Below are 72,089 nucleotides of genomic sequence, written 5' to 3' on the forward strand. Positions count from 1 at the left end.
CCACCAATGCCCTCGCTAAACACGGTTGAAAACCCAAGTCATAGTTTTGTATTTAATGTCTAAATTGTACACAAAAATCTTAGGGGTGGACCTTGGCACTTAGCATTACAGGAACGTGAATTGTTGTGGCAACTTAAAACCAACGCCTATTCACATCCTGGTATTAATGATGTGTGTTCGATTAAGTGCCTATTGAAGCTAAAAGCTTTGAACAGATGATACATCATTTTCACCCTTCATATACTAAGAAATGTGTCAATTTTTGTGTGTTTACTTTTGTGCCTGTACTTGAATTCATTTATTTATACACACATATATATATATATATATATATATATATATGTTATATATATTTGCACATATATATATATAATACTAAGATACATAATATGTTTTTGATCTAGAGAATTAATTTAATTTAATACAATAAGTAAAATTTATTTATAATATTTACTGCCAAAGGTTTTTATTTTTCATTTTTCTTTAAAAATATTCCTTATAATTACACCAGGTTTTTTGGAATTAGGTTGCTGTTTTTAATGGATATAATCGTTGTTGATGTCATTAATGCTGTCATATAATACCTACATACATTTTTAAATATATGCTATTTTTAAAGTAATTGTTTATATGAAATTATAATATCTTGTACTTAGTATCTATGAATTGGTCAGAATTATCTGACATTTTACCCCTCTTTTTTGAGTTTGTTTATTATTGCTTGATTAATTGGATAATTGTTCAATTAAAATGAGTATAAATACTTGTATACTTTTACATTCAAACTTGTCTGAAGAAGTGCATGCATTGGCGTGCATGAAAGCGCTAACGAGTAAATAAGAGTAAAAGTACTAGCATTGACTTGGCGTCATTTGTTCACTATCACTTCAGTATTTTTTTCTTCGTTTGTACTTCTTTTTTTTGCTTTTTTATATCTATATATGTAGATATATATATATATATTTATATATATATAAATATATATATATATATATATATATATATATATATATAGTAAGAAATATATATATATATATATATATATATATATATATATATATATATATATATATATATATATAAATATAAGAACATATATACATGGAAATGCCTACATCGACACATATATGTGTCTACACCTATATGTCCACATAAACACAGCAAGTTACATATATGTACGCAGATATATATCTATGTAGGTATATACGAACATAGTTATATATATGTAAGCATATATATATATATATATATATATATATATATATATATATATATATATATATATTTATGGCCATACATCTGTAGATAGCAATGGCAGATTAACTAAAACATTATGCTCACATGTACCGTTAATAGGGTTGAGAGGCCCCAAACAATATACGGCTTGTACGAATAGGTATACCACCCCCACAGTCAAATATGTCCACCCTGCAATACACTACCAAGATTTGCAGATCCCATAACGAGGACCTGACACAACATGGGCACAAAATGTTAACCATACTACATCCCACCTGTATGATGTCAGGCTGGTATTGGTAACATATCATGCAGTACAGGCTGGCTCCCATAGGAAATGTAAAATGTGGGAGCTATCAACATCCCCAGGATACATATACACAGAAACATATATGCAGATACCAAATATATATATATATATATATATATATATATATATATATATATATATAGATATACATGTGTTACTGCACATACACGCAGAGATATGTACAGTAAGGTACATATGTAGAAGGTGCACACAATATGGAACAGCCACTATGCCTACAGTTAACACCTTCACAACTGGACACTGTATGGACCACCCATACAAATGACAATTGTTGGCTGCAATATATACCCAAGGAGAGGTCATAGGACAAACACCACACATAGGTTTGTAGAAATGGAAAACCTTTATTTATGTACTATTACAGTTCTATATGCCATGTCATATACTTGTTCAGACACTGACATCCATTTAAACAGAGTAATGCAACTGTGAAACAGTTATACTAATACAGTAGTCTGGAAAGGTTCACAACTATTGCTATCCAGGCCAAGCTCTTCAAATTGTACAATAGTAAAGACAGACTGGGCCACAGGATACCAAACAATCAACAGTAAGTAATGCAGGTGTATAGTTCAGCACCCTCTAGCTACACTCTGTACAAAATCACTAGGTGGCAAAGACTTCAGTTGACCAAATGAAATGTAACTGTTACATAGCAAGGCATAACAACCCCATCACAAGCACACTGACAAACAGAACAGTCTGTATGGCAAGAGACAGTAGGCCTGCATTAACCCAATTTATGTAAGTAATGTAAATATAGGTGAAGTGTATGGTACTGTACATCCAGATACCTTAAGGCAGCTCACCCCTGATACCCCCACATTTTGTAACAGCCTAGGTTATTTATGGTGCATCCCCCCCCAGAGTCAATAATACAGAGCCATATACCACTGTTACATACACTGACCTCTGGAGTGCATAAGGGCACACATGTATTGTGTTTGTGAAGCCCTCACATATATGGCTCCAGCCCCACCGTTTGTGTGGGGGATACAACATTAGTGGACTGATGGCAGCAATGGCAGTGTGATATACTCACAGCCCACTAGGGAACAATCCCTGACAGCATATCATATGTGCAAAGCGTGGCATGTAGTTGGAGGACAGAGGCTGGAACACAGGCCCATATGTGAAAAACTGTTGCCATACACTAAGCAAGTTGCTGGTGTAACAGGATTGCCTGCAACATACCCTTAGTCAGGGAATTGAGGATAGCAACATAAATGGATGTAGCCATGTACTGATAGCACTCAACACACACTGCCAGTGAAATATTTGACACAGGACCTGTGTGGTGGACAGACAAAACATGAAAGGCACACATCTGACCACCAAGAGGATTGGCCCATATTGTGAACTATGCAGACAGACTGCATTCCAAGGTAAACTAGTATGTACACACATACCTTGTAACGCCAGTACTATACAAAGCATAACACAACTCTACTCACACTCTATCTGTAGTTCTGGGACCTCCTGCAAATATGTAGCTGGCTTGAGTGAGCTGGTTCTCCTGTTAGAGATATTGCCACCTGCTGTCTGTAACACTGATGCCCACACACATGAAGGATGTCCCTCACACAGGAAAGGTAAAGGGCCATACCCACATGATGGAGAGATGTATAGTGAGTGGTTGCTATGACAGTGGTAATTGGAAGTACCACACAGCAAGCTGCATGCAGTTAGCAAGTGGGGGACACTGATTGGAGCAGAGGCCATTACCTGATCATGTGCATCACCTACTAAAGCCAGGCTGCAATCTATTCAAAGCAGCTCAAACTATTTACTGGAGAGAGCAGGAGAGAGAGAGAAAGAGAGAGAGGGGGGGGGGGGACGAGAAAAAAAAAAGAAAAAAAAAGACAAAGCTCTGCAAACTAAAAGCTGAAGTCACAGACATTTAGCCAGCTGCCATTCAACAAGACATCATTCCCACAACAGGTATGTGAACTATATATACATGTAATAGAATGTAGTACCTGATCCATCATAATGGGATAGATGATGTGGAATGAGTTATATGTGCCATCAGGTGTAGTTTTGATGATGTCCAACTGAACAACTGCTATGGAAAATATTGTCTGTCCCTGTGGGTAGTGGGCCATAGCTATTAACTGTGCAGGTCAGCACTGACAGACAAAATGTAAGCCATCATAGTGTGTGTTGTGTAGTGGGAAGTATGTATATTAAATGGCCAATAGCTGGTTGTGGAAGTAATGCCATTAAAATGGACATGTGGGAGCCATGGCCCACCACTGGCTGGATACTCAGGTGAATCTGTAATGTAGTATGCCGGAATGGCATAGGTGTGTAATAGGGTTACCTACAATCGGGTCCTACATATACCCCTCTTAATGTCAGACCATGTCCATATGTAGCACCTGTCTGTGTTGTAGCAAGGCAGAACAGTGCAGGTGTGCAGGAAGTTGTGGAGCTAATGTCTGAATATACCCCACATATAGGTATGCATAATTATACATATGTCACCTATATAATCTATAAAGATATACATGTATAGCAGCATGTATGTCCAGAAATATGCATATAACCATGTGTAGACATATATATGTGCATATATATATAACATCACATATATCTGCACATATATAGATATATACCTATATGCACATGTCTACATATATACAAACACACACACAAACATATATGTATGTAAAGACATGTCCCCTATACTACTACTACAGTGATGGTTGCTATGTGTGAGGCAGCAGCACACATAGCAATACACACAGATATCTACAGCTGGCAGTGTGTGCATCATGGATGGGTATGTCACATGTTAGTCCCTTGCTGGCACCACATCACCCCCATCTGTGAAGTATGCAATGGGAATATGGGGAAGTATGGCAGATACACAAGTGGAGGTGGTCAGGATTTGGTAGACATAGAGAACAGTCTACAGGGGTGGTATGTGACATGTGATGGGTAAACACTGGGGATGGTGTGTGTGATCTGTGATGTGGACACCCCATGGGCCCCAATATGGCAACAATGTGAACAAGCCTCCCACCCACTGCTACTCACAACAGCAGTCCACATCCTGAAGGTGCCTGGTCTGGAGGCTGAGCAGGAGGAGCATGTTGGCCCTGTGAATGTATACTGGGTGCCTCAGACTGATGTAGCACCATATCATGTGTCTGGGGATCCTGGTATGGAACAGACCGTAGACCTGAGCACAGAGGACAGGAACATGTCTGTGTGTGCCCTGCGGGGGTGCAACATCCCCTGGGTGGTTCCACCTGATGGTATTGCTGTAACAGTACATGAGGAGGCCTCAGGTTGGGACACACATGTGATGTGGCCAGGTATCATGGGCAGATGGGTGTGGAGAGGTGGATCTGCTGGCCAATAGAACATATACATGTTATTGTGCCACTGTTATAGAACATATGTTGGTAGTAATAGTCTACACAATCCTGGTACATATCCAACAGTATGCATAGATATCCCCAATAACACAGACTGTTAGATGTGCAGAAATATCAGAGCAGCCATACCACTGGCATATATGTAACCATAGTGGTCCTGACAATGGCATGCAGGTGAATAGTCTGTAACAGGCCAGCAATGATAGTGTCAACACAGGGGACATGGATACAATCACACAGCAGAAAGTGTAGTACAATACAATACAATACCTGTCCAACCGATAGTTAAGCTGTAGCCATACCTAGTGAGTTGTGTGTACAGTCTGTTGAAGCTGATATGGTGGGGGGGTAACAGAGATGTGTATTACGAACTGTGGTAACCTTGTTGTATGAGTTGCTCAGGCCTGTTTTCATCTTTATGTCTTTCAGCCAAGATGGCACATGCATGGTTGCCCACCTATTCCAATGCTGAGAATGAAGTGTTGATAGCACACATGATCCAGCACTATCCACTGCTGTTTGGCAGGCATGCACATAAGCAGCAGGAGTGGACCACCCTGTGGAATGACCTAGTCAACAGGGTCAATGATGTCAGACTGCACAACCGCAGTTATGAGCAGGTCTGGCATCATTGTACTGACCTGCTTTACAATGCCCATCGGTATGCTGCTGCAGTCTGGGGGGATCGCCTCACCACAGGGGGCTATGCCATCCATCCCCCCTGTCACATGTGGAGGAGCAACTGGCCAGCCTCATGGCACCTGCCCATCTGGACAGCCAACAACCACTGGACTCCTTCGTGGAGGTGGGTGTCACCCACACACCAGCCGAGGAGTGTGCAGGTAAGGACACAGAGCACATCAGTAGACCACTGTTCTGTAAACATCTGCATTGGTACAGGTAGATCATGCATATCTGATGTCATAAATATATTGTGTTGCTGCATTGTAGTGATAAACAGATGTCCAGATGTGGTAGTATCATGGGAATGTCCCATTGATGTATGGTAATACTGCACCCAGCCTGTAGCACTGCCACAGGTGTAGCCACTGACATTGCATCTCTCACCATCTTATGTAGGTCCCTCCGGGATAACAACAAGGCAGCAGCATGTAGCTGGTGAGTATGTTTTATGTAGATGCTTGCCAACACACCGGGCATGTAATGGTGATGGTATATTCCATGCACACATCTAACACTCCTACCCTGAATGCATGCTGTACATGTGCATATATTGTTGCTGTGAAATGCACAGTCTCACAGGGATGACCATGATGGGGCATTGGAAGGGTATGTCAGACACCTGCATGATAACTAATATCCTGTCATTGTGGAATGTGTCCACAGGGAGTAACATACTGGTGGTAGACATGGCCTACAGTAGTGACATGTTCTGAACAACACCCATATACAGTGCAACACCAGTGTATATACCTGTAGGACAATGGCAACTGCTGCAGAGATATACTATGGGATAAGGCATTATAGTAGTCCACATTATCAGCTGGGTCTAGGCTGCAACATGTGGTGTTCAGTTTATGGGACACTGCAAAGTGACACACTTGTAGGGCTTAGTTGTCATGCATCTGCATAAAAGCTGAAGGGGGGGGTCTCAGCATGACACACCAGTGCACTGCAGCAGGGATCCTAAGGATGGTAGGAATGGTCTATCTGCACATAGTCAGTCAGGCTCAGGACCTGTGGCAGCTGTAACCCTACCCACAAAGCAATAGTGATGGCAGTGTGTGAACACCATGGGATGTGCACATGAGTAGACCTTGCAATCATGCAGAATAGGGGGGCATGTGTAGGGCAGACTGAACATACACTGGCAAATGCAGATGGTCCATGCTGGTACACCACTGCCAGGAGCAGTGACTGCTGTAGTACGCACAACAAGAGGTGTGATAAACCATCATGATAAGGGTGTGCACACATATGCCCGCATGGTGCATATGCATTGTGGTCAGCAGCCACACACCTAACACACTCTATAGACACTGCATGTTAAAGTACAGGACATATGTCACATACCGGGCTTCTGTACTGCTAAGATATGCGGTGATGTAGTCCCATGGCAGATCAAGGATGTGTGTGTAAAATCAATAAAGATGTGTACACCCCCATAGCCATGGTATGCTCTGATGGTTGTCAGTGTAAGAGTACTGCAGTGGTCATACATGGTCTGTTGATGTTGACAGCTGCAAATTAGGCATCAGGCATTCACCAATGATACCTGTCCACATAACATCCCAGGTATGTGTTGCTGAAAAACATAGGGGTTGTGAAAAGTAAAGCTGACATAACTGACACAAGACTACACATTTCGCAATGTGTTGTACACCTGTGAGTTGTGGTGCACAGTACATGGCAGGGTGCAAAACAAGTGCACAGCAATACTGTGTACATGGGTGCAATGGTATCCAGGGGAAGGGGTATCACCTAGTGACACAGCACATGCATTGCACACATGTATACTGTTGCAAGCATGGACTGACTATAGCTGAACTGCATGCCGTTCTGTACCATATGTTCTGCATGTTGGCATATGGGTTATAGGAGGACTGTGTGTACTATCATTGTGCAACCTCACCTGTATGTGTGTGTGTGTCTGTGCATCCTGGTGGTTAGTTAGTTTGCCAGCAGGGTCACTCTGATGAAGTGGAGGGAGGTAGATGCATGTAGGATGCATGTGTGCATGTATGTGTGTTTGTGTGTGTGGCCATGCATGCACATGTGTGATTGTGGGGTGTTCATATGCCTGTACCTCCTGTGCAGTACATGGATATGGACTGCCACATTACACACCAGGAATAGGACAGCAAATAGTATAATATGGTCTGTAGCATGTAACAGGCATCCAGAGGGAAGGTAGACTCCAGGTACACAATTAATATTGCAGTCAGCAGAGAGGTCACCTACAACCCACGTATGCAGCTCTACAGATGCATTGGCGAAGTGCTAGTCAACACCAGAGAGTTTATCCAAGTATTACAGTTGTCACAAGATGGGCTGACGGATCAGCATTTCTGGCATATACTGAACATTACATACACATGACACACCAGTGGGAGATATTATGGATACAACATAGTAGCCCACACATATAGGAGCCATGCACATAATTTCTGGTCAGACAAAGGGTGCATACCGAATGACAGCAGTGAGGCCATGTAAATCCACTACAGACAGGTCAGGCAGGTAAAGTAGCAAAATCCTTGTGTTGTGGCCACTTGTGTGGGCATTTAGAGGACTGTGATGTTAATAAGTGGTATCAATGTGTGTATGTTAATAAGTGTGATGCAGGATGGGGTAACACGTGGACATATAAGTGGGACTGTCTGTAAAGCCATGGACAGGTAGGTATTATGGAGGTGTATGTGTGTGTGTGTGTGTGTGTGTGTGTGTGTGTGTGTGTGTGTGTGTGTGTGTGTGTGTGTGTGTGTGTGTGTGTGTGTGTGTGTGTGTGTGTGTACTGTTAGGCAATGCTGTACAGGTTTTAAAGTGCATTTATTGTTTTCCCCCACAGTTGATGAGGTGGGTCAGGGTTCCTCCTGCTTGCAATCTAATGTAGATGTCCATACAGACACTGATGATGACGATGATAATGTTGAGACACAGGTGGGGTTGTCAGGGGCTGACACTGCGCCAACATTTGACATCCCCCTTTTAGCCACCCCACCCCCACACACAGTTTTTGTGCCTATATGCACTCCATCACCAGTGACCATAGCGGAGGGACAGCTGGCATTCAGTGGCAGTACACTGGAAAGTGTGGTAACCATGCCTACTGTGTCTGGTCACAGCAGGCATAGCCAGATGTCTGGCAGGCCACCACATAGGCAGATGTCCCAAGGAGCTTGTGGTAGGGCCACTGGACATCATGCCCCTGGCAGAGGCGACAAAGCTGCTACCAGCAGAAGCATGTTTCAGGCTGTCATGGCAGCGTAGGCATGTATAGAACATTACCACAGACAGGGCCTGAGACTGTAAAGAGCTGCTCTCACATCTTCAAATGACAATGCCTGTGAACTGACTGTTTCCATCCATGGATTAACTGAGATCATGGATAGATGGTTTGGAGAGATGATGGCCCTCATCAACCATGGTCTGTCCGTGCTTGAATGTGTGGTGAGAGTGCTGCAATGTTTGCGTGGACGTAGGCCAGCAATGCCAAAAGCTGGTAGTCAACATGGACATGCCAGGACACCAAGGGGCCCCCGTAGTGGCAGTAGCAGCCATGGCAGTGTGGGGGGTGTGTTGTCCACACCACATTACAGAAGGTCACATGCATGTGGCCTTAGCCAGTCCCAGGAGGGACCTGGTACCAGCGGACAAATATCATCAGCAGGTGAGAGTAGCATATTGAGGCCTGTACCTGGACATGCCCACGAAACCCCTGACAGGCACAGTCCACGTGTCTGTGGCCAGAGGCAGCGAACTGGACACCCTGCCAGGTATGGCCTGCAGCTGTCCATAAACACATGTGTAGGGCAGCCACATGGCAGAACTGTGCGCATGCATACCCACACACTATGCAAACACACCTAGGGCAACCCCATACCTACACACATCACGTCACCTTGGCCAGCTCCCCAGAGTATAACCCTCACCCACACACATAGCGTCATATGTATGGCCCCCACCCTCGGCCTCTGGCAAACCAACACCACACCCTGTGCATATGATGATATATGTGCCCCATCCCTGTCATCAATACCATCGAGGCAGGGACAGGCTGATATGATTCTGATGCACAAGGTGACTGTACAACAGTGTACCACAGTACTCCAGTGTAACATGTTGTAGGGAGTAGAGTGTGAGGCATATTTGGCAGGTAGTGTAGCCATCCAGCAATGATGCATTATAGCTGTTAGTAACAGTCATATTCCACAATGGGGTATGCAACTGTGCTGACACCATGGTTGTGACATATCTGGGATACAGTTGAATGCAATTTACAGGTTACTAAACCAGTTATTGCCTGTGCCATATGGACAGGTGGCCCACTGAGGCATGTATACCCTGAAACCTGATGTAGACCCATCCACATACATGCACACTGTTACTTGCCAACACTGAGACTAGAACCCTACCTAGCTATGTTATGATACTGTAGTGTGTGGCTTACATTGCACACACCACACAGCGTTTAGGGTGAAGTGTGTCCCAGCTTACATGGTACATGCAGAACATCCCCCGACATGTACAGTATGCTAATGGGGGATCTAATGGGTGCATTTGGATGATACATAGTGTGACATACCGTCATATACTCATTTACAGACACACAACAGCCAGATACACATTTGAGATACCAGGGTTTATCGCTGCTAACTAACTTGTCCATGTCTTCAATGTGTTACAGGTAAGCTGTACACATTCCATGCATAACTGGCTTAGATTGTGGTAACAGTTACCTATATGATTGAGGGTGGCAGTGATAACCATAACATGGTACATGGGACATCTACCTGGTGTACCTTGGTGTAATAACAGTGTACACAGCACCCACATCCCCCACTGGATATTGTGCTCCCTGAAACCTATGATGACACTCTGCCATACCCACCATCACACATTGGCCTCGACTGCAATACAACCCATAGTATACCCCAACATTGGTACTACAGGGATATGCATCTCATGCACATGTCACACGCGTAGTAGGGTGTCAATCAAGCATAGGTTGCCTGTACATATCTCAGCTGGATACCTGACATCTGCACATCTGTACAGGGACTGACAGTCATCAGCTTGGCAGGTAGCTATGCAGTAGCATGAGTGCATTGACAGACCAGTATGGGGTATATACTGTGACACAGCTCACACACCAGGGATACAACAGGGAGGCGTTGGTGTCCAGCCATGCTCGCAGGTGTGCCTGTTGTCAGTACTACGTTAAGCACTCTGCTCTTGCCTGGGTTAGCATTGTCAACAGTAGTACTGCCATGATACACTACCTGCCAGTGTGACAGCACATACCCTGGGCTACTACACTTGTATGTAACACATTCACATGGATAACAGTGCTGTACATGTCTCATATATGTCTGTTTTCCACACATGACACTCGCACCCCTTGCTACTGTAATGACAGCACATATGTGCATGTATTGTACATGGCATTACATACAATTATTACAGGTTATCAGAATGGGTTGTGTGTCCTGGTTACCAGGGCTAAGATATGTTTAGCAAGTATCAAAACTGCTGCAATATAACACCTAAGCTGATTTGTGCACTGGTAAGAACTGCCTACACTGTGTAAGTGCTTGTATGTTTACCCATAGGTTAGCACCACTTAGCTTTGCATAAAACTGCACAAACCCACTTAAAGCTGCTCAAAACTACCTTAATCAGTCTGTATCTGACAGCCCTTGTCCTGCCCAACAACAAAATAAACAGACCTTGCAGGTCTTGAACCCAGGACCCTTTACACTGAAGTCACAGCACTTAACCACTATGCCATGACCACTATGAAGACTGTTGTTATTTCACCAATATAGCTGTCAATATGCATATTGAGTAGTAGTGAACATTTGTCTGTAGTTCCTAACTTGTGTAGTCCTTGTTATTAATATATCTGTTGCATCACATATGTTGTTTTAACATAATGTGCACATAGCAGATACATACAGTGAGATACTTGTGGGAGGGTATACACAACCATGACATTTACTCATGACAGGAATATGGTTGTATACATATAATAGCTCTATATATGTGTATATTCATATATATGTCTGTATACACATCTGTATAGTGCTACATATATATGGCCATGTGTACATCTCTTTGTATGTATGTATATATATATATATATATATATATACACATATACATATATATATATATATATATATACACATATACATATATGTATATTTACATATGTGTATATATAGGTATACATATATGTATATATAGATATATGTGTATATAGCTATATATATGTATGCACATCCTATGTGTACAGATATGCCTAATTATGATGGTATATATGTAGATGTCTATAACTCTATTGCATACATATCTATTCTGATATACCTACTACTGTCACTATATCTGTAGATATTACATATATGTGCATATGTATCACTATCAGTACATGTGTAGACATATATTGCTCTGTATATGTATATATCTGGATGTGTATATGTATATCTATGTACATATACATACCCATCTATATATGTCAATGTGTAGATGTGTAATTATACATATAGATATCTGGATAATTATATGTACATATATTTTCACCATATGTCCTGAACATGGAGTGTAGCCCTACCTCAGCCCCTATAGTCCCAACTTCATAGTGCAAGGAGATGTCAGGTATGTTTAACAGGTATATTAGTAGACTATTGCTACTGTAATAGGGATTGCCTTCACAGATATGGTGTGTGAGTGAGGTCACATCTGCTTTTCATATGTGTGCCATTGATGCCTGACAGACATCCTAAGGACTTCATAGTACAGTACCACTGCTAGCACGTAATGCTCCTTTGGACTACAGCAGAGATATTGGCCAATATATGGGAACATTATGACATACTCTGTACAGTCCAGAGGTATACACATAATCCCTTAGTGTAAAACATGCGGACCAAGCCTGACAATATGGATGTTAACAACCATGTAGATCAGTATAACACATAACGACTGGTATACATTTGCACCCATGGGTTATGCATTAACACACCCCTGTCTGTTCTGACACATAATAACTGCTGGTACAGGGGTGCCATTACCACACGCTACCCACTAGATATTGACATACATCTGTACAGCATCTCACTGCTCTGTCTGGGATGCATGACTGTTAAGGGAGGCCCGGCAGCAGTACATCTGGCAAGTATCTGGACATGACATCTCACTGGGTAAGTACACTAAGCTGCTAGGCATGTAACAAAGCACTGTGCAGGCTACAGGCAGACTGTCTCAACACTGGCCTGCATCTCTTATGGGGGAATGCACATGTACCTGCATATATAGCAGGCTCTACAGACATGTCACAGCACAGGGTAAGATACACCTGTGTGAAAGTGCATAACCACAATCAATGTGAACACATCCACAGACACATATGGTAAGCTAGTATAAGTATATGGACTACATGATGTTGCTTTATTCTTAAAGTTTTTATAGTAATTTATTTTTAGTAATGTGTATCAAGTCTTCATAAAATTTGAGTAAATTATAAATTCAGGAAAGTATATATTAATGGTATAGTTTTGTAAAGAAGGGCATTCACAAGGAATTTTTAGATGTTGGTATGGTTTTAATAGTTTTAATATTTATAATAGTGTTAATAATTTTATAAAAATATTTTATGTAGAATACTAATTTATATATGTTGTAAATTAAGTGTTATGTTAATTGATTTATTAGTGAATAATTGATCAATGTGGATATATTTAAGGTGAGCAGCTGTGTGTAGTATTGTTTTAGTCTGAAGAAGGCTGGGGTATTTCCTCGGCCGAAAGCGCTTACTCTATTAAACAGTCCATGCCTTTGCTGATTATCTCCGCTTTCATTTTTTGTTTTTGTATTGGTTTGACTACATGATGTTCAACATCATCCTCATATGTGCCACTCATACACTAACCCTACATATACTGGGCCGCTACACAGTGTGGTCTAATGCCTGTCTGTGGTATGGGATATGTGTGTGTATGACCCTATAAACATGTATGCCAATATGTTAACGTACAGTGGAGCAGCATGTAACATCAGATAGGACGGGACCTAGAACAATGACATCTACCACAGTCTGTACACAGACCAAAGTACATCTTAACAATACACACACTGTCGACATTCACCATAAGTACACATACCTCAGTACTGTACAAACAACCACAGAATGTCCAGGTTATGTCATCAAATATAACCCCCACTGTACATAACATGTTTAGCAGTCTGATATCTCACTGGCTTGTTATCAGATATGATGACACTGATTATGGTGTACAGCACATATGCACCTCTTAATGCATGACATATGTACAAAGGTTGACAGAGTTGTGGCTGGAAGCACACACACAGGGCCAATATTGACATGTTGCTGTGATAACCTCATACGTGTAATGTTGTAACAGGGTTTATTGCAACATATGTCATATGAGGGATATGAAGTCAGTAACTTTCACGGCTTTCACCATCTACAGACTGCAATCCTCACACTACCTTCTGCAGTTCACAGATAGTATATCTGTGGGTAACACATGAAATTAAAGGCACCACACACTGACCAGTATGCAGATGACCCTACAGATGGGGATTCCTCATAAACATAGAACTGACATGGCAGGTATTAAAACATGTAAGACAGCCATATCCACACACACACACTGTTAAACCAACATTACTCCAAATGCAGTATTGCAGCACTTACAGTCTGTAGTCAGGTCGGGCACATCCCCCTCCTGTGTGTTGCCCTGTTTCCACAGTGTGTGTTGTTAGAGGTAAATCCCCAATCCATCTGAGATGCTGTTTGCCAAACAACAGATCGAGTTCCTGCTCACAGTGAATGAAAAGGCCCAACACCAGCATGATGTTCCTAGATATTGGAGTGTGTTTCCATGCGATTGGCTATGGGAACTATGGGAATCTTATCACAGCTGTTCCACATGCAATCAGCTAGGGGAAGGCTGCAATTCATGCAGAGGCCATCAGCTAATCATGAGCATCACTTAAAATACACATGCTGCTGCCTAAGCAAAGCAGGTGTAGGTCTCCACATCAACCAGAGAGGGAGTGAGAGAGGAAGACAGAGGCAAAAATATGTCAGGGAGGGGTGGGAGAGTAAAACTTAAGCATGTTTGTGTCACACACCTACTAGCACAGGGTATCAAACCCCTGACACCTATGTAGTGCTATCACATTTCTATACAGTTATTGGATGCGCCACATAGGTTACATGTTGTGGAACCCTCAGAATGTATATGTGATGGTGAGTGACATCTGCAAAAGGGATATGGTAGCTATACAGTAGGTGTAGTACACGTGCCTGTCTGCATGAACAAGTGCCAGAGTCAATGCAGCCACATTCTTACAGGGACACACACACATTGATACACTTGGCAGGGCCATGAATGCAACCCATCCCTAGTGAGATTGCCACAGCACATTACTGTGCAGGTATCACATGCACCACAGGGGTCATACTGAGGTTATATGGGCAAACGGTATGCGGACGTGTCTGACATCAGACACCATACTTCAGTATGCCAATGGGAGTTATAGTGAGTGTGAATGTGATACGCATCATACAACACACAAACACACACACACACACACACACACACACACACACACACACACACACACACACACACACACACACACAGTGCCAGTACTGACATGCATGGGTGCATTGATTCACGGGTGTGTAGTGGTCAACTGTGCTAGATGGCTATACAAGGCTAGGTGATGGGTACACCTTGGCATTAGGCCACATTATAGTGGTCTGCATTGTGGCTCAGGGGTGTAGTTTCTGGATTTGCTCACACAGGTGGGTATTGTATTCACCATCCATTCACCTGGGTAACTATTGCATGTGGCCAATCCTGTGCATTGCTTGCCATGTACGTGATCCTTAGTCCATGACATGGACAGCGTCTGTGATGTCCACACCTCCCACATGCATGTACAGTGACATATGGAACTGTACCTGGGGTGTCTGGCCAATGTTGTGTACACAGATTATCATCAGATGTGTCAGTCCTGGCCTCATGTGGCAGAAACTGGTAATGGACAGCTAATGGCATTCCCTGCTGTCAGTGGCATCTGTCCATACAGGGCATGTTTTCAGGCATGGTATGTCCTTTGTGGGTCACATTTGATGGGACTACAGGTGTTGCATGTGTCCAGTGGGGAAAATGGGGAAGGTGCACTGTCTGCATGTACGTGCCTATTGGACAGATGGACAGGGTGCCATGCCCTCTGTAGGCCACTGCAATCACTCCATAGTTACTATCAGTGGGCAATATGCAGTGTACTACCAACATAGTGGCTGTTGCTTAAACAAGTGTGTGTCTGTATGAGACATTGGTTGAGAGTGTTCTCTGGTTAATACTAGGGTTACTAACTTTGTTTTCTTGGCCTTGATGTCACATGTATGGGTATGGATTTGCACCCCAGCCTCTAGGGTATTTCACATCTGTTATCCCTGTATGGTGGACATTGTGATATACTAGGGCCACCATATAAGAAATTTGCAAAACCCACTCCACATTGGGCACCGTTGTTAGGCACTCACAACCACCTCCACAAAGGGTGCGAGTTACAAACACACACAGACACACACACACACACACACACACACACACACACACACACACACACACACACACACACACACACATCATGTCTGGGATTAGAACCCCTACCTAACTAGTTTATTACACTACAGCAGTACGCAGTTACAGTAGAAGCCACAGAGATTACTGGAGTACTCCTTCTCCAAAGGTGTATTTCACATGCCAAAGTAGGGCATTCAAATTGTAGTGAGTGTGGCTCAGCTAAAAATGCATCGCTTCCTACACAAACACTGAAACACACACAAAACATCCACTACCAGCATGTGTGGGTATAGAACCCCTAACAGAGGTCTATATCACACTACAGCATGAAGCTGTTATAGGATACACCATGAGGACTACTGGAGAACTCCTTCCCCAAAGCTGTATTTCACATTGGATGACGTAAGCAGGATTGCCAAAGTAGGGCATTCAAATTGTAGTGAGTGTGGCTAGGCAAAAATGCATTGCTCCCTACACAGACATTGAAACACACACAAAATATCCACAGCCGACATGTGTGGGTATAGAACCCCTAAAAGAGGTCTATATCACACTACAGCATGAAGCTGTTATAGGATCCACCGCAGGGATACCTGGAGAACTCCTTCCCCAAAGGTGTATTTCACAGTGAATTACATCAGCAGGATTGCCAAAGTAGGACATTTGAAATGTACTGTGTGTAACTAGCCAAAAATGCATTGCTCCCTACACAGACATTGAAACACACACATAACATCCAGAACTGCCATAGGTGGGAATAGAACCCTAACAGAGTTTTATATCACACTACAGCAGTACGCAATTAAAACAAGCACTACGGAGGTTGCTGGGCTATATCCTTCCCAGAGGTATATTTCTAGGTGGATGACATCAGCAGCCTTACCAAAGTAGACCATTTCAATTGTAGGGAGTGTGACTACCCTAAAAAGCATTGCTCTCTATTCAGGCAGAGACAGAGACACACTCACTCTTGCCAAGTCTGATATTAGAACTCCTACCTAACTATTTTATCACACTGCAGCAGTACGCAGTTATGGCACAAGCTACATAGATTACTGGGATAAAACTTTCCCAGAGATGTATTTCTAGGTGGATGACATCAACAGCCTTACCAAAGTAGAGCATTTCAATTGTATGGAGTGTCACTACCCTAAAAAGCATTGTTCTCTACACAGACAGAGTCAGACAAACACACACACAGTTGCCAAGTCTGGGATTAGAACTCCTACCTAATTAATTTATTACACTACAGCAGTACACAGTTATGGCATGTGCTATGGAAATTACTGGGCTACAATCTTCCCAGAGATGTATTTCTAGATGGACGACATCAGCAGCCTTACCGAAGTTGAGCATTTCAATTGTAGGGAGTGTGACTACCCTAAAAAGCATTGCTCTCTATACAGGAAGAGACAGACAGAGACACACACACTCTTGCCAAGTCTGAGATTAGAACTCCTACCTAACTATTTTATCACACTGCAGCAGTACTCAGTTATGGCACATGCTATGGAGATTACTGGGATAAAACTTTCCCAGAGATGTATTTCTAGGTGGATGACATCAGCAGCCTTACCAAAGTAGAACATTTCAATTGTAGGGAGTGTGACTACCCTAAAAAGCATTGTGCTCTACACAGACAGACACACACAAACACAGTTGCCATGTCTGGGATTTAAACTCCTACCTAACTACTTTATCCCACTACAGCAGTACGCTGTTATGGGATGCACCATGGATACTACTAGACTACAGCCCTCCTAAAGGTATATTTCACAGTGGATGAACTCAGCAGGCTTGTCACAGTAGGGCTATGAAGAGGGCAGTGTGTGTGCATGGACCATAACCCATTCATCGAGAGGTTGACACACCACATGCAGGCACACACAGGGTCATATTTCACAGGTACGTGTATACAGCTGCTAGATGAGTACTTCTTTGTGCATTCATGTTGCACAGCTAGCACATGCACCACATAGTCTGTAATGCTGACAGATACTGGTGGCTAGTATCTGCAGTGAGTGACATCTGAACCTCATGTGGTTGGGGCCCTTTGGCTGTGTGCTGGGTGGAACAGGCCTGGAAGGCTCATTGTCATAGTCACCCTCTTCCGCACATCTATGTACATCTACCTTTGGCTTATTATAGTGTATTGTCCTTACATATATGTTTGCATTCCTATCCACTGTGTGTTCAAGGCATGAGTGGTACATATTGATGAGTGTCTGCACTAACAACTGTGACTGCCAGATATGTCTGGTCCACTGGTGTTTGTAGACATGGCCTTTATATGTTTAAGTATGTTAGCATGCCCAGTATGACCTTTCAGTATGTTAACTGACATTGCCTTCATTTCTCTAAGTGTGTGAGCATGCCCAGTATGCCCATCTGTATTTAATGTGTGGATTGAGTTCAGGTAGTTTGTACTGCAGTGCTGACCTTTGTGTTGTACACCTACGTTTCTGCAGGGTATCTGTCATACATTTGGCATTGACTTTTACTACATTTTTGCATAGAATGGAGGGGCTCACCTGACTATTTCTACACAGGATTGGGGGGGCACACCTGACTGTCACTCTGCATTTCTACGTAGGATGGGGGGCACACCTGACAATTTCTACAGTTCTACACAGGCTTGGGGGGGCATACCTGACTGTTATTTCATTACTACATCGGATGGTGGGCATACCTGTCTATTTCACCATTTCTACACAGGATTGGGGTCATACCTGACTGTTATTACATTATTACATAGGGTGAGGTGCCACACCTGTCTATTTTTACATTTCTGCACAGGAATGGGAGGCACACCTGACTGTTATTACATTACTACATAAGGTGGGGGGCACATCTGTCTATTTCTACATTTCTACACAGGATTGGGGGGCACACCTGACTGTTATTACATTACTACATAGGATGGGGGGGCACACCTGTCTATTTTTACATTTCTACACAGGATTGGGGGGGCACACCTGACTGTCATTACATTACTACGTAGGGTGGGGGGCAAACCTGTCTATTTCTACATTTCTACACAGGATTGGGGGGCACACCTGATTGTTACTACATTACTATGTTGGATAGGGGGGCACACCTGTCTATTTTTATATTTCTACACAGGACTGGGGGGCACACCTGACTGTTATTACATTACTACGTAGGATGGGAGGGCACACCTGACACTGGTACACATTTACTATGACTGTACTGGTATGTCAGATACTCCATTTCATTCTTTATTCTTACCTATCATGCTGACTAGAGGCATACCAGTGTACTACAGATCTTAGCTTTGGCTGCTCTACATATTAGTGTCTGACTTCCTTCCCTTCAGAATTAACATCCCACTGCCTGACCTGCTGTAATCTGTCTGTGTAGGCTTGGGGGGGAGGTTAACCATAGCCATCATTCAGGGGCCATATCACAAGCTCTGTTTGGGTTTGTCTACACCTGTTATGCTGGCTGAGACTGTTTTTGGGTATGTGAACCTCCCTGACTGGCATGTGTGAGTCATATGGACACACATGTCACCCAGCACATTTCCTGCAGTGGGTTTTGTCACCCTGTATATTACTGGCTAGTATGGTGACTCCAGTATGTGTTACAGATGTCATGGTGCCACTATGGGTGTCTACTTTCTGCTGCCATAACATTCAGCCACTCAATTCCCTTGCATGCTCACATCCATACCATAGATACAGGTAGCGACACATTTTACTCCATTTGGCGATTGGTAGGTTGGTTGACTTACCTTGAGGGTGTGCCAGAATTACAGATGGTGCTATAGGGCTGCCTATGTTGGATGCACATAGTACCCTCCCTAAACATGGTTGAGCACAGGTAGCATGATGTTTGGCATCCCTTTTACTGTATGCGTGAGTCACAGAGAGGTGTCTTTCCCTTGGTCACTACTGTGTCAGTGTATGTGCTATGCATTGTCTCTTTGCCACAGCCTCAGCATACAGGTCATGCCTCCATCTGCCTACTGGGGCAGGCTCAGGTTGTTCCTCCTCTGTGCCACTCTGTGTCATGCCATAACAATTTGGGTACATGTAGCTGGTGAGCACTGCTAGGCTCCACCGGATGTGTCCAGTCACTGCAATTGTGACTTGATCATCCCAAACACATACTTTATTATAAGTCTGGTCTGTGCATGTGCCTCATTGTGACATTCTTGTTAAGGTGTGTGTGCATTTCTAATGGGTGTCATCAGCCACGGCTCCAGTGTGTAACTAGCATCCCCCACTAGATGACCGTAGGGCATATCCCCACTGGCAAGTCTCTGACACAGCTGTGTCAGATGCCATATGAAGAATTGTGAAAGGTTCCAGGGCAGCCAGCACACATATTCATTATATTGCCCTGGGCATCTCAGATGACCTGGCAGTTGATGGAGGTGATGCCCCTACAGTTGATGTAGGCCCTACCCTGATAGCCTGGTGGTGCTTTGATACATATGTGCATGCAGTCTATAGCACCCACTACCTCAGGGTATTCTGATATTTGGTTCAAGAGATGCATATTGCTGGCCAACACCTCACGGGTGTTGGGGAAATATATGTGCTCATTGGCACGTGCTAACATGGCATCTAGGAACTGGTGGAATACTCTGAATGCTGATGCCTATGAGATCCCCATGATATCCCCAGTTGAGATTTGGGAGGTACTTGTGGCTAGTATTCCTAGGCTTACACATACCTTGGTATCCACTGGGATGGGCTCCCCTCTGTCAGTTTGGTGTGTCAGGTGTGGACGGCACAGATCGATAATTTGCTGTAGTTGGTCTCTGTCCACCCTATAGTGCTCCACTATCTCCAGCTCATGTAGCCCCTGGTAGGTTACCCTGGGTCTGTACACTCTTCTCCATCTCCTCACTGTGGGTTGATGGGCAGCATTCACATTCTCACCACCCTCAGCCTCTTGCATATGTTGTTCGATGTTGCCTGCTGCAGCCCCTCTTATTTTGTAGGTTTGTTTGTTAAAATTTTCCCACTTGTATAAACCAGTGGTGTAGAGTGTGGGAAAAACCAGAGGGAAGGTGTTTTCAGAGTTTATAGTAGTGTTCTGGGCTGGCTTGGTCTGCTGCTTGTGTAATTGGCTGATTCTGATACATTTCACCTTCCAGATATGATAGTTCTTCTTGTTTACCTTCCTACTGCTGTTTTCCCTTCCAATTGCCTTCTTGTTTAAGCAGGGGGTGCGCCGCACAAACAGAGTGCTCAAATGTTCACAGTGCTGCTATTTCCTGTTTTTTTTCTTCCTTTAAAACCCGGCATGCGGTGTGCACACCCGCTTAGGCAATGTAAAGAGTGCTAGGCAGATTCAGACACATCCTCTAGCTTAGCTGTGCTAAGCTAGGAGCAAACCCAAGCTGCAGGGCTCCAATCTGCTTACAGTATGCCTGACACCCCCCCATGATGTCACCTAACTCCTAGGCTTGCACCAAGCTATTCCTCCTCTTACACTGTTGGGACCTGACTAGCATGCTGCAGAAAACTGAGATTCACTATCATTCCCCTCATTTGCATAGGATTGCCTGCTAATACATAGTTACATGTCTCACATTGAGCCTCCCCCCTTTGCAACCACTACTCACTGGCCATGTTGTCCTCTGCCTGCCATTGACTTGCATGGCAGAATTGTGATTTTAATTAGAATGCTTGATTTAGGTTTATTTTGTTATTTTCCCCCGATCCCATTTGTGTGCCGCTGCCCTATGCTTAAACAGCCGAGATCGGCTAAAAAAAAAAAAAAAAATGATTTTTTAATTTTTTTTAGCATGTTTTCAATGCCAATGGCCTTATACTTGGCCATTGGCATGCTTACTACATGACATGCAGCCTTTATTTGGAGCTGTCGCAGCTCCATTTTGGAGTTTGCAGAAATATACTTTTACTAACCAAGTACATTTCTACAGATTGCACTAGTCCTGCACTGATGGTTGCAAGCTTCCTGGATCACAAAATCACCTCATTTGCATGGATTTTTTCTGTAAATGGGGTGATTTGCATACAGGGGCTTAGTCCGTGCAGGACTAGTGCCAAAGCACTCATGCACACCCCTGCAGGCTGTTCCAGGATCGCACAGCAGACACATTGCCTGATAGAGTTCCTGCACTGATCTTGCATGCCGTGCAAGGCATAGAGAATCCAGGGGTATGACTTAATTAAAATTGTTTGAACTTTGCATGACAATGTGAATATCTAATCACATTTTTAAAGCTTTTAGAAGGCAGTCAAGCCCCATGCATGCCCCCTAAATATACATACCAATTCTGAGTCCTCATAGCAATGGGAGAAAGTCAAAAATATTCAATTTTGTCAGAATTTTGTGTTTTAGTCTTCTTCCATTTCAAGTTTTTCAATTTTGGTCTTTTGACTATCAATCTTATGAAGTTTAGGCCATTTTAAGTACATATATATATATATATATATATATATATATATATATATATATATATATACATATATATATATATGTACATATATGTGTGTGTGGGCAAGTGTTGTGTTAATAACTATATTAATACATAATTTTCCTTTACCTAAATTCATTCTACATTAGCATGTACAGTTACACCCTTGCATTTATTTACCAGCTAATATAGAAACATTAATTCTGTATTTCAACAAACAATAACAATATGTAGGCTGATGGAAGAGATTGAAACTTAATTCTACTATTTCATACAATACTTTGTGGTACAATCATACTCAGAAACACTGTCATTAACATCAATAAACATTGTCAGAAAATGCATGATATATAAATTCTGTTACCAAGTACAAAGACACAGCAAAATGACTTTAGATGTTAATGTTTTATGAGGGACTTTCTCTGGTATCTTGTTTTCTTACATTCCAACACTATATTCATAACTGTATATGGCCAGGCTAGTAGATGCTGTCGTGGTGTATACATAACGTATAGTGTGTGGTGGGTGCAGTGAGACTAAATGGTTGTTAGACAGAAGGTTTTTCTGTGTTTTTAGTGGGTTCACTATAATACTTTAAGGTAGAATAATAGGCCCAAAAATATAGAATCAGACTTGTGTTTTCATGTATTTTTTCAGTTTCAGGGAAAGACAAGCCAGTAGAAAGGAAAAGATAATCTTGCTGGCTAAGCATGAGATGTGCAGAAATAACAATTCTCAAGGAAAACCTACAGAATGTTCCTTTCTCAAGGGAAAGATATATGTACTTGCAATGGAATGCTAGATAAAGAACAGACAGCCACTGTGAGGCACATGGGCTTGGAAACCAAGGCTAAAGAGGCATGTAAAACATTACAGGATTTTGGTATTATTAGGAAATACTTCAAACGCAGTACAGAAACTCAAGCTTGAGTACCGAAGTCATATAAAATATATATCTTTATTCAGAGGTAAAAGACTGTTTCAGTTTATATTATTCAGGAGAATCAGAATATACATGCAGACACTTTGGATATATTTATCAACACTGTTACTATTATACAGCATTACAGAATTTCTACAGACTGTTATTATTTATCAGCACTGTTACTGTTATCCAGAAATATAAAATGTTTACAGACTATTATATATTAGCACTATTGGAGACAGTATTTGGATATTGTTAACATATAATAAAACCTCCTTAATTGAACTACAGTTTGCAAATGTTATTGTGTAAAGTACAAAAAGACTTGGCCCATAAAGCAGTGGTTGGCACCTGTTCAGCACAAGCTTGGGTAATTAATAGATAAAGACAGTCATTACGGTCTCATTTCAGTTGTTTCCAGATAATTCCACTATCACCCAATATATCAATTCTTTCAGTGGTATTTAAGTGAATTGTCAAGACTTGCTATTTAGAAAACTTCCTTTACCTGCTCTGAGGTTATATAGTCTTGGAATTAATTATATTAAGTAAAGATTGCTGGGACATTTTGATCAACAATGCTTTTTTTGGTAACTTCAAGCATGTATTCAATTATTGTACTATAATTAGCTTAGTTCTTCTGCCTCCTGTCTCACAACTCTGCAATCATAAAGATAAAACTAACTTGAAACAGACTAGTTGCCTAAAAGATCATATCAACAAGTCTATTTATACATAGTTAATATCAAAGCAAATGTTCAGCAACAGATTGTAAGTTAGCACAAAGCTAAATTTTAGCAATGAGACATGGAGTTACAGAACAGCTTTAGGGCAAGTTTGCTGATGTCTCAAGGCAGTTTAGTTGTTAGTGAAGCATATATAAAAAGCTGCAGTGCATGCAGTAAGCAGTAATATATTTTGAATAATTAAGAACTACTGTCTACTATTAACATTGTTTAAGAATGAGTTTATAGGCTTCCAGTTGTGGTAGTGAATTGACAGCCTACACACAGAGGATATCTGAATTAGGAGAGTTAGCATTTAAAATAAAACTGAAAAACGTCTGGAAAAACTCAACCAGGCTATGCCACAATTTGCTGTGAGGAAAAGGTTATTTGTTTTTGCTTTCTTGCATTTTGTATTGCTTTATTGCCTTCTTAAGTTTTATATATTGTTATTTATTTTCTTTACATAGTGTTTTACTTGTATTCTGCTTTTAACTGCATATTTAAGACGGGAAAGAGATCACTGCTGTGTCTCTTTGTGAGCTACAAACAAATTAAGTTTTTCTTCACCCTCCCACCCTGCTGCTGCTGTATTTTTAAACTCAACTGTCTTTCAAGTTGCCTGCCCCTTATTTTAATTTGACCACATATCTCCTTCCCTTTCCTCTTTCATTGGCTATTGTGAGCCAGCAGAGGCTGGCACCTGTTCAGCACAACATTATCCTTTTGTGAAATTACTCCCCGTCAGCTATCTGAATTTATTGGCCATGCCATTGTGTACCATAAAGCCAGAATACAAACTGCCTAGCATTGATTAACATTGATTACCTTCTCCAAGGATGATGCCACAATACAAATAAAAGATGGCTGACTTTAATAAGTGGCTTAGCTTTTGATATCATTGTAAGGGGGTGCACTGTTTATCAATCTATGCTGCTCTTTTAAAATTAATGGCTCTCTACTTAGATAGTTAAATTTTAATGTACCCCCTCTTTTATATGTAACTGTTTAGTGAACCCTGTAACTCTTAGGATATTAAACCATTTTTCCATCTTACCTTTAAAATCTGTAACATCTTTTCAAAGACCATCAAGTATTGGAGAGTTCACATTCTGCCTCTCAGTAGTAATCTTTGGATTAGTGTTTCTGTTTTGTTCCTGGGTACAGAAGGAGTATAGGGACATTACCTGGAGATTTCTGATCACCAAAAAGCCTAATAACTCTTTAATAGGTGCCAGCTTAAAATTTGTGCTTATATTTTAATCCTGGTGACAGAAGGCATCAATTTTTGACTGCTTCTGATTGGACAGTGAGTGTTTGTGTTGACCTTCCTGACTGGTCTGGTTGTTATTCAAGGCATCTACCAGGAAAAGGATACAACAAGCCTGCAGACCTTTACATCAGCAGGGACAAGACTGTGGATTAACAAAGAGCCTGTGGCCTGCTTCTCATTTTGGGATTAGTGATACTGTTTTTCTTCTGGAGAGAGAGGAAGCAAAGAAGCATTGTATCCTGGCAGCGTGAATCTGTGGTGAGACCAGCACTAGTAGTTGCCAGGCAGTAGTCATTCAGGCGACTATCCTCTTTTCCTTAATCTTGACAAGCTAATTTTTTTCTTTTTTTTTCAGTAAGTACTATTTGATTTCTTGCTGTCTAATCTAACTTCAGAATATTTGCCTAAATGCTTCATACATAAATTATCAGGGTCTACTTACTAGTTTCCCCTCAAGTGTTTGGCAGTGCCCTGTATAGAAGCAGACACCTTGAGTTGACATTTTTACTGTAAAAGCACAATTGAAATTTTACCAATACCTAGTTGTACACAGCACAACTAGGTTGCAGTGACAAGCACTGCCCCAGATTTGTAAACCAGATACTCCTGACATTACTTTATATTCTCACTCCAACTTTTTAATGATTAAAAAAGAGTTTGCTGCCATGGATATGGACTCTGGCACTATCTCTATTACCAGCTTAGTAGATATGGGCATCCTGAGGCATGTAGAAATTGCCTCTTGTTTATTGACAGCCAGTTAATTCTCAAACAAACTGATATGGTATGTGAGATATGGATTTACACAATGTCACTGGAGGTAAAGCTCTCACGTAAATGTAGTCTTAATGTCAATAAGGTAGTCAGTAGTACACATGCCATACCCACCACACACAACTCAAAGCAGACACATAGACTGACATATGCTGAGGCACTTAAATGCAACCTTCCTAAACCACAAAGACCTCCTAAATGAAATACACATAATAAATGCCTTCATCAACCCCCATAATGCACTCTTTCAAAACAACACCCACATCAACACATACAGCCACATCTCATGAAACTTCTATTTCTAAACTCATAAGGCATGCCACCTCAGAATCCAGAATTCTAGTCACCGGAGAATGTCCCTCTCATCAGGCTGAGTAAGGAGAAAGTCATGGTCAGTTGATTATCAGGGGCCAGGATCTGCCACATTCTACATGTACTCAAGTCATTGAACGACAGGTACCAGCACGGCACAGTCGTAGTCCTTGTGGCTGTTAATGACCTGAGACATACATCCCTAGACTATATGAAGAGAGACATCATGGAGCTTTCAGAATAGGAGGCTGGTATGAGCCTATCATTGATTAGCATTTTACCTTCTTCAAGGATGATGCCACAATACAAACAAAAGATGACTGACTTTAATAATTGGCTTAGCGTCTGCTATCGTTCTAAGGGGGTGCAATATTTGTCAACATGGAAGGAGATGGGCAACAGACCATGCTGCTTTGCCAGGGATAGTCTGCACATCTCTCCTCTAGGCTTTCAAATATTAGCTAAAACATCATCCTTCCTATAGTGCCTTTTTTAGGCAATGCTAAACTGAAAGTAGTTCTGACATAGCAAATCAAATCCAAGAAAATCTAAAGGTGTTACTGCTCAATGCTAAGAGTCTAAAAAACTGCACTTACTAGAAGCTCTTTTCACCCTAGAGAATGCTGATATCTGTGTGGTCACTGAGACATAGTTTAAGTCCATGGACAACACATCAACAGTGTAAGGTTATAATGCCTTCCACATATTTAGACAAGCTACTACAAATACAGGGACTAAAGGTGGGACTAAAGGTGGAGGTGTCTCGTACACCAAAAATAAATACTTCTCAGGGTCAAACTGGATAACGCACTTGAGCTTCTCCACATTCAATTCACCACAGTTAAAATCCCATACCACTTCCTTGCAAGCTATAGGTCCTCTTCTATGACCCAGGAAACCAATACAGTGTATTTAAAATTATTGGGACCACTCAACATCCAACCCAGGATCATATTCACGGGTGACGTTAATTACCCCACTATTAACTTGGAATCATATTTGACACAAAATGTGCAGGCACAGAGATTCCTAGATTTTGTAAACATAAACTCCCTACAATAGATTGTCAATACACCCAGCAAGGGTACAACCATACTGGATCTGGTTTTCATTAAAAAAAAAGCAAGCCACCCTAGTGGAATCACAACATTAATGGGCTGTATAACAGAAAGAAGATCATCATTGGAAAAATTAGGAACTGCAGCACTCAGAAGGCTAAAACACTCTCATCAAACTAAACAAACTGCTCAGAGGACAAATAAAGTCTAACAAAGCTAAGTATGAGGTACATTTGGCTCCCCAGACCAAGGACAACCTCAAGGCATTCTTAGGTTATGTCCACAACCTCAAAGGCAATACACAATTGTGTGCCAAGCTCATTGTTAAAGGAACCACCTATACTGAGCCAGAAGATATAGCAAACCTACTAGCTGACAAATTCAGCTCCAACTTTATCCTTCACGAAATACCATCAAATATAACTCCCCTTGCTATCACTAGGAAGCAGGTCTTTAATGTTCTCTCTAAAGCCAAGAACACTGCATCAGTGGGCCCAAACAATATCCCTGAATGTCTTCTAAATAGCAAGAAACATGACCTATACTTGTTATTTAACTGTAGCCTTCAAACAGGCTTCATGCTACTGTTATCTTTTACTTGCCTTTTCCTACCATGGGTTAAAAGACTCAGATAACTGGAATGGAGAGAAAAATTCAAGCTAACTACTCTTTAAATAAATTACTTAATAAAGATTTGAGTCAAGCTGCATTGATATGACTCCCGATGCAGAAGCAGAATTCTTATTGACTTTGCCTTCATAGCAGCCTGATAATCATAAATGCAATTTTTCAAAGATGGCAGCTAGTCAGCGAACTAATTCTGCTTGATTATCTACTTTAGTTTTGTTTTCATGTATCTTAAATGAGACATCTTTGGCTGAATTGTACTTGATATGTAAGGGTGTTCTAACCTAGAAATGTGTGGTGCATTGAAACATGTACCTATTAAGCCAGCTGGTATTGTGCATGTGACTGTATAGCTTTAGATCTCTAAAGTGAATGTTTGCTTCACCACTAGTTCTGTTCAGGTGAAAGAGATCACAGCACAAATAACTAAACAGTGATCTTCCCTTAGGAGCTTATACAACCCAAAGAAAAGGAATAGGATTTTTTTTGTCTGTCAGAGGACTTTTTTGTCTGTCAGAGTAGCTAAGAGCACTAAGATCTGAGTTTTTGGTGAGGAAATCCTGTGTTCACCCGACTGGTTATGGTGTTTTGAGATGTATATGCCAGTGGAAAGAGTATGTATTTCTTTTGGCTAAATAAAGAAGTTGGAGTAACATGAGTAATAGATTAGTACTAGGCTAGTTGCCCTTGCAAGCCATTTTAAGCCTAGTCAATTATCCTTTGTGAGACTCAAACCCTGCACCTTGTGTTTGTAAGGCAAACACCTTAACCATTAGGCCACCCTCCCAACCCCTATGGGTTATTTATGGTGGCATAAATTTACTGAACCTTGAAAGATACTATTGTAGATAATTCTGCAATGTAGAATGATGTTTAAACCATGACAAAGAAGTGTTGTGCTACTAACATAAGTACCCAAATCTTTAATGACTGGGTCAGACCTTAGTGGAATATAATCTATACAGTATGCATACTAAACACTACTAAACTACACTACATTTCTTAAAAAAAGAGCATTGAGGGCAAGCCTAGGATTAATACACCAAGTTATTGTTTTTTACAGCCCTTGATGAAGAATTTCTATATCAAAATGGGATTTACTTACAATCCTCAATTTGAAATTAATACCTAGCCATGGTCACTTCATACTAGATTTCACATCCAAGAGTGATATTCAAAAGAGCAGGGGGCCAGGACAGAGTTCTCTGGGGTATCTCTGGTGACATTTTTCTGCCAAAGATGAAATAACCCTGACCTATAGTGTAGGTTCTGTCAGAGAGCTAGTTAGTAGTCCAGTGAACTACAAATGTAATAATGTTGAGTTGAGCAAAAGTTGTCTATGATTCCGGCATTGTTGATAGCATTGACGATCTTAGAAAGTTCTAGGTAGGCAGCACCATCTGTATAACCATGATCTGTAGCCTCAGTAAACCTTTAAATAATTTAACCATGCTGAAAAGACATGATCTTCCTTTTATTAAGCTGAAGTAATTTGCATTCAGGATGTGCCTTGTGGGGGTATTATGTTGAAGAGTTGCTTGTGCTTTGCTAGGCTTGACATATCACTTCTAAAAAGATCACTGTGGATATTGCCAGAAAACACAGAAGTGGCATTTTTCATTTAAAAAAATACTGAAGAACTGGAGCAACAGTGACTTCAGTAAGGGAGTTGTGTGTGTCTGTGTGTGTGTGTGGGGGGGGGGGGCAGATTGGAGGTTTGGGGATCAGCTCAAAAGGCATTTTGTCCACAAAAATATTATCAATATCTATTAAGTCATAGAAGGAAGGTACTATTACAGACAAGGTCAGTACAGAACAGCTGATTATTTCAAAGAACCCTAATAAAGCTGAACAAAACCTGATGTCTGTCATTTTAACTAGCTACAACCGTAAGTTCACATTTGGCTTTGTACTTCCTAATGTTAAGCTTGAGTGACTTCCCAGTTTTAAATTTATTTTGTAATTATGAAACAGGAATCTTTAATATGTGGACAGGAGTTTTTTTCTTTTTGTTATGGGGTCTGCTGATGTTAAAGTTCCACAATATGGATTTAATTTTTAAAAATTGCCATTGTTTTTGCCTCACAAGATCTAAGATGAAAATTTGGGGAGTTGGCATAATGGTTACAGTGTTTACCTTACAGACACAAGGTGCAGAGTTTGATTCTCACATGGGGAACTTGGGTAGGGTTAAAATAATGGGTGGATTTGGCATTACAGTTAATGTATTTGGCTCATAAGCAAGGTATGAAAAAATTATATGGAGCAGGCAGCAGCCTCATGTGTAAGGTAAGCTGGAGAGCTAATCATTTGTAATTATCAATAGTAATAATCCGAACTTGGAGTAATGCTTGAAAGCAGAGATTAAGTACTGGGAAGCACGTTGAAGTCTTATGGTTTGGTTTCACTTGAGACTGGATAAAAAGTGTGGCAGTGCAATTGGGAGGTGTGTTAGTGAGGACAAGTTTTAGAATACAGACTGGGTGGACAGTTTCATCAAGTGTATTAGTATTTATGAAGTCAAAAATGTTATGTGGATATTTATTCTTAGTAGTTTACATAAATAGTTACATTTCTTTTTAAGAAAGGTATTTCTTTTTATGGTAACCTTTTGATACTGATTTAAGTATTCTGCATCCTATGGTGGGGCCCTAGATAGGAGTCTATAATTAATAGTAAGGTTGTAATTTTACTGAGTGTTTTTACTACTTTAACCAGTTCCAGAATAATTTCATGTGGAATCTAGCAAGAGGCATTGGAGATACAAATAAATACAGATATTCTTCACAGCTGCTGGCAGATCTAAATATATGGTAAGTGCTGCTCCCTGGAAAACAGTGAATACCCCATGCAACTGGAGACAAGCTTCTGTAATTGCACTAATGACCATGCCTTACACAGTGATGAGGGCCTCAAGTTCACATATTTTATTCATAACACTTCTGGCATTCAGTAGTGCAACTTTGACATCGTCCATATTGTAGTTAGAATGTTTGTCATGTGAACTGTATCTTGAAAAAGCACTGTGTAGGTAGCAAGGGTTTTACCAAGTATATGAAAAATGGAGGAATGACAGATGCAAACCATAACTGGCAAAGTGATGAGGGTCTGTTGACTATTTCAGCTCTTGAAGTCACACATTAAATACTCATAGAATGACTGTAATTTACTAGCCAAGTACTGAAAGTCAATTATTTTATTAGATAATGTAGGCATAATTCTTGCTGAATGTAGAATATTGCACGATGCCAGGACCTTTGCTTTTCTGAAGATATTAGCAGAAAGCTTAAGGGTGCCTATCTGCATCTTCCACAGTGTAACATGCCTAAGAGCGTTCTCCACCACATGGGCAACTACAAAGCACTACTCATATCTGATTAAACCTAAGGGTCATAATGACACTTTGAACCTCTCACTAAAGGAGCAGTTGTCATCCTGTCATTCACTAGCCTAATGATGGCTGTGTCTTGTGTGACTTACATTAGAGCCACCAGTGGTGAATACATCTCTAGAATGAGATGCATACTTGTGGGACTTTAAGGATACAGGCTTGCAGACAAATTCTAGTAGCAGAAAGTATAGATGCAGGTGTGTGTATGGTGGTAGTATTTTGGCAACTTAGCAAAAACAAGCCAAGAGAATAACTGTAGCCGTAGGACTGTTAGTCAAGGTTTTTTGTTTATTATCTCAGTATATGTAGGAGTGATGTTGTAGTAGTGTGATAATGTAATGTTGCTGTGGTGGTGCTGTTTACTGAGCAAGGATGCGTTGAGAAAGACTTGTCTCCAAATTAGATATGTAAATGCACCTCTTAAAGTTGGTAACAGTATGTATTAGAAAGAAGAGGTTGTCAGAAAATATGAAGAGGTTTCTACTTGCTACTCTGTCTCAAAAACTGATAGATAATAGGCTACCTATGTATAAGGTGAAAGTGTGCTGGGACTCTATATTGTATACTGCATTTTTTTGAGGTTAACTGATAACATAAATAGCAGCTAAAATAATTTAAACAAACATGGTATATATACAAATCAGAAAAAAAAAAATGGTGCTGATTGGGGGCTTGCAAAGTAAGGCTAACTTAGTTATACAAGTAAGGCAGACTAATTTTTGTTGAGACATAGTATGAGGATAGCTGGCTACACCTGTAATTATCTGTGGGTAGTTAGTATTCTGACTTTATAAAACATAATAGGAGGGTAAATGTATTTAACTTTTATAAGGGGAGTGGTTTCATAGAAAGATATATTTGTGTATACTAAAAAAGAAAGAAAGCTCCAGATCCACTGTGCTTAACAGCATAATAGAAGCAGAGAAGGAGTGTAAAAAAATCCCACAGAGTGTAGTCTATTGAAAAGGGAGTTCAAGTGAGCTTTGTCTGAACCAGCTCGGAATGTTATAAATAAAAAATAGTGATCTCTAGCCCTTCTCCCAGTTTATAGGTTCATAGGTAGGTACTAGGCTATCAGCCCAAGGGTCTAAGTAAACTTAGCCAACAAGGTTCTCTGGCTTATGTTACCCAAGAAAGTTATTTTCCTGTGCTCCTGTCGAGAAGAGCCACAGAAATGATCCCCGGGGTGTATTTCCTATTTCCAATCCACTCATCAAGATTTTTCTTGAAAAGTGCTAATGAGGAACTTTGCTTGACATAGATGGGTAGCTTGTTCCAGAGTATGGGAAGTCCCTGGGACAGGAATTTATCCCTCCAGCATGTTTTGTTTATTGTGGTGACAAGGTTTAGGTCCCTAGGTAGGGTTGCCAGCTGTCCATTTTTTGACCAGACTGTCCGGTTTTCTGTCAAATTATTCAGTTACCAATTTCATGCAAAACAGGACTCTGGACACAGTTTAATATCTTACCAATAAATTAAGAAGGCAGCAATTTACAAGAAATGCCCTTGTCACTTCTTCAGTAAATCTTACAAGAACATTGCATTAAACATATTTATATATCATCTGTATTTTATTTCACAGAACAAAATATGCAAGTAGAAGTTAATTCTTACTCGAGTAACACTAAATGATGTCACATCGTAAGCTATTTAGCGCTGAATTGAAAGCTTCCGCCATTTTTGCTACATTCTATGGAGAGACTAGGAAGTAGGACATTTTCTTAAAAAAAGATATAGTAGTGTAGTTTTTAAATTTTCTGTTGGTTCCTCCACTTTTCCTTGGGGGGGGGGGGTTGAATATATCATGGTTATATAGATCATGGGTCCAGTTAGCAAAGGTAAGTTTGTTTTTCTTTTTAAAAGGATAGCAAGTTTATATTGTTTACATTTGTGTTGTAAGTTGGTAGTGCTGAACTGCTGTTGGTGTACACTGTTTTTGTGTCATACGGTCAGACTTTGGTAGTTTAAGATATCTCAAAATCACGGCTTATAATCATATGCAGTATGCTCCCTTGCACAGAGAGATACTTGCTTTTAGTGTTTACTTTTATTTTCGCTGTGCGTGGATGAGAATGATCCACATGGTACATTGCAGGGCCTATTGTTGATTTAAGTTTCATTGACGTAAGGTGATTCTTTAGTTAGGTGGTGAATTGAAGAATGGCCTGGTATGTCTTTAAATATTTATTTGGCCTGCTTGCATAAAGTGTGGTCTCCCGTGAGACAAGGCACAGGTGCTGGACTTGCATCTTGTACCAGTTTTCTTGCTGTAGCCCGTGACTTTGCAGAAATTGAATTATTGTTGATGGCATTTTAGCAGAGAAAGCAGGCACTGGCGACTCCGAGGTCCATTCTGTGCCCTTTATTTTTGTTGCTTATGTTGGTCGAACATTCTTGTTTCCTAATCAGTTACTATCTTGGCTACTGTGAACATTTTGTGCAGAAGGCCGATCAACTATTTAATTCTTATTCTTATTGATGTTTGTATAATGGTGTACTGTCTACAAAGGTAAACATAAAAGTTCCATTCCTTTTACCCTAGGACAAAGGTGGCTTTTGCAGAAAAGTGGTGAAGAATACAGATGCATAATTGTGTGCTTGTGTTTGTGTGTGGGTAGTGTGGAATTAATAAGTATACTGATAGAATAAATAGAGAACCTTGTGAGTGAACTGCCCAGCATTCCAGGAAAAGGATACACTCATTGGTTGATTGGTACATAAAAGCCACGAGATGATGAACAAGGGTCCGTCAAGTTTGTCTAGATATAAATTAGTGTCTATACAGCTACCTCAGCCGAAAGTTTGCAGCAGGAATGGAAAAAGAGGGCATTCCCCGCCAGGTGATGTTGTTGTGATGTCACAAAATGGGTGGAATTTGGGCGGGAGAGGGGGTGGGATGGGCAAGGTTACTGGTGATGTGAAGGGTGCGGCTTTACTCCGGTTTTAGCCACGATAAAAGGTGGCAACCCTATCCCTAGAGCGTGTAGCTCGGAGGGATTGGAATTTCTTTAGGTGTAGCATGTCCAACAGCTCTGGGTTTGACATAGATTTATATGTTAGGCAGAGATAACCTTAGAGTAGGCAATATGCTACGGACTAAAGCTGGAGATTTTTGAGACAGTCAGTGTAAAGCATCTATTTGAGGCCAGTAATCCACTTTGTGAGGTACTTCTGTGGCCTTTCCAGCTGCTGCAGATGTCCTGTGAGGTACATTCCAAAGGGGGCATTGTACTCTATAATGGGTCTAATGAGTGTCGAGTAGAGGGGAACAATGACCTCTTTTTTCCTGGATGAGAACCCTTTTGTGATGAGGTGTGCCATGTAGAAGGATTTCTTGACAACTCTGGCAATGTGATTATCAAAGGAGAGACTACTGTCCACCTGGGTCCCAAGGTCTCTTATCACACATTCGGCATTATGTAGACTGCTGCCTATGTGGTAGTTTATGGGAATAGAATTTTTACCAAAGGGGATGACAATGCACTTTTTGGCATTGAGCTTGAGGCCATGGCTCTGACACCAGGCTTCTGTCTCAGTGAGGCCCTTCTGTAGGATGTCCACATAATTTGGGGACTTGACTATGGCTCCTAGTTTGCAGTCATCTGTGAACTTCATTAGCCAGAGGCCTTCTGTGTTAGCCTGTACTTCAGAGAAGTAGATAATAAACAGGAGAGGTCCCAGGACTGAACCCTGTGGTACTCCACTTGTCACTGGCTTGAAGTCAGATTTGAAGTCTGCAACTTTTACAGTGTGGGTTCTATCAGTGAGCCAGCTGGCAACTCATCTTGTGATGTAGGGATTTATACCTAGTTTAGTGAGTTTAGCTATAATTCCAGAATGGGGGTGGTGTTGAAAGCCTTGGTGAGGTCAAGATAGGCTGTGTGAACCACCTTACCCTCATCTACGGCTTTGGTGACTGCCTCAAAGAAGTCGATCAGATTCAGGAGGCATGATCTGCCTTTCACAAACTCAAACTGGGTGGGGTCCAGAGTTTGGAGGTTACCAGTGTCTTTGTTTATGAGTTCCATGATGATATCTTCCATGGTCTTACAGACCAGGCTTGTCAAGCTAATAGGGCAATAGTTTCTGGGATCAGTGGTGGCTTCCCCTTTGTGGAGTGGGATAACTGTTGCTATGCATCATTCAGTGGCCAGAAAGCCCCATGTGAGGCTATGATTGAACATGGTGCTTAGGTGGGGAGCCAGATTGTTCTGAAGTTTGTGTAAAACACAGCCTGGGATGTTGTCTGGTCCCATGGATGCTGTGTTTTTGGCTTTAGAGAGTGCAGCTTTTGCCTGCATAGTTGTGATTACAGGAACTCTACATTCTTCCTGTATAGATATGGGCCCTTTAGGGGGTGAGAGGGGGGTAAAGTTAGCACTGATCCTATCTGCCAGGATGTTGGCAGTATCAGTTGGTTCTGTAATTTCCATGCCATTGTGCTGTAACTCAGAGCAGATCTGGGTGCTGCCATTGAGATTCTTGACACAGCTATAGAATGCTTTGTGGTTGTCCTTAGAATCAGTGGTGATTTTGTTTTTGTAGCTAGCTTTGGAGGATCTTATAAGGGATCTCACTTTCTTACTGAGGCTGTCCATAGAGCTCCTCCACTCATGGGATTTTACTCTCTTTTGCAACAGTTTCTTCCTTCTGTTTTAGAGTTTGTATATGGCAGGGGACCACACGATTGGCTTCCTTTTTTGGGGGGATAGTGTCTTGGCTCTGTTTGGGATAGCACAATCCATGCACTCGTGTAAGTGCTTATAGAGTGAATTTGTGTAGGATTCAGCAGTTATAACTGTATTGTCCATTTGCATGGGTGTCATGAAGTTCACAGCTAATTAGTCTCCTCTAGTCAACTGAATCACCAAGAGAAACAAGCTTACTTTACCAGAGCTTTTAGTATTCAAAGAAAAGGGACATTAAGGAGCAAACTGCAATAAAACTATAAAGAGCAGTTAGCAAGATAACAATATAAGCAATACAAACCAATTAATATGTTTTTTTCTCACAAAGCAGTCTAGTCTGGGGCAAAGACAAGACAAATGAGGCTTCTCAGGAAATCCTGGAAATGTTTATAAATAAGAATACTTAGCTTCCTGCATCTCCAAATTATTACAGAAAATTGACCTCTCCTATTTCATAGTAATCAGCAAGAGATGCTTGTACTGTTTAATATTAAAGCTATATCTTTCAGAGTGGAATGGAAAGGAACTTGGTATGTTACACACCACAATAAACAGATACAATGCAATCAAACATAACGATATACAAACAAGGAAATATGGTCTGCTGAAGGGAAGAAATAAAATCAATATTGTCCAAATTTAAATTAGAAGTCAGTCTTACACTTTAACTTATACAATTTCCCCAATTCAACTAGCTATAGAAAAATGTCTATTTCAGCTTGCAACTATTATCTATACTTAACTGACATGGTATAAAGAGCTGTAAATCAGAAAAAATAACATCTTCCTCTGAAGACAGCATTCCAATCAATACTTTTGCTAGACATGCTCAGTCTTTTGCAATTTCTCATCTAAAACAGACATTTCTAGAGTATGATGCCAGAACTTACCATAACAATATCATTCTTTGTGGGGTTTTTTTACGATAATTTGGCTAAAATATTTTGTATGAGACTGTTCATGATATCTTATTTTACATAAGATAAGAAATGTTTTCAAAGAGCAATATGGAAGTCAAATGCGCACAATGTTTTCACTCTGATGCTTCTTCAGGCCTAAAGAAACGGAGGCGTATAAAACTCCTGAATTACTGAGATGCTGTTAAGATGCATAGGCTAAATAAAAAGAAAAAAAATAATTGGAATGAGCTTCAACTAAGATCTCACAAGACATTAATTTGAACACAAACTATCTGTATTAAAACTTGTTTGCCTTCCTGGCTGAATTATACTTTAAAGAAGCTCAAGTAATCGTTGACAGTTTGTTTTCTTTTAAGCCTGAATGAATCTTTATCTATCAATCTGTATGCTTTATTTTCTAAATGTCCATTCTATATTTATTTCCTTGGCATTCAGTGAGTATAGCATTTGCTTTTTAAAAGTATTTACTACAGCAAAGCTAACAAAGCTATGTAATAATTTGCCTGGGTACCTTATTTTGATGCCCTATAGGTGAAAACGTATTTACCAATGTGCTTCTCTTGTCTTTATTAAATAGCTCTTACTTTTTCCATACTTTGAAAGATTGCATCTGTCCTCCAAATTGTCTTTTATTTAATACTTGGAGTCCTGTTAAATCTTTTTTTTTTTTTTTTGGTCCAGTTAAGTCATGTCTCCTTTGTTGAATTTCTTAGCTTTAGCTGTTATATTCTCCAGATTTGTTCACACTTAACCTTAATTGTTGTACATTACACATTTTTAATTTTTTCACTTGATGTTTACTCTCTCATTTTTTCTTTTATTTTTTTATTCAGATTTTTATAACATATAAACTATTTACAAAGAAGGGAGAAATGTACAAAGACATTGATTATTACATTACAAGCATCTTAGTATAGTCGGTATAATACACTAAATTCAGCATTCATTTATTTCCATTTTTTTTCCTAGCAAAATCTGTAGTCTTGTCCAACATTCAAAATCTGGGCTATCATACTTTGATCTTAATTTTGACCTCCTTTTTTTTTGCACAATACAGTGATGAGTGCTGTAAACTCTTAAGAAAGGAGACTTATAATTTTCAATTTTCTAGTAGAAATCATGCTTACTACTGGCAATAATCCTCTTAAACATTATTAAATATCCATTTTTGATCACATCAGGTATAGGTGCATTCTTAAGAATTAAACATGTTGTTTAATAAAAGTTTCCTATCCATATCACTTTAAAATGTTTCCACTTGTAACCCAAACTTTTGCAACATCTCTTATTCATAGAGAAAAATTCTACAAGACTGCATTCTCTTCTTGTTACACCTTCAAAATAAGATTAATGTTTTAAGGTGTAACAGAAATTTCTGTGCACATATTTTCATATGACTGCTTTCAAGTATTTACTAGTAGATCATAAATTTAATGATTTCTACATCCATTTCTTATGCTTTCTTCTTATTTTAATTTGGTTAAATGATTTGTTTCCAGAAGAGTCCAGTTTTTTTTCTTTATATTATATTTAGACAGAATTCTTCTTAAACTAAATTCCTCCATAAGAAGGGCAGGAATGTATTTTCTTCCTCCATCTGAGTTCATTAACATTTTAACATTCAATAATTTTATACCAGATAGCAAAATCTATTATGAACTATTGAGAAAGATAGAACTAACTCAAAAAACGTGCCACCCTGGTGGAATCACAAAATCAATAGGCTGTATAACAGAAGAAAGAAAATCATGGCAACATTTCGTAGGTGCAGCACCCAACAGGATATAAGAACTCTCATAAAACTAAACAAACATCTCAGAGGACAAATAAAGTCTACCAAAGTCAAAACTGAGGTGAATTTGGCCTCCCAGGCCAAGGACAGCCACAAGGTATTATTTAGCTATGTCTGCAACCTCAAAGGCAATACACAATTGTGCGTAGAGCTCATTGTAAATGGAGCCACCTATACTGAGCCAGAAGATATAGCAAACCTACTGGCCAATAAATTTAGCTCCATCTTTAACCCCCTCTCCCCTCAACCTTCCCTCAGGAAATACCATCAGATATAACTCACCCTGATATCACTAGGGAATAGGTCCTTATTGCTCTCTCTAAGGCCAAGATCACTGCATCAATGGGCCCAGACAATATCCCGGGATACCGTCTAAATAGCATGAAACATGACCTCTCAGGGCCTATGGAATTGCTATTTAACTATAGCCTCCAAACAGGTGTCATGCCTCATGAATGGAGAACAGCAACAGCCATCCCTCTGCACAAAGGTGGGCCATCTACAGTCCCTGGAAACTACAGACCCACAGTCTTATATATAAAGCCATGGAAAGAATTACCATGGAAATGATCAATAGTGATATAGTAAACCTCAAGACACTGGACTCAATCCAGTCTGGCTTTGTCAGGGGCAGCTCATGCCTACTCAAAGTAGTGGACTTTTTTGAGAAGGTCACCAAATCAATGGATGAAGGCAAAATAGTTCACACTGCCTACCTTGACCTGGCCAAGGCATTTAACACAATACTCCACTCAGGTATTGTTGAGAAACTCAAGAGGTTAGATACAAACACATATGTCACCTGGTGGATAGCCAACTTGCTCATAGACAGGACCCAGGAAGTTAGAATTGGGGAGTCCACCTCTACAAAGAGGCCAGCCACAAGTGGAGTCTCTCAAGGATCAGTCCTTGGACTGCTCCTTTTTGGCATTTACTTCTCTGAAGTCAAGGCCAATGTCAGTGGTCTCGGACTGACTAAATTTGCAGATGATTGCAAATTAGGAGCTGTTATTGAATCCCACACTGACACAGATGTTCTCCAGGAGGGGCTGACACAGACAAACAACAGGTTTCAGAGCCATGGACTAAAACTAAATGCTAAGAAATCCATAATAGTATCCTTTGGGAAGTCACCCACCATTGGTTACTATGGTATTGACAACACACCCCTTAGAGTTGACCCAGTTGTCAGCAACTTAGAGACACACATGGCTAATAAGCTAGCCTTTAACTATCATGTGTCTACATTAGTGAAGAAATCATTTTATATTACACAACTTATAAACAAATGTATGGCATCAAAATCCAAGTCATTGTTCCACTCTATTCGGCATTCATCAGACCTATCATTGAGTACAATGCTCCCTTTGGTATGTACCAAATCAGACAGATCCATCAAATGGAATGTCCACAGAGGTTCCTCAATAAAGGAATACAGGGCATAATATGTCCTATGCAGACCACCTCGACGCCTTATATCTGTATTCTGTCTCCTACAGGCTTTTGAGGTGAGATCTATGCCTGACATATAGGGCATTATCAGACATCACTCTGATGGACCTCCTGCATATCTGGAAAACAACCATTACCAGAATTACCCATTCTAAGGACTTGAACCTTGCCTTTGATATAAATAGAACCTGCTAGAAAGTCAGGTATGTATCCCAGAGATTATCCTGTCTCTGGAGAAGGTGCCCCATCCATGTGAAGCAGAGTTCATCCCTAACCCAATTCAAGTGCAACTTGGACAACTGGATGGGGAACAGGAAATCCATCCCTGGTTTAGCACTTATGTCTCTAATGGACATAGGCAATCTGTAAATGGTTCATCTCCAAGACCCTAGCTTGTAAATGTTTAATCTCCCAAGCTCCTGCATACGTTTATCAAGGATATCAGAAGTTGTCAGAGATTTGGGATATATGACTAGGCTTAAAAAGGCCTTTGTTGTCATTAGCCTAGTAAACAACTATGATATATATATATATATATATATATATATATATATATATATATATATATATATATATATTTATATAAACAGCACAAGTAAAAAAATGAGGGTTATGCTACTCAACGCCAGGAGTTCAAATCTCAAAATGCATATGCTCGAAGCACTCGTAAGTATGGAGAACGTTGACATCTGTGCAGTAACTGAAACCTGGTTCAAGGCTCCAGAGAGCACTCCATCACTACTGGGCTACAACTCATACCACACATTTTGGCCACAGAACATGGACCAAAACATAAAAGGAGGGGGTGTATCCATATTCATCAAGGATACTCACACCTCCAGGTTAGTGGCGCAGCATGATACCTCTGAGATCATCGATGTGCAACTAACATTGGGCAAATCTGCAATGCAAATTTTGACCTGCTACAGATCACCCTCCATGACCCAGGACCACCACTCCACCTTTCTGGAGACACTGGAAAACATGAAGGTCCTACCAAACACCCTGATATTGGGCGATTTCAATTACCCTACCATTAACTGGGAAAACTATCTAAGTACAAACTCCCAGGCTCAGAGCTTCCTGGAATTTATCAACTCAAATGCACTGGATCAGCTGGTAAACTCCCCTATCAGAGGCCACAACATATTGGACCTGGTCATCACCAACATGGGCGACAGGTGTTCCATACTTGAGGTCAACCCATCACTGGTTAGATCAGACCATAAACTAATCACCCTGGATGTCCACACCCCAGCACAACCCCCAACCAAGGAAACCACAGTGAAAAACATTTTTAAAGTAAATTTCACCTTACTTAAGGCAGAGGTGGTAATTTTTACGCTAAAGGATAACACTGCCCAAGATGCAGAATCCTTTACAATTGCACTCTATGAGCACCTACAAGGATGCATGGATTGTGCCATCCCTAGCAAGACCAAGACTCACTCCCCTAAGAGAAGAAACCAGTATGGTGGACCCCTGCCATAAACAGGTTATACAACAGAAGGAGGAAACTAGCTCAGAAAAAAAGCAAATCCCAAGAAGGAAAGACAAGAAACTAAGTTCCCTCATAAAATCATCCAAGACTAACTTCAAAAGAAAAATAGCCAAGGATTTGAAAGATAACCACAAAGCCTTCTTTAGCTATGTCAAGAATCTAAGTGTCAACTCGCAGATATGCTCTGAGCTAGTGCAAAATAGCACAAAATATACTGAACCTACTGATATTGCCAACATCCTGGCAGATAGATTTAGTGCAAACTTCACCTCCCTCTCACCTTCAAAAGGGCCCACAACAATACCGGAAAAGTGTAGTGTCCCGGAAATCACAGAAGCACAGGTGAAAACAGCCCTTTCAAAAGCCATAAACACAGCATCAATGGGACCAGATGGTGTCCCAGGCTGCGTCTTGCACGAACTACAGAACAAACTAACCCCCCACCTAAACATGCTGTTCAACCTCAGCCTCTCCACAGGCTACATGCCCATAGAATGGTGCACAGCAATGCTTATTCCGCTCCACAAAGGAGTGGCCACAACTGACCCTGGTAACTATCGCCCCATAAGCCTGACTAGCCTGGTATGCAGGGCTGCGGAGTGCATCATCATGGAACTCATTAACAAAGACATTGGGAATCTCCAAACACCTGACCTGACCCAGTTCGGCTTTGTTAAGGGCAGATCATGCCTACTAAACCTGATTGACTTCTTTGAGACAGTCACCAAGGCCATAGACGAGGGAAAGGTGGTTTACACAGCCTACCTTGATCTTGACAAGGTGTTCGACACCATTCCTCACTCGGGTATTATAGAACAACTCACCAGCCTGAACATAAACCCCTATGTCACAAGATGGGTTACCAACTGGCTTACAGACAGAACTCGCACGGTAAGAATAGTGGGCTCCAGGTCCGACTCTAAACCAGTCACAAGTGGTATCTCACAAGGCTCGGTTCTGGGACCCCTACTGTTCAGCATATATTTCTCAGAAGTACAGGCAAACACAGGAGGACTATGGCTAACCAAGTTCACTGATGACTGCAAACTGGGAGCTATAATTGACTCTCCGGCTGACATGGACATCCTTCAAAAAGGCCCTACTGAGACAGACACCTGGTGTCAAAGTCATGGCCTCAAGCTAAATGCCAAAAAATGCATAGTCATCCCTTTTGGGAAAAACAAAACACCCACAAATTACCACATAGGTGGCAGCCCCCTTAATACAGAAGAGGTAATAAGAGATCTGGGGACCCAGGTAGATAGTAATCTCTCCTTTGACAATCATATTGCCAAAGTAGTTAGGAAATCCTTCTGTGTAGCCCATCTAATTACTAAAGGGTTTGCATCTAGAAATAAAGAGGTTATAGTGTCCCTCTACTTGTCACTCATCAGACCCATCATAGAGTACAATGCCCCATTTGAGATGTACCTCACAAAACACTTCCAACAGCTGAAAAGACTGCAAAAGCACCTCACCAAGAGGATTACTGGCCTCAAACATATGTCCTATGCAGCCCGACTGAAAAAACTCCAGCTGTACTCAGTGGCATATCGCTTACTCAGTGGTGATCTCTGCCTGACTTACAAAGCCATGTCCAACTCAGAATTGATGGACATGCTCCACCTAAAGAAATCCAAGTCACTGCTAGCCACGTGCTCTAGTGAGCTAAACCTTGCCAGAACAATAAATAGAACATGCTGGAGGGATAGATTCCTGTCACAGAAACTCCCCATGCTTTGGAACAAAATTCCTAACTACATTAGGCAGAGCCCCTCACTAACACTCTCCAAGAGAAGCCTTGACGAGTGGATGGGTAACAGAAAATACACTCCTGGGATCACTTCATTGGCTCTGCTTGACAGAGGCTCAGTTAATTAATCAATGGGGCAGTGAAAGTTGACACACTCTGGCTAGGCTTAAAAATGCCCTCAGGCAGATAGCCTAGTACCTACCTATGAACCTATAAATATAATCCAACCAACAGATTGCTTTATTTTTATAACCTCTTGATGTCTATATTCACAGTTTTGAGAAATCCTGATATATTGCATGTAAGAAATATTGTAAACATCCATTGTTTGAGTTCATGTCATTTATATCTATGGTTTATTATGATTTTACATATGTCATCTTTGTAAGCTGAATTTTTTTTTTTTATCATTTGACCCAAATAAAAGTATAAATTAAGGTACAGTATACATACAATCAAAATTCTTGCTAAGTTTACATGAGTACAAAATATTTCATGAATCAATATCTTTAGTCCTTGGTGGAGTTTATTTTACCAATACGATATTTTAATCAAAATGGCCACTATGTATGTATTATTATCTGTAAAATTCAAGCCACGCTGTTCACAAGGTTTTATTGATTTAAATAAAACTGATCTTGATTTAAATGGGTACCTTAAGAATGACAAGAATTATCATTGTAGTTATTTTAGTTACATAAATTCTGACGTATTATAAAATGTCCTAACTTGCTACTGAACACTAAATATCAAATTCTTAAATAATAAAAAATATTATCGTATATATTCTACATTTCTTGGAAACTACAAACCAATATGGTTTGTTAATTAACTCTCTATGTAAGAATAATAATATATCTAAATGTGTATAGTTTTAAATATCTAAATCATTAATATTGAGAGTTAAAATATCTAACTTGATATCAACAATACCTAACCATATCCAAAAGCAATGCCCCTCCATACCCCATGAGGAATGTTATACCTACCATGTACCATATATACCACCTCTGAGGCTGAACATGGGGAAAGGGCATATACCTTTATCTGATATATATCTTCAGTTTTGCCAGTACTGAGTGTTTAGATATTTCAGCTGTCAGTATTAAGAAGTTTACATTTTTTTTGTGTTGACATTTAGGCTGTCATGTGTTTAAATATTTAGAACTACACCCATTTAAATACATGTGTATAACTTTATATCACATATTATGATAGAGACTTGTTTTGATATTCTTATTTAGTATTCTTTTTTTCTGCTTCAATAGGTTAAATACATAGGTTCATACTACGCTAACTGCCCCTACCAAATTTACTATAATCTGTTAATGCTGAGGTCTTTTATTTGTTCTTTATGTATACAGTAAATTATTATGATTTCATATTTTAATCTTGTATTAATACAGTTGTGCTTGAAAGCAAATTTCATTTTCACATTTCCTTTGGTTTGTGTTAAAGTTATTGTAAATTGGTTCTAGACATTACTGTTATTGAACAAACAAATAAATATTTTGCAAATATGGTACCATAAAAGAGAATATATTTTCTTCAATTATGAAACAGTTCTTTAAAATCTTTACAATTTTATGCTGATCTAATCCGGGGTCATACCACTTGCCACAATCAAGTGCATCTAAAATAGAATCCAATCTGCTCATTTTAAATGTAAGTTATTATTTTTGGTAAACAATACAAGTTATTCTGAAGCTTCATATTTGCCATAGTGATACTCCATGAATAAAGGTGAAATCTTGTTAAAATAGAACTAGATATAATTTTCTCCAAGAATGTTTCCCCCTTCCCCTTGACAATTCTTATTACACATTTCTGTCACTAAGCAGCACTGATGGCTGTATAAAAGTGGATGTGTGAGAAAAAAAATAAAATACATGTATTTAATTATAAAACTTTTCACACTGAAACTATATATGAATAGAACTCTCCATATTTTCTTTTAAGCTAAAATCCAGTATTGAAATCAATACATAAGGATGTTATTTTATTAATAAACAATCTAAGTTTTGTTAAATTATTATAGACAAGTCTGTGAAACAATGTTTTAATGTGACAAAACTTCTGTTTGAAAAGTGCATCAAAGAAATTTGTTTTAATTGCATGTTCATTCTGTATTAATTATTTGAAACTTATTTAAAATGATGCTTTGTTTCTAAGTTTTTACAAAATAAAATAAAACAAAGCATAAATGCATATAAAATCTATAGTTGAGACATTATGACATTTTTAAGGTATATTCCCTTCCTATAAAGACTGACCATTCTACCAGTGCAGCAAATCCACACTTATGCACATGCTTATCTTATTCCTTGGCTAAATAACTGATTAAACTACCTTTTCCTTATATTTCTGTATTTAAAGGATAAGACAGTTATAATTTGATAAACTTTGTGGGAATCTGACTGTTTAATCAAAACAAAGCATCGTGAAAGCCCGAGAAGGGTGTTGACAAGATGTGATTTCTGCCCAATATTCTGAATGTCAAAGTGAAGAAATTCAATGAAGCACTGGTCAACAGCGCGAGTAACTAAAATTCTCTTAAGGTAGCCAAATGCCTCTTAATCTATAGACTGACATGTTATAAAGGCCTATACTCTGGTTTGCAGACAAGCAATACCTCTAATCAGGTCTATCTGTTTTTTGCAGTCCTCTTTTATTACATCCATTTTCATATAAAGCCCATTCAGTTTTGCAAAAATAAATAAATAAATAAAATAAAATAAAAGAACAAATCTCTCTCTCTCTCTATATATATATATATATATATATATAGAGAGAGAGAGAGAGAGAGAGAGGAGAAATAGACAATGTGTTTTACAAAGAAGATTCTTAAATTCTTTTTTAAAAAGGCATCTTGAGAATTAGTTTGTCAGTGCCTCCTATTCTTTATCCTTATCCACTGGTTCCTTTGGATTTCTGATATTTTTTTTGATGAAGGACTTTCTTTGATGAACTTTTCCAGAATTGTGTTCTAGTTAAATTCTCCTGTTATTACTTCTTGACAGGAAGTTTTTTTTTTTTGAAAATAATCATGTCAGATTTGTAATAGGTGCTGCAGAATATGTTACAGAAGCTGTTAGCTGGCCACAGTTTAACCATACCAAGCAATTCTGTGTTTGCTCTCTTGTATAGTCTGTTCTTCATATACATATATACCTATCTAACTATCTATCTGTATATACATATCTCCATGGTAACCATTTGAAATGCTGGAACCTCCTAGAGTAAGTAAAAAAACACGGAGACTGAATGGCCGAATAAAATGAATTTATGTATAATATGCTTGAGATGGCCATTTTTCAGAATATTCCAATTTCTTAGTGGTATGGTAATCTTGGAGTTAGTTTATTTAAGTTCATTGAGTTTGAGGGGCTTGCCCACCTGCAAAAAAGAAGTTTAAAGAAGAACAATGTTCATGATTCACTGTTCTCCTGCAGTTTCATTCAATGTTTTTGGCATTTCAGCACTCCTCATTTGGAATGCTGACCTTTCATCTCTAAAACTAAAAAAAAGTACTATTTCATGGGCCTGATAACTTATATGGTTGTCTAACAGATAGCATCAAAAATATCCCAGTGGACCCTAAACTTAAATTGTTTAACTTGAACCTACCTACAGGATTTGCCCCTGAAGTACAATGATCTACAGTGGTGATATCTTTACACATGCTCAGCCTTGACACTAACCCAGGAAACTATAAACCCATTAGTCTGACTAGTATGATTTACAAAAGCATGGCATTCATCATATCTGACCTTAGCAACTATAATATCAAAGATAACATCAGGCTAGACCCACATCAGGATGGTGCTTATCAAAGGGAATGACTGCCTACTTCAGTTTAATTAATTTCTTTCAGAAGGTTGCACAAGATATAAACAGTAGTCTTTTTGTTCACTTTGTTTTTTATTTTTTTTGGACATGACCAAGGTATTTGATACCCATGTTGCATTGTAAATAAGTTAAGTGCCTTAAGAGTTGACTCATATATGCTGAGGTGAATAGCCAGTGGACTGATGGATAGAACCCGTATTGTTACTCAGCATTTACCCCATCTCTGGAACAAATTTCCCCAGCAAGTCAAACAAGGCATTAGCCTAACAACCTTCATTTAAACCTGGATGATTGAATGGGTACCCTCAAATTTTCTCTGGGACTGACCTTTGCCCTTCTTGAAAGGGGGGGTGTGGCATGAGGGTGGGTACTGGTAAAAGGTAAATGGGCTTGTGACTCATCTGCCTTGTATTTCCTATGGTCTTATGACTAGCAATTATTATGTTACCTTTTTGTTTTATGTTAAGCCATTTATATGTTGTCTTTTTACAAATTAGCAATTATACAGTATTATGTTGATGTGTCTTATACCTGCAAAATGAAATAGTAGTCTAAAGGGCATGTGAGCTTTCCATTTATTCTTGCTGTCTCCATCCTGCTTGATTGTTTGTTTAATTTATGTTTTTGCTTATTTATTATTAGCAATTATTAACATTTGTTTACTAGAATAGTCCAGCTGATTACATGACCCCTTTTCTGTGAAGACCCAGGGAGAAAAACTCCACATTAAGTACCATACCTGTCAACTGTCCAGATTTTCACAGATTGTCCATATTTTTGCCCTGTGTTTTTGGTCTGTTCCTCACAAAATTTTGATTTCTGGAAAATCACTGGCAATTCATTGAGGATTGAAGTCAGAAAATAATGACAGCCATTTGAGTTTGACTTCATACCTTTCAGAAAATGCATGCTAATGGAACGTGTTACTCAATCAACTTTCTAAGTTTATGAGCAATATTTAAAATTGTCCCTATTTTTGGGCCTTTGTCCCCCGATGTTATATTGCTTTGTCCAGATTTCTTATTCTTACAGGTTGAGAGGTATGCTATGTACATACATTTTTTTGTACAAAAGGTTACAGTAAGAAAGTGAAGTATAAGTCTAACAGAAACAATACAAACAACAATCAATTTAACGAGTCCTAATGATTAAAACAACAGAGAAAATAAATAAAATACCTTGATCATTAAGAATGGCTAAGTAGTGTTATTTCAGCACAATAACATGCAATCTGCTTGGTACATGTTACAAAAATGGCTATAGGCCTAAACTAGACAGTAGCAAGAGAGAAAGTGATGAAGATATGTGCAAGTAATCAGCAGCAAGCAAGGAACACAACTGCAGTACAGTGTAGATTAGTAACACTGGTTTCTAGGTTTAGGCTTGTTTACAGTATTCATGGATGAGTGATTTGTTTGCTGTAGGTGGGATGAGAGGGATGCAAGCAGTAATTTAAAGGTACAGAAGAATGGTGGTAAGTAGTATACTGAAATGTACACTAACATGGCAGTAAATAGGTGTAGGTGCTGCTGAGCTGAAAGATCAAAGAACATAGTAAAGTACGTTTGATGAGGTGTGTGGGAGAGATGGTTTTATGGAGGGGCTTAGAGAAAAGGTATGGGAGGGATGGGTGGAGAGGATTCAATACAGAAGAGCAGGAAGCCAGAAAAGGGTAGATTAAGGATGCCAAAATGCGCTATTAAGTATGATTGAATAATTATAATATTTGGATGATGAAGTTTAGTGAGTATTGAGGCTTTAAGGTATCACCCTAATGAATGTCATAACCATGATTCTAGCAGGTGTTGCTTAAGATGCTTAAATGCTATGAGGCTATGGGTTTGTTTTAGGGTGAGCGGGATAGAATTCCAGAATTTGGATACTTAGGAGGAGAGTTACTTGCACAGTTATTCAATTTTGAGAATAGAAATAGCTGTTTATCTGTGGAACAAAGTGTTCTCTTGGTAGATTAGGGATGAATTATGTTGATAAAACTGGGGTATTTATCTGATTTGCAGATTAGGTTGTGTGTAGTGATTAACTGAGAGAAGGTTAGGGTATATTGCCTTTCTGTCCACTGTGGTTGTTTTAGAGCTAAACAACATAACTCTCAACCTTTTAACAGGAGAAATCTGGACAAAGCATAAAATAAAGGAGAGAAAAAGGTTTTAAAAGTTTAAAAACGGGCATATTTTAAATGCTGCTTTTATAAGGTTAGAACGTTCCTAGAATATTAGGATTTAAGTTGGCTTGTATTTTCTGAAGGAGATGATGCCTGGAACTTAAATGTATATATCATTGTTTTAGTGACTTCAGTCCTCAGTGATTTACTGGAAAACCCCAAAATTGTATGAGCAACAGACCAAATCTACGAGACAAAAATCTGGACATTCTGTGGAAATCTGCAAGGTGAGAGATATGCTAAGCAGTTGTTGGTTATGTATATGATATTAGCAGCAACATTTTCAATTTTACTTAAACATTGCTGAAATAGGTGGGATTACAGGCTTGCAGATTTATAAAACTGAGTGTACCCTAAGGAAGGGTGTGGAGTAGATAAGTTGGGGCAATTGTCTTCCTAGTGTGATTTATAAAGTAGAGTTTTAACCTACAGAGAGCACTAGGCATTTTTAATGCTTATGTTTCCAGTTTTCATAAATTATGATCTCTAGAAGTTTTATACGGTTACTAGTTCAATTTTGGTATATACTCACACATATATACATGTGTGTGTGTGTGTGTGTGTGTGTGTGTGTGTGTGTGTGTGTGTGTGTGTGTGTGTGTGTGTGTGTGTGTTTACATGTGTATTCTTAATCTGTGAATATTTTTATTTTAAACAGGTTACCACTTCCTACAAATACTGCTAAAATTGATAATTTTTAGAAATGAAATGTTTAACAGTGCAAATATATTCTTTCATCACCTCCTTCACAGAGAAGCATTAAAAGTTGTTTCAAGTTGTTAGTGGCTTACGTTTCTGATCATCAAAACTCAGAACATTTTCAAATTACTTTGCAGTTTATTTTAATCCAGTCCATCTGATATTTAATACTACAAATCACTACTTCCTCTTGTTTATTTGGAAATATGGTTTTCTAAATGTGTAAAGGTTATTCAGGATAATACTTTTTCCAAACTATGTTCCAAGTTTAAGAAGTCTGTTTAGAAGCTTTTTTGCATGGTTTCAAGATATATATCCCTCCTTGATCTTCCATGCTGTGTTTACTTTCTTATTCTTTTTGAACTAACATAGTGTTTCCTATTTTTGCCTACTCCTGTTGTTCTTGCATTTCTTTCAATATCCACACTTGATTTCATACTTTCTTCAAAGCTGAATTATAAAGCAGATTTTCCTAACTTATTCAAACTTGTTTTAATAAGATATTTCACCTTCACATTTGCAGGACAGAGAAGCACTTACTTTAATATTACTTTATTTTCTTTCTTGCTTATTTATGCTCTCTCCATGTTGACATTATACATCCATTCTTAATTAATGTCATATGTGCTTTTTCACATAAATACTGACATGCTCTTTTTTTTGATGATTTTCGTCATGAGAGCTAGTTTCTAAACTTTTTTTTATGTTTAATTGAGTTTGTTAGACTTAGTATTTCTGCTGGTACTTTCTGACTTTGAATGCGATGTCATTGAAAAGTCAAACTTCATTTATAGACTGATTGTCACTGTCCCCCAAAAAGGAGCCATCTGGTGAAATAGGTGATTCACTAGCCACCTGGTACTATTAACAGCTGCATGACTAATGGCCCAATGCCATTTTTGACAGCGTACTATGTCTGACCATTCGGGCGGCCACAGTGGTGCAGTGGTTAGCATTGCCACCTCACAGTAAGAGGTTCTCCGGTTCGATCCTTGGCAGGGGTGCTTTCTGTGCGGAGTCTGCATGTCCTCCCTGTGGTTGCGTGGGTTTCCTCCGGGTGCTCCGGTTTCCTCCCACATCCCAAAGACATGCTGTATGTGGATCGGACACTCTAAATTGGCCCTAGGTGTGAATTTGTGCATGTGTGTGCCTTCTGTGGAAGGTTGAGCACTGGGCTGGCAACTCGACACTGTAAAACTCCACTGCCAATCATGAGCGGACAGGTGATCCGCTGTTGTGACCCCTAACCGGGAAAAGCTGAAAGAAGAAGACTATGTCTGACCAAACAAAGAGCAAATCAGACGTAGAATATTTAACTGCTACAAGGTCTCTCAAAATAGTACATCAAATGAAGTTTTGGAATAAACCTAAATCTGTGCTTCCTACATGTGTAGCCAAAGCTTGTAAAAAAATACCACATTCAAAACTTGTGAAAGACATATGGTAAATGTTCTCATCTTAACCCTGGGAACAAACTATTTCATAAAAACAGTGAACCTTCCCTAAGTTCACCTCACCTACTGTTGCTCTATCAGAAGCATAGAAAATAAATTAAATAATAATTTGGTTTACCAGTGAATTGACAACTATTAGGCAAATTTTAATTTACCTGTCGAATGCATTTCAGATAAGAATTTGATGACCATCTGCCCAATATTTTCAACACATCAAATGACAGACTTTACATAGATTAATCAGAAGTTTGCACAATGATAAATGAGTGGGAAGAGTAGCCACCAAACAGTACATCTTAATGAGGGACCACACAATTCAAAGAGACATCAAGACGCTTACTTGTTATGTATATGCCATCTGGGTTAAAAAACTTAAGTTATCCATATTAATAGGATAGTCTGAAATTGTTAAAGTAGACCTCCATGCCACTAAGGTCCTCTGGTTTATCCAGCCAACCTTGATAGGCTCTGCTCTCCAGTCAGCCTTTCACCTATGTAACCACATGATAACTGCATCGGGCAGGGTTCTGTTCAAGCAGCTTTATTTTATACAAACACATCACAATAGAAGTTTACTGACTTTAACTTAAGTAACTTATATAGAAACTAACTGTTGTAATTATGCATGCTTACTCCCTGGCTGCATTCTCAAAATGGCACTAGGAATGGCACGTGCTTAACATTTATACTTGCACACTCAGTCTTTGACATGCTTCTTAAAGATACAGCACATAGCCTGTGCTCTCTGATCTACATCCTCCCTCTTGAAAAAACAAAACATGCAACGTTATAGATATTTTGACATGCAGATGTCACAGCCAATTATCAATCATGCTTTAATACAATAATATATATATATATATATATATATATATATATATATATATATATATATATATATACAGTTAAGTCCATGTTGCTACATATTTCACACTGGGCTTAGATACTCGTCCATAATGTGTGATATAAAATTGGGGATTGGGCTTAACTACTGAAGTTGTCTCTGAAAAATGGTTGATCTGTGATTTACTTGATAAATCATCAGGAATGGAATCAGAGGTAGGAACACCCTCTGGGATGGAAACAGTAGTTGGCTCTCTCTGAGATTTAGTGTTGAAGTCGCTATAACAATTTTGTGATGATGATAATTCTGATACTGGTAACAGATGTTTTCAGTTTTGCCTGTTCTGCGTACCTTCCAATTCTATAAGGTAGGATCTCGGTTCAGGACATTTGCAAATAACTTGCCCTATGTGGTCAAAACCTTTTTCTGTTTGAAGTCTGACCATTTGTCCTTCCCTTAATGAAGAAAGAAGTTTGCTCGGCTTGTAGTACGATGAGTTCTGTATTGAACATTACCTAAATAATTGAGCCTTGATGCTCTTATTATTCCTGGCATTAGGCTTTAGTAGATTGGTAGGAATAGATAGCCCAGTTCTTGTTTGTCTTGAAATAAGTCTTTGAGCTGGAGATCTGAGAACATCATCATGAGGTACGTTCCTAAGGTTAAGCAGATTTAAGAAAATGTCTTTGTCACTTCTTGACCTTTTAAGTAGTTGTTTCATATTCTGCACAGCTCGCTCAGCCAGGCTATTCAACTGAGGATATTCAGGACTGCTAGTAATGTGTAGAAATTCACATTCTTTTGCAAATTTCTGAAACAACTGGCTAGTAAATTGAGTACCATTGTCAGAAATACATTTGTGCAGACTACCATGGAGTGAGAAGTGGCATTTCAGCTTAATGATAACAGTAGTAGATGTTAGATTAGGTAGTAGATCAATCTCAAACCAATTCAAATAAGAATCTGCCAATACCAAATAGTGTTGATTGTCTCACTCAAAAATGTCAGTGGCTACTGTCGACCAGAGTAATTCAAGGATTGGATGTAGTTGAAACAGTTCTCTTTGCATGTGTGGTCTAGGGCTGTTGCATACTGAACAAGAAGGAAGTACTTTATCAATGTCTTTCTGTAAGGAGGGCCAAAATACTATTTCTATCGCTCGCCTTTTGAGGGATGCGGAACCTGAGTGACCACAATGCAAAATATGGATATAGTCATGTTGTAAAGAAGCATAAACAATTTTACATCCTTTGAAAATAATGCCATCTTGTATCAGCATTTCATCTCTGTAGGGAAAATAGGTTTGCACTTCAAGTGGTACACTAGATTGCTATGACGGCCATCCAACATTAAGGTAGTGATTGAGCTTTTGCAAAATTGGGTCAGTCTTAGTGTGCTTTGTAAAAATTGGATCAGTCTTAGTCTGATTTGTCAACTCATCAAGCCTAGTGGTAGAAAAATGATGCACTGCCATCACATCAAAGTCAAAGCTCTCTTTGTCAAGCTGTCCCATTGTATTCCCAGGTGATCTGGATAAAGTATCAGCCAGACAGAGTAGTTTGTCTTTTGTGTAAGCCATTTTGAAGATGTACTTTTGCAATTTGAGCATCATTCTTTGTAATCTTGCTGGAGCTGAATGCCAGAGGTTGATAATCAGTTTAAATCTGAATAGCTCGACCATAAAGATAATCATGAAACTTGGAACATGCAACTACTATTGCCAAAAGTTCTTTCTCAATTTGTGCATACTGCATCTCAGTTTGGGTAAGTGTTCTAGATGTGTAGGCTACTGATCTGCCCTCTTGAGGTATAACTGTGCCTAGACCAAATTTTGAAGCATCACAGGAAAGAGTAACTGGTTTGTTCACATCATAGTATCTTAATGTGGGTAGAGTGGCAATTTTCTGCTTGAGGTCATCAAACACCTTCTGCTGCTGCTCTAACCATAACTATGCAACATTTTTGCATGTTAGCTTTTTTAAAGGTGCTGTCATCTCACTAAGTCTGGTATAAATTTGCCGAAATAGTTGACCATGCCTAAAAAACGCTGCAGAGCTTGAACATTGTCTGATGCTGACATCTCAAGATTTGTTGCTTGCTTGGTCGGGTCTGGTCTCAAGCCAGTACTGGTAAATAAATGACCTACATATTTAACTTCTGGAAGTCTAAATTTGCACTTCAGAGGATTGAGCTTCAAGATTACTTCAAGTGCTCTGTCTAGAATTTTCTTTAGGTTTCTGTCATGCTCTGTTTCACCATTGCCTCCAATCAATAAAACATTTATTATTATGGCACAAGGATGACCCGAAAAAATTTCCTCCATTGTACCCTGGAAGACTTCACTTGGAATATTTATTCCAAATGGCATCCTTAGAAATCTGTATCTGCCAAACGGAGTTCCAAAAGTGGTTAGAAATGAGAATTTGCTATCAAGTATCATTTGCCAAAATTAACTCTTTGCATCCAAAGCAGAAAAAACAGTGGCATTTGGCATTAGATCTTAGACCTCTTTGACTGTGTGCATTGGATGATATGTTTTTTTTTCAATGCTTTGTTCAAATCTCTTAGGATAATGCATATTCAGATTTTGTGTGAGCCTTTTTTGTGAGCTGCTACCATACATGACACCCATTCATTTGGTTTTGTAACTGGATACATTACACCTTTTTGCACCATTTTATTCAACTGAGCCTTAATTTTGTCATGCATAGCTATTGGAACTCTTCTTGCTGGTCTGACTACTGGAATTACCTCTGGGTCTAACTTCATGGAATACAATACTGGAAGTTAGCCCGAGCTATCATTGAAAACATCAGCATATTCTGAGAAAATGATTTCAGAAAACTTAGAACTAGGAAATGCTCTTATGTGGTGAACTTCTTTGGTAAAAGAAAGCAAATTCATTTTCATACTATCTTTGAGACCCAATAAAGACTGCACTGGTCTTCTGACTACATAGAATAACAAGTTGTAACAGTTCTTGGCCAAATTACATGAAAGCATCACTGAGTCTTCGGTTTGAATCTCTTCACCTCCATAAGTAACAGGTTTTGCACTAATGGCCACACTGTGTTGCTCATTAGTTCTCACTTTAGCAAATTTGTCTGCTGATATAACAATACACTTTGCACCAGTGTCTGCTTTAAGCTCTGTGGCTCTACCATTGATCCGGACTGTACAGAACACTTTGTGTTTTGTCAATAAATTCACTGCATTCAATCTTTTACCAATTACTGATATACCATCCACATAGAAATCTGAATGCTGCATCTCTACTTGATCAAGCTGCTTTGTCATGTGACCTTTATTTGCCACTGAGTGAGGTTTACCTGATTTACAAACTTTTTGGAAATGGTTCCATTTTTTACACTTGTGACATTGCTGACCAAATGCTAAGCATTTTTCTCTCTTAGACTCATAATTTTTTCCCACAATTGCAACAGTTAACAATAAAGCTAGAATTGGGTTTTGCTGAGTCATGCTTGTACTGTACTGATCATGTGCCTTTAACTGAACTGGTCTTAGAACTATCTGGAAAACTACGTGGTTTCCTTAATGAGCCAGCAGGGGTTGTGGCTCCCATGTGCTTAGTAGGCCTATTTCTGTTGGCTGTGTGTTGCATGCTGTCTACATTTGCTCTGGAGCCCACTGAAACCATGTTTTTGTCACTTGCAAGTATACTTGCGTGTTTCTCTGTCACTTCATGGATTTGGCAAATCTCTATGGCTTTCCTCAATGTTAAATCGCTATCATGAAGCAAGATTTTTCTCACAGCAGCACTATTAATACCACACATGACCTTGTCCTTTATCACCTCATCTTTTAAATCACCAAATCGACACATTTACCCTTGTTTCTCAGATTAGTTATGTAAGCTGCAAAAGTTTCCTCTGTTTCTGATCTCTCGTGTAAAACAAATGCCTCTTTAATATAATATTTGTCTGGGGAATACACATTTCTCTGAACTTGCGCTTCAAACACTCGGGGTCTTCCTTTGACTCAGCCTGTGTAACAATATGATGGTTTTCATCTTCTTCATATACTGCTGGTGCATACACAAACAAACGCTTTCTTTCAATGCCCTCTGACCCAGCTAGGTTTAGGAAAATGAATGCCTTGGTGCATGCATCTTTATCTGAATAAGCTACTTGTACAAAAATATCATGCGCTTTCTCAAATATTCTCACATTCTCTGCAATATTCTGATCAAATAAAGTGGTAAGGGCATTTGAAATCCATCTGCCATATTAACACATACCAGTGAACAGTTTTGCAAATAAGCATGAACACTTACACATACACATATGCCAGAAATTTATGCCAGTTCTTGTAACTTTGCTCAACAGCACATTGAGCCTCTGTATAACTGAATTTTGCAAAATACATTTCTCTTAGGCACTGTAATACTCTTGAAATTACTGTATTGCATGAAATCACCTCATCAGTATAAGAAACACAGCAAATAATTGCACGGTGCAAGCCTTTGTGTACTGGATTTTGCGAAATAAGTTTCTAGGGCAGTGTAATACTTTTGAACTTATTGTATTGCTAAAGTCATTTATCATCATTTTAAGAAGCACTTCAAATAACTGTATGATGTGAATGAACTGGGCAGGAAAAGCTCAGAGTCAATAACATTTTGAAGTAAAGGCATTTTGCGAATAAACTGCACACAGCACATTGAAACTTCTGCAAAATGGCGGTACCTTTCTAGGCAATTCTCTACAGTGCAAAAAACACTTTGTAATGGCAGCACTTTGCGAATAGACACACCCATCAGAAGAAACTTTTCAAAATGGCTACACTTTGAATGCACTTTCATGAAATAGTTGCACTTTGCCCACAAATAACTCTTCAAAATGCATACACAGTAATAAGCACAGACTGTAAGCACTTTTACACACATTGAAATATTTCAAATAACTTTAGTTATGCCCTTGATACAATATGAAGTCATTGTTATGCCAGAAAGCAGCACTTTGCCAAAAAACATGCAGTCGCCTTTCTTTATTTATACTTAATGTGACCCTTTTTGCCTTTATTGTATTTGTTTTGCTCGTTTAATCTCTTTTCATGCCAGTTGTACTTTCCTTGTGCTTGTTTTAATTTAAACATGCCTGTTTTGCCTTTAAACAAACTCGTTTTGCCTTTTCTCTTAATGGTTTTGTGAAATACGTTTAATTTAAACATTTCCTTTAGTTAGCCTTTTGTACCTCCAGCTTGTTTAATAATGCATGTTGTGCTCATGTACTACCCCGTTTTGTTCTTTTTATGAAACAAATGGTTTGTTCGTATTCTCATTACATTTGCTTCTTTTCTGGCTCTTTTTCATGCTCATTTCTCTTAGTTTACCTTCACTGTCAACTCTGCACCTCATGGCGCCAAATCTTATTCTCTGCGATCCTGGTTCTGACACCATGTCACTCTCCTACTTTGGACACAATAGAAGGGTCTTCATGGGTTTTGTTCAAGCAGCTTTATTTTATGCAAACAAATCATGATAGAAGTTTACTGACTTTAACTTAAGTAACTTATATACAAATTAACTGCTGAAATCATACATGCTTACTTCCTGGCTGCATTCTCAAAATAGCACTAGGAATGACACGTGTTAGATATTTATACGTGCACTCAGTCTTTGAAGTGCTTCTTAAAGATACAGCACATAGTATGTGCTTTCTGATCTACAAACAGCAAGAAAGTAACATCTCAGCAGCAGCAGAACATCTCATTCAAAGCAGAGGGGGAACACCCATTGCACTCGACTATTAAAAAAATGCTTCTTATATTTTGCTACACTTATTTCTCCCAGTTACAAGGGCATTGTTGTTCTCTGTCATTCCAGCAGACAATGTCGATTTGAGAGGCAATGACAAAGCCTGTCATCTCACATAGGAAGTGATGTATATAGTACCCATTCTTTCAGAAACATATTGTGCTGAAATAAAAAAGATGTACACCTCATGGTAAACAGTTTTAATTCAGGTGCAGTCCTGCCAGTCTGCTGCAATTAGAAGATGGGCACTGTCTGTGCAACTGTGCAACATGCTGATGAGGCAGTCCCAGGTGAGAGGCATATGCTATTTAGCCATGTGATTTTCCCTTGGAACAATCTATGGTAAGGCATTTTACATCGCCAAGGATTTCAGAAAATTGCTCAGCTGCATAAATTAGCAAGACTGCTCCTGGAAAAATGCTAAAATGAACATAGCTGAAAGGCCATGCTCATCCACTGCAGTAGAGGTAAGTGCTGGGGTGTTTAGTGTAAATGTGGTGTTAAGGGGTGTTTGAGTGTGTGTATGTAAGAGGCTACATCTGTGAGTAGATGTGCAAGTATATTTCTTCCTGGAAGGTAGCCATGGGGGGGGGGGGGTTAGGGAGGTTGTTGGTTACGTAGGAGAGTGTATCTGTGTATGAGTGAGTATGTGTTTGTGTGTGTGGTGTTGAATGAATGTGTGTGCCTGTGGCCTGGTGGGGATGTGTATGTGTGTGTGTGTGTGTGTGTGTGTGTGTGTGTGTGTGTGTGTGTGTGTGTGTGTGTGTGTGTGTGTGTGTGTGAGATTGTGTGATACCTCCACACATGTCTAATGAACAAAGCTTAAAACACTGGGTTGGGATGAGACACCAGACTGTATATAGCATGCCTTAAGGGCACTTAACTAAAAAAAATAAATAAATGAATAAACATTGTGTGGGGAACCACTAGACATCTGGAATACTATTAAGTAGTGTGACTGAAAGACACTAAAATTGATTCAAACCCTGCATCCTTACTACAGCAAACCTCAGCTTTAATCTTCTGTACTTAGTAAGTTTTTTAAAATACATATATTGAAGATCTCAGGTATAATTCCATTCCTGGAGCAGTTTGTGAAATATAAAGGGGAGAGACAGATAACAGCAGTCATTCCTCTCAACGTTGTAGTACAAGACAGGACAAAATCAGGGATGGGTTTTATTATGATTCCTAAAACTTTTCAAAGTTGCTAGTCTGACAGCCTTTGCACTACTATGAGTTATTTGAAGGATATGAAATGTGAAACTCTAATGCCTGGCATTAATGACTGATTGAATTCACCTCTGATCTATGAGGCAGGCAAAAGGAGACATCACGGACACAGGTAAGGGATGAGGTATGTGGTCTGTGTATGGGAGTGAGTGTATGTGCTTTTATCTGTTCAAATGTGTGCATTGTATGTGGAAGAGTGAAAGGGGGGAGTACCTATACTTATACAATGCACCCATCCATCACTGTTAATTACTTCAGGAAATTTTGATTTACACTCGAGGTAGTTAATGACCATATGCAAATTAGACAATAACAGGGTCTTTTCTCATTGAGTTCAATGTGTCCCTGAAATATAAATCTCCTTATCACAGACACACTGCTTTTTTATCACAGCTCTTAATGTGAGTGGTGGGGTTCTTTATGAATTCCTAATATTATCTTGTGAAATAATTTAACCAAAATGAATGGCAGGGTCTGCACACCTAACAGATAATAAACTTGAGAATCATAACTATATAAATTTATACAAAGTAAACATTAAAAGAAAAAAAAAAGGCAATTAGGAAATAAAGAAGCAACGTGGCTGAAAAACATAACTTTTTCCAAGTAACATATCCATTCCAAGAAGAAAAGCTGTGCCGCACTGGGAATATCCATAAAAAATACGTAACTTCTCTCACTGCAGCCTGCGAAAGACAAGAGAAGTATGTGATAGAAAATAAATAAATAAATTAAAAAATAATAATAAAATAATATGAAGAAAATATTATTTAATCAAAAGTACACGTAGTTGTGGAATAAGTCTCTTTCAGACATACTTGAGCAGAAGAACCCTTACTAATGAAAACGTCATATTGCAGGTCGAATTTTAGTTCAGCAACTATGTAATAATAACCAAGCACAAGTAAATACTAAGGAGACAGACTGTGTCTTTCGGCTTTTCCCGGTGAGGGGTCGCCACAGCGGAACTCTGCTCCGTTAATATTGGTAGTTGATTTTTAAGTGCAGGGTTACCAGCCCTGATGCACAACCTTCAACGAAGGTACGCCCATTCACGCATATCTCCACGCAGAAGATGCTCTAGCTGAGAATCGAACCAGACAGCGTCTTACTGTGAGGTGACAATGCTACCGCAGCACCACCACCGTGAATTAAGAGGACAGACTATGCATTGTATAAATAAACAAAAAAGGAACATTCCCCAAGAAGTACTTGACAGAATTTAAAGATTCAGCATGTTGGTTCCCATTATAAGAACTTCATTTGAATAAGGGACATCACTGTAAAACATGCTTAAATATGCTAAAATGGTAGGTTAAACAGGAAGAGCTAATGCTTCAACCTATCAGATCTTTACTTTAAACCTGAAGCAAGAGAAACAAATTCATTAAAGCCAGGTAAAACATCAGAGTTTAAAAGGATTTGCCAAGACAATTCCCTGTAGAATAAGGTAGTTTGCCAATCACACCCCCACCACTGTCATGTCAATACAAAAAAGTAAACTTTTTAAAATAATTATAAGAACAAGAATGTTGAAATAAAGCATTATGTTTATCACTATTTTTGATGGAATGTAAATGTTTATAGCTTTTTTTATTTGATCTTTTCTCATTTTTTCCAATATAAAAACCAGGACATGCACAACAAATGGTCACATAGACCATCCAAGTGGTGTTGCAGGTATATCTGCCTTTCTTGGCATTGAGTTTTAGTCCATGACTTTGGCACTAGTCATTTATCTGTGTTAGGCTCTGCTGTAAGATGTGCCATGAGAGAATCTGTGATAGCTCCCAATTTGTAGTCATCTGTGGACTTGGTCAGCCAAAGTCTCTTGACATTAACCTTTACCTTCAAGAAGTTGATGCAAAATAGGAGTGGTCCCAACACAGAGCCTTGAGGTACCCCTCTGGTGACCAGTCTCTTAGTAGAGGTGGCATCACCAATTATATCTTCCTGGTTTCTGTCTGTGAGCCAGCTGGCACTGCAGAGAGTTATGTAGGATTTTATGCCCAGTTCAGTGAGTTTGTCAAATAAACCCACAGTGGAGTAACATATCATACCCCCTAGGCAGGTCCAGATAGGTGGTATGCACTGTTTTCCCATTATTCATTGCCTTGACAACCTTCTTAAAGAAGTCCATGAGATTTAGCAGGCAAGACCTTACCTTAAAAATGTTGAGTCCAGTGACTAAAGCTTGCCTATGTCTTTGATGCTCATTTCAATGAGAATTTGTTCCATGGCTTTGCATATTTCACTAGTCAGACTAATAGGTCTGTAATTTCCAGGATCAGTTAATGGTTCACCCTTGTGAAGTGGGATAACCACTGTAGTCATTAAAGCTATAGTTAAAAAGAGACTCAAGTAGTCCTGATAGATCATATTTCAAGCTATTTAAGAGGCATTCCAGGATGCTGGCGGGACCCACTGAGGCTTTATTTTTTGGACTTAATGAGCACCAACAGCACCTACTCCATGTTAATAGTTCAGGGGTTACACTAGTAAGTATTTCATGGGGGAAGGCAGGGGGGAGTGGAAGGGTGAAGGTTAATATGGATTTGCGAGCTCAAGTGAAGGTGGCACCACTGACTACTAATTTGGCACACTGATATGTGCTGCCTTTGAGGTTTTGAACATAGCTGTAGAAGGCCTCGTGGTTGTCTTTAGCCTGTAATGCTATCTTAACCTTTTAACTGGCCTTGTTGGACTTAATTCATCCTATAAGTCTATAAATAACATGTGGTCAAATAGAATTCTTGTCCTGGGGTTTTGGTTAAAGGTTTTTCTCAAAATGGGTGTATAATGATCTGGTCTACCTATCAGGATAAAATCATTGACTTCCTCCAATAAGTTGTTAGAAGAAGCACAATCAAAAAATGTATTCTTAAGCAAAATATATTAATTTATAAAATGTTCACCCTAAGATACATTTCTGGAAAGATGGATGAATTGCCCCTTCACAATACCCATTTTTTGTTTGAAAGAATGAGCACTATGAAAATGTAAGTAATTGCAAAAAATGTCCTTGATGTATAAATAGTGGACTTATAATGGCTGTTAGGCAAAATCTTGTATAAATATACATCAAGGAAAGGAAATAGCTACATGTTGAATGTTAAAAAAGAATTCCAGAGATGAAGTAGTGGAACCAAGATATTGAAAAAAATTGGTTAAGTATATCCAAGTGTTAGAAATTTGAGATGCAGCATCTGCATAATGAAGTAGATCACTTTGTGAGATGCAAGGCACACCTTCACTGGATTTCAATGTGTACCTTCCATTTTACCTCAGAAATGGCAAATTGTTTGCATCTATGGTAAACTTATCAGTCAAGCTAGTTGCACACAGTTTTTATTTATTTATTTGCTTATTTTCATTAATGTATTAATGTTGGGTATTCTTTGGCTTTTAAAGCTGTACCTTGGTGTTCTTTTCATTCAACAGGTCTAATGGATCTACCTTACCCTTCCAGAGACTAACCCTTTCCCATATCCAGGGCCAATAAGGAGATTCAGGAACCAGGGAAAGCATCACACTGTTACATTAGGAATGTTTTTCAGGTTAATTCCTTGTACCACTACCTACTGACCACGTCCATTGCATACCCAGAGCCTGCATACACTGGGGCCTGTGACATGTCAGTCATACATCCACTTGAACCTCGGCCATGATCCCTGCTCCCCTAGAGTACAACAACCATTTGTGATCCCTCAGGATGTAATGGTGCATCTAAGAGAATGCCTCCTCAGTATTGACATGTCTCTCTTACATGCTTGATCGGTCAAGCACCTGAGCCACTAATTGAATGTGGACAACTTGGCCATAGTAAGGGATTTATCCCCCTTTGCCACTGGCAGAGGTTCAGTTACACACAGCTTCTAGTCACTTGTTATGAGTAATCTTCACCAGAAATGAAATAAAGGAAACTAAAGTAGTATTAATGTAGGCAATTTCTGTTTTAAAGGTCTTGCTTAATTTTGCATTCAGAAAGGAGCTCGTTCTGCCACAGTTGGAAATTTAACTGGTTTGAAGCAAACTAAGAGGGTAGCATGCTCATTGCTATCTATTATGTTTTATTGACATTCTTACAATAAGCAATGACAGACGCAATATTTTAATACAGGTTTCATAGATTAACGTATTCTTATTAATCATAGCATTTACTGTTACAAGACAATCTGTTTGAATTGAAATGACGCATTCTGCACTTTTTAAGGTTAAATTAACCTTCTGTGCAGATTGCATCTCACTGCATATATGACCATACAATTCATGACAGATAATACTTATATGCAGTGGATGTATTGAAACTCCGAAAGTGGATCCCAAGAAGACCCCACCTGAAATGGAAACAAAGGCACTCTTGTCTGTGTTGACTTATCTACAATATTCTGGCAAAACATTCTACAACAGGGGGAATCCATTGAACTTTATGAAGCAGTGATTTAATACAATCTGAAGAAGCATTATATGCTAGCATAATTTTAATGAAGAAGGATATTCAGCATTGTGTATGGAATTATTGTCTTTTTTTAGAAGCTGTCCATTTATAATGTAAGCTGCTGCAACAAACTGGATCCACCATTGTTCTAGGGATAGTATACATTTACCCTGCATTACTGTGTTGCACACATGCAGCTCCCCTTTAAATCTGGAAGGCCATGCATGAACCCACTACCAGTGTGGAAATCATAACCCTGTAACAGCAAACTGCTTCTGCCAAATTCACAGAAATACAGAGACCCACTGAAACTGCAGATGTGATCTATCTTAAAACATTTTTACAATATGAGGGATACTAACTTCCTGACCACACCAGTGGAAAAGAGAAATTCACAAACTTTTAAAATTAGCTGTCAGTTGTGATCTTAGAGTAGAGTTACGTGAAACCATTCCAGGCGGTGGAATCTTGGGAGATGAGTTTTTTGAAGATGGAATTACTCCAGTCACCTTTCACTGATCTGCAGTTTTCCTACTGTGTACTGTAATTCACACTGTGTTTATTACTAATAAAAATCAGTATATCAACCATGGTGCTGTATCATCAGCTGTTAATTGCATCTACATTTGACAGCCACTGCAAAAACTCGCAGCTTATCCTATCAGTGTTATCTCCTGTCATTGAATATAGAATGCCACAGAGGCTTTTTTTATTTTTTCACCGACTGATGCCCTTTTGTAGCAGAGAGGTCCTGCATCAATGTGGTTCTTTCTGCTTCCCTGGGCATTGAGCCTGTCAGGAAAATATAGAAAAAGTCTGAATGTACATCATTGAAATGGACCAAACCAATCTTAATGAAGCTTGGCTTATTGGCTCCTACAAAAATGAACCCTACATACTAAAATTCTTTTTAACAAACCCTCAATGCATTAGGAAAAAAAAACTTCAAGCAATAAAAAAGTCCAACTGACATATTAAAACTTCCCTCCCTACCACTATGTAACAAGACTGATACTAAAATTAAAATGCAATAAAATCTACAGGAACAGTAATACCAAATCTGTCCATCTTAAAAAATGTGTAAGATAAAATACATCTTTCATCAAGATGCTGTTATGAGCTCACAAGTGCTTGAAAAGGAAGAATAAACAAAAACTGAAGTAATAAGATAGGGGGCAGTCTTTGTCTGTGAGGCTATTTAGCCCTGTAATACTGTCTTCTTACCTCTCACCTGTGCTTGGTCAGGACATCCTTCAACATAACTGTTCTCCATGAATAGAGGTAATCTTAAATAAAATAATATGTATATATCTCCCTTACGTTGTGCTTCCTGAAGTGCTGATGTGTTCATAACTGTTCTCCTTTTGCACAGCATCCATAACTGTGTAAATTCCCATTCTGTTTATTGATTGCTGATAGGTATTTTATCTATCTTGACAGGGTTTGTGAGCATATTGCCTTCTGAGTCTGTTATTAAGACACTAGACATTTGTCCCGATTACCCCGAAGGAAACAGCTGTCTTCCCACCCTATCTGAATGGAATCTGAGCCTTCCTTATCTGACTGTACTCCAGCAATTTTCTTGACCCTGGAAGATAAACCAGATATTCATCACCAAAATGAGTGCAGAAATGTCTGTACTTATAAGATGGCTATCTTGCCTGTGCTGAATGTAAACACCCAACAATATGCTCCTTAAAATCAGTTGTGTAGGCCACTCATACTTCCCAGCTTGCTGACACTGAAAATGTGTGTACCTGATATTGAGCAATTTGAGTACAATGATTTACGTAATACCTAAGGGTTAATGCTGCTTATACAATAAAGTTATTTAAAATAAACTTTCTGCCATATTACACATATGCTTTTCTTTATGAAAATATAATTAGTATCTATACTGTTTGTTGAGTTTCAATTAATTAATGCTTAGAATATTATAACTGCATGGTTGCTGGGTAGATTTAGTTGATGTGAAACTTGGAGAAAAGCAAGAAGGTCAGTGTGTTATGTTTTATATGCCCTTTTTTTCAAATTTGTACATTGTTGTATATTTTGTAATCTTGGGAGTATTGCTGTTTTAAGTTGCAAGCTCCTGAGGTTTAAATGGTTTGGGGCTGATTACTCCTATGTTGATTATATGACAAAGTTATTCATATTAGACACTTATTGTCTGCATTTAGCTATGGCCATATGCCCTGTAGCCAGCTCTGTAGATCTTGTTAGTGAAATACTTCAAATATGAATCACTCACCCAGTCATGTAGACACACAAAGCATAGTTACTTTAATATCACTTGAAAAATAAATCAAAACACATACAGATATGGTATAAGCTATAACAACAGAAAAACAATGCAAAGCTGCATAAATGGCAGTAAATAAGCAAGCAAACTGGGAATAAATGTAGTTCATATATTTTTGGCAGCAATTCTGAATCTGAATGCAAAGCTTAGTTATTTAGAGGAACTAATGGCACAGTCGTCAACACATTGTGCATATCTAGCCCAGAAAAACCACTTCAATAGACTCATTAGTGTCATGTCAGACAGGAAGAAGAGTAACATGCTCCACAGATTTTAGTAAAACCGTACATTCTACTTAGGTGAGCAACACAGATGTTCTTCATACTAATCACTGCTGCAGTTGCCTCAGCTATATAGATTATAACTTGCCAATGATATAACAGCCAGGTAGCTTCCAAAGCTTTAGGGCTCCTTCCATGCACCAAAACTGTCAGACATCTCAAGTTGAACTGACTAAAAACAAGACTGAGCACAAAGCACATCAGAGCTTTACTACCACTGAAGAGTATGCTCCTCTGAGGAATTTGAGGTTCAACGATTGTCTTCTGCTTTCCTTTGCTGGGCAGATAAGTTCTCGTTGGGGGAGGGGGTAGCTTCCATTTCCTTTAATTTATTGCAATTTTATTACTTTCTTCTTCAGGAAAATTATTTTAAACCTAGGAGTGCTGTGTTTCGAGACTGTAATGTTATTTTAAATGAAGCACTCATTTTTTTCTGTGAGTTAAAAAGTAATATACACTAACTGAAGACATATTTTCTGTAGAGAAATTGTGTTTATTTTTTTACTGTGGGGCTGTCATAGTGTTTTAAGGTGAATTTTGCCATGTTTTTTCTGTAAAAAGGGTAACTTTTGTGGACTGATAATTTTACCAGCATTTGCTACTGGTCCTCTATCTTTCACAGGAAAGAACGACTCTTTTCAGCTTGACCATGGAAGAAATTGCCAGTCCTACAGCCGGTCCTTTTTCCATCCACAAAAAAAAGTGTACACTTCTGCAACTTTGATTTTCAAAATTTTAAATTGTTAGCTCACATGTTAAAGCTTGTTTTGATAAATTGTGAAAGCAAGAGGAATGTTCTTTCTACAGTTTCTTCATGTGAACAGAATTTTCCTTTAAATAACTTAGTTTCTTCTATTCTTCTATTCTTCTATTGCACAGATCACATCTCACTGTTGGCAGTGTGTTTATGACTGTTGATACTTCTTCAAGGGATATGGCCATTGGTACTGTTTTAAGGAGAATTGCTTGGTTGTATTCTTAGAACCTCCAAAGTGAAGTAAAAAATAGATTTTGAATTCTCCCTTGGATACAGATTTACTGTTTGGCCCCTCTGCTGTAGAGATGATCCAATATTGTGATGAAAAGGGAAAGCTGGTCCAGGTAATCTCAATATTTTTCAGCCCTCCTTTTCTAAATTGTCCAAGGGATTTTCTTTTTCTGTAGACATTTCTGACAAAAACAGAATAAATGGTCTGAACGACAAGAGGTACAGGGTTTGATGCTCACTAAAGGAAGTACACTAGGCTTAAAATGGTCCCCAAGGGCAGCTAGCCTAGTACTTGCCTATGAACCTATGAACTTGCCTATGAACCTATGAACAGAATTTAGGTAAACAGATTTTTAGAAGTGGCATGGGGGTTCCAAAAAGAAGTCACAGACCTCCAAAAACCAAGGATGGCTCAACAGGTCTGAATGCCTATTCCAAAGACTTGTGACTCCCTCCAATCCTGACCCCTTTTCTCTTCCAGAAAGTCTGAATCTTAATTTTTCTGTTTGGCAACAGATAGTTTCAGACAAATGGAGTCTAAAAATCATTCATCAGGGTTACAGATGGCACTGGGAGGAAATTGCTTCTTTCTAGGGGGTCATTCCTCATCATGCAGATCAGACTCTTTTCTTTCCATCTGTTCTTCATCACTTGCTGTTCCAAGAAGTGAAAGGACCAGTTCCTCCTTCCTAGGAAGGGAAGAGGTTTATTCAAGGATGTTCCCAGTGCCAAAGAAAGAAAGAAAGAAAATGCTTGGAGATCTCTTGCACAAGATGGGACTCAAAAAAAGCATTCACAATTCTTTTTTGACTCTCTCACACAAGAATGAGTTCCTGGGATGTCAACTAGACACCTCAGTTCAAACAGCTTTTCTTCTGCAGGAAAAATTGATGTTTATTTAACTATATTTCTAATGTTTTTTACTCAAACTTCAGTTACTGTGAAGGGAAATCTCATGATTGTGGTCCTAATGGTATCTATGATTTTCATAATACTCCTGGCAAGACTCCACATGTAAAAGATATAGAGATATCTGAAATTTGTTTGGTCTCAGCATCAGTACTCTTTATCTTTTCAAATGCCAGTACAACAGATATACTTTAAATCAAAGTCTCCCTTTCTCCCTTCTTGTTCCAAAATAGTCATTCAGTGAAGTCACTTCAGACTATGCCTGGAGAGAAGCCTCAGGGGGGATAAAAGTGCAGGGTGTAGGACACCAAATACAGATGCAAGCATATATATATCAAAGAGGAGCTTGCCCTGATCAATGCACTCAACTCTCAGAACCATCTTTAGCCCCCTTCATGTAGTTACAGGCAGTACTACTGTCATGTGGTACATCAACAAGCAAGGGGAAAACAGGATGCACCCTATTTTCAGACTACTCATGATAAAGTGGGATATAGTCTTACTCTACAGGCATCTTACATTTAGTCAGAGTAAAACTGTGTGGCAGACAAGCTGAGCAGGACCAGTGCAGACCCTCATGAATGGAAACTAAAACAAGAGGTCTTCTAACATTTTATTAATCTGTGATGAGTTCCTCAAGAAGACCTCTTTGCATTCTCTCTGAATAATTTCTTTTCTGAAATTGTGCATGTATAGTGTATCCTCATTTTACTTAAAAGTATGTATATAAAACATCTTCTCACCTAATATCTGAGTGTGCACACTAAAGAAAATGCATACACAATAAGTCCACACTCAATGCTTTTCTGCATATTTTCAAGGTACTTACTTGTAACTGTTTCCATATTATGTAAAACTGACGTCTGTGTATTTCTGTACTTTATCTGTATTATGTATCTTGGAGCTTTTCTCCCCGGGCCTCCACTGAAAATGGGTCACTCTGACCTAGTGGACTTCCCCGGTAATCAAACTGGAAATAAATAAATAAATAAATAAATAATCAACTGGCAAAATTCTGTTTCAGGACTTTGTGGAAGAAGGCCTAGAAGACAGATGTCTTTTCCTATCTTTGGACAAGAATGTTCCTGTATGCCTTTACACCCTTTCCAGTAATATCCAAGGTGCTTCTGAAGATTAAAAAGGAATCTTCCATGAACATTGTGGGGACTCCCTTCTGACCCAGTCATCCATGGATCTCCCTTCTCTTGGAAATGACCAGGGGAAGTTACCACAAGCTTCCTCACAGAATGGATGCAATCACACAAGAACAGGGGTGTTTGACACATCCTGTGTTCAATCATCTTCAGTTCACTGCCTGGATGATAGGGTCTTAATTCCTTTATGCATCTGTTTTCTGAGGATGTGCAGCAGGTACTAATGGAGGCAAGAAAGCCTGCTACTTGAAAATCATATATTAGCAAATAGAAAAGGATTTCTAGGTGGTACCAACAACATAACCAGCAACCTTTCAGGGCAGGTTGTTCTCTGGTTTTACGGTATTTGTGTGAATTACTATCCTATGGTCTTTCTTATTCCTCTATCAAGGTTCATTTATCAACCATTTCAGCATGCAAGATCATGGATCCACCTCTTTCAAAGCAGTCTGTTGTCAAAATATTCTTGAAAAATGTTTTGCATAAGAGACCTCCAAGTAAACTGGTAGCCCCTCCGTGGGATCTTAATTTTTGATACATAACCTAACACTTGCTCCATCTAAAGTAGCTAATCTGGCTGACTTGTTTTTAACATGGAAATCATTTTTACTAATTGCATTGGCTTCTGCAAGAAGGGTATCAGAGTTGCAAGCTCTTATGGTGAGTCAGCCCTACTTTATTTTCCATAGGGATGGGGTTTCTTTGAGAGCTAATCCTTCTTTTATGCCTAAAGTGGTATCCAAGTTTACTTTAAGCCAAACTATCTAGCTCCCCATTTTCTTTCCTGAACCCAAAAATGAAGGAGAACGGATACTCCATGCCTTGGATGTCCACAAGCAACTTGAGTACTATTTTCACAGAACTAAAATTTTCAGATCTTCAGATCAATTATTTATTCCATGTGAAGGTAAGAAGATGGGACAACCAGTGCCAAACAGACTATTTTCAAATGACTGTCTAAATCTATTACCTTTTGCTATACTCCCCAAGACAAATCTATTCCAAAAAAGTCCACTCTACCAGGCTCTTGGCTTTATCTATGGCTTTATGGAAATGGTTGGATTCTAGAAGTATTCTAGACAGAACTCTCATCCTTCTATCTCCAAAAAGGAATACTAGGCCTCATAATGTGGAACAAAGGGGCAAAATGTGGAACCCATACTAATGGCTTACTAACAACTTCAACTAGGAAGGTCATAGGATGGTTAAAATATACTGGTTTTACTTATAAAAATATATTTTAATAAATTAATATGATTCCTCTCAATTTGCCATGGCTATCAGTTAAAGAATTCCTAAGACTGAATTTGTGACAGACCTATTTAATGTGGAACTTTAAGGAACATGAACTCTTTAAGACCCCAAATGAGTTACTTTCCTTGTAATGAGGTACAGTTGAGAGGTATGATTCTAGAAGCTGTCTACTTGGTACTCTGCATATAATTCTACAAAGCACTATAAACTTGACCCTTCTCTAGGTATAGATCACGCTTTGCTTGGACTATTTTCAAGGTGCTTCTGGCACCTTATCCTTCCACCTCCCAGAGTAATCTACCCATACAGCTAAGGAAATTTCAGCAATAATTAATTAATATGAAGAACATAGCATAGTTGTATAAGTTGAACTTACAGTAACATTAGATGTTCAAATGATCACTGCTGCAGTAGTTTTTCCCTCTCTTTCTCCCTTGTTTTATGGTGTGTTTTTAGCCAGGGTGGGGATATTTCTTTTTTGTTATTCCTAGCAGTATCCTTTCAGGGCTCAGCCTCCCTCCCTCTGCTGGCAGGAAAGTTCTGAAGGGCTTTATTTCCAAACTTGTCTTTTAGTCAGCTCGGCTCAAGCTGCTTGATAGATTGAACATGTGGAAGGTGCCCTGAAGCTTTGGAAGCTGACTGGCTGCTGTAACCTTCACAGAATATAACCCATATTTTTAAGGCTACTGGAGCAGTGATAATTTGATTATCCACTATTATGGTATGTTCAACTTACACAACTGTACATGTCACATAAATGAGTGTAATTTCCACTCACCATAGTGTAGTCTTAATGGGCAGATTCCCAAATTTTGAAATGCCATCAGAGAAAAAATTGCTGATAATTCACTA

This window comes from Protopterus annectens, chromosome 8.part1 (assembly GCF_019279795.1).
Source record: "Protopterus annectens isolate FY-2018-M chromosome 8.part1, PAN1.0, whole genome shotgun sequence".
Classification (NCBI taxonomy): domain Eukaryota; kingdom Metazoa; phylum Chordata; order Ceratodontiformes; family Protopteridae; genus Protopterus; species Protopterus annectens.